The following is a 65,652-nucleotide window of genomic DNA, read 5'->3' as shown; positions in this document are numbered from 1 at the left end:
TGATAAATAAGTTTTGTAATCATTGCACGCACTTATGTTGACTCTTCGAAAACCCATAAATGACTGTCGTATGAACAGTTGGTACCGAATCAACGGATTAGGTTCCCTTCTTCAATCATCATAAATAATTCTCGGAGAAATAAAATGGCATTTGATAATATATAAAGCATATCTCCTGCTTAGATTGGGACACGTGTCCCGATCATTTAACCTTAAACTAAGAGGGCCCTTATAAGCCAGATCGAGCGAGCCAAAACATGATGTATGGAAACCCTAGTCAAATGCCGACCTCCTTAACTTTGATGAATCATTAAAGAGAACCTGATCTTTCCCCTTATTTTCGAGGTCTTAAACACGCGTGCGATGAATAGGATTGATGTAATGTGCATAACAAGTAAAGCATGAATTAATCGATTCAGTATTTATTAGCCAACTGTCCACTATTAATGATCTATCTAAAAAGCCTACTAAAAGAGCCCCTGTCTTATGCGATGAAACGTGTCACGAAGATGCTTAGTGCAACCACAGTTATATACCCCTGCTAAACCCAAGCAAAGGCATCCATTTTTACTTCACTAAAACTTCCACTTTACAGTTCTAAAAAACTTTAACCTCTCCAAATATAACAATCGACTCTATTATTCTCATTTATGATCCATATTTACTATTCTTCGAAATAATATCAGTTCATTAATTTTTTTTTCTTTAAATCAAACCATTTATCTATGTGTCACGATTTTAATATCCCGGATTTCAACCTTATCAAATAATTAGAAAAAAAAAATATTACTATTATGATAAATTATATAATCACAAAATGAAGAGATATAAAATGGTTTGAGGGGCATGTTATAAACGCTTTTTACTAATAACCTTGTAATTTAAAAAAAAAATTGTTTTTTTATTTTTTTATTGTTTTTATTTTTTAATTTTTGAGAGCACACGGAAAATGAACTTTTGTAGCCAACTCATCATCTTCCTTTCTAACATAAGCTAATATTATTATAACGGTATTAGTATAATGATGACACTAATGGTCATCCTAACAATATGATTTTTCAGAAAAAAAAAATGCTTTTGTGAGATGAATTATAAAATTATAATGCAAATTTGTTGTCAATTGAAAATATTTATAATATTTTATTTTAAAGATAATCGTAAATTTAAGATTATAGTACAAAACTTGTTTTTTAAAATTATTTTTTTACTCTATTATCATACAATAATTCAAAAATTTCTATGTTTTTTTTCTAATATCTTTCTTTGAATTAAGAAAACAAAATATTTTCAACTCATGACTAACCCAATTTCCTAGCTAAGCCTTTGTTCTCCAATTTTTTATTTATATTTAGAGGAGGTGCATGTGGATGGAGTAGGAAGTGAATTCAAATCTTGAAATAAAAATATTCCATTTGAACTTGTTGAATTGAAAAAAAAAAATTAAAAATTAGTTAGGGATTTATGATTCCATCGTTGAACTTTGGTTTTCAACTCCTGACTTTTCTCAATTTCAATTGACATTATGCATATAAATATTATTTTAAATTTATAATTGAAAAGACTTGAAGCACTTGCATATTGCCAATGTGAGAGATAGAGGGAGAGAATTTTCCACACATGGACAGCTAGCATTTCATAAGACCAACCAAGATTAGCTTATGTATATCACATTATCACTTATTTAATATTTGCACTCTAATATTAAATAATTATAAATTTTCTAACATCATTATTTTTCTCTAACATTATTTATTCTTTTAGCTCTTTCTAAATGAAAATAATTACAGAAGAATATCGATGTACATTCTTGTTTTCTGGTTTTGAATTCAGTACTCCGTTGCATTTTTATGCCGTGTTTGGGTGAGGGAGAAAGAGTAAGAGAAATCAGAAATGGGAAAAAAATTTCTTCCTCACACAGCCGGTTTTACATTTTTACAAATTAAAATTTAATAAATAAATTTTTATAAGAGAGATCTATTATAATTTTAGTATATCTAATTTTTTAAAATATCAAAAAGATAAAATTGTCCTTAATTATATTAAAAATGTTAAACTTTATTTTTCAATCTAAATTTACTTCTAAACTTATTAGTAATATGCCCTAAATCCAATATGTTGATTGTATTTAGATATTATTGTTCATGTATTTTAAATATTTAAATACAATTAAATAAAAGCAGTTATTTATTTTTAATATTAATTTTAATTAAATCTCGAGTAAAAATAAAGTTTACAAGATTATATTACTGTGCAAAATAAATTATAATATGGTTATAATTGTGAGATTCCTATTATATTTAAGTAATGTCTCTAAATGTTTCTAGTCGATATTTTTATTATGATTGAACAATGATTAGAACTGTAGAGACTAGTATATATTATGTTATTTTCTTTTGGAGAAGCAACTGATATCATATGTTAAAATATGTAAATATCTAGAACTAATATGTAGGTACTTATTTTAGCATTGAACTGTCCCGCCTGAGAAATTCATATGAAAAAATAATCTGTGTCTATAGATTACTCAAGTGATAGTTGTATAAGTGATCCTTTAACTTAAAATTACTTATATAGGGACTTTTATGTTTTTATTTATCTTACAAGCTATTTGGTTCATGACTAACAAATGGGGATGAATTAGATATATTAGAAACTATATGAAGGTATTTATGTGATTTAGATAGAATTCATCACCCTAGGTTAAATTAGATAACGTCTCATTTATTCTCTGCTAGTATTAATCATGAAATTTTTGCACAAGGTGGAATAAAATTATCAAATGAGATTTGGAATTCCATTTAATAGGTCAATGGCTAATAAATAAGAACTAATGTGATTTAACATTGTAGACATGTTCCATACATCAAATGTTAGATCGGAACATTTGTGATAAAGATATATTAATTACGATTTTGATCTAATTAATTAAGTATGGACTTAATTAAAATTGTCTAAGATTTATATGGCTTGCTTATTAAAGTTCAGTGTAATTAATATTCTTTCATCACAAATGTCTTGATTCAACATTTGATGCATGGAACATGTCTGCAATGTTAAATCATATTAGTTCTCATTTATTAGTCATTGATCTGTTGAATAACATTTCAAATCACATTTACTAATTACATTCCACCTTGCACAAGGATTTCATAATCAATACTAGTAGAGAACAAATGGGACATTCCCTAATTTAACCTAGGGTGATGAATCATATCTTAATCATATAAATACTTTCATATAGTTCCTAATATATCTAATTTATCTCCATTTGTTACACATGAACAAAGCAATGTGTAAGAGGAATCAAAACATAAAAGTCCCTATATAAGATTATTTATTGATCTCAAGTTAAAGAATCACTTACACAACTATCACTTGAGTAATCCATAGACACAGATTATTTTCTATATGGATTTCTCAAACGGGTTAGTTCAATGCACTTACTTATAAAATAAGTACCTACATATTAGTTTTACATATCTTATATATCTCAATCTATGAGATAAGTTATTTTCTCTAAAAGGAAAGAACATAATATGTACTAGTCTCGATAGTTCTAATCATTATCCAATTATGGTAAGAACATGGACTAGGAATATTTAGCGACATTACTTAAATGCAATTGAAATCTCACAATTATAACCACATTATAATTTCTTTTGCATAGTAATATAGTCTCATGGATTTTATCTTTACTCGAGATTCAATTAACACTAAAAATAAATAACATTTTTTATATAATGTATTTAAATACTTAAAATACATGAAGAATAATATCTAACTTCAATCTACAGATTGACTGTAAGGCATAGTACTAACAGGAAGAACTATAATTTTAGACAGGTTAAATATAAATGAATTTAAAGATTTATGTTTTCAGTTATGATGCATGCACAAGTCGAGTGTTGGTTCATGTAATGATTATGTTTTTGTTATTTGTGTGATCATGTATGGGATTATATCAGGTGTAACAGGATGGCTCCGGTGACCTTAAGTCGATCTAAACTCTAGTACCGGTAGCGGTCTGGTACCCGGGTCATTACAACTCTTACTAACCTTCCTGTATACACAAAGTTCATCCATATTTTTGACAAAATCAAACTTGTTTGGCTGTTTCATCAAAATGGATGTTCCAACTTCGTGAAGTTTGCTTAAGTCCTGACTGTGCAGTTGTCGAAGCTTGTCAAAAATAACCTTTTCAGTTATCAACAATTTTACAACTGCAGATATTGGTGAAAGGATCGAATCCACAGGGAATTGATACTTACCTATCTTCCTTATCAAGACCAAGAAAATAAACTGAAAGTAAATGAACTGAAAGTAAATTAAACTAAAAGCAAATTAAAAAGGGGAGTTTTGAGATTGATTCAATTAAACTAATGATGAAAGCAATAAAGTAAGCGAATAATAAAAATAAAGAGATTCAATGATGAGAAAAGTTATAGTTGAAGAATTTGATCCACTTCAGTTGTTGGAATTGATCATTGATACTTAGGTTCCTTTGTTTGATTCAATAAATTAGTTATGGAGATAGAAAACGCTTCTCACCACCATATCTCTCCTTAAGCATAAATTAATTAGGGAACGCCCTTTAACCAATCACTAATCAACAAGTTGCCAAGGAACGTCCTTGGGCCTTAGGCATCTAACAACTGTCAATCGCATTAAGAAATAGAGAGACCTAATTCTAGCTACCCAAACGCATGGTGATATCGCTAGATCATGCAATTTTCTTAGTTTTTACACCAAGAGTTACTTGTGTTTGAACAATCCAAGCAATTACGGATTTAAAACTATTCAAACTAACAAATTATTACCTTGCAACTAAGAATCAATTGGCCATATTGATCAAAATAACAAAGGAACAATGGAATTAATCATGAGATTGCATGAATATTGAAAAACAAAAGTTAAACAATGTGTGTTCAGATCTCCCAATCCATAAAACAACTAAAGTGTCAATCAATCTTCAACTAGATAAAAGAGTTTCAGCCACTCATGGCTGAAACAAAACAAGAAAATAAAAGAAAGAAAGAAGGAGAAGAGGTGGCCGAAGCCTTGGAGAAGGAGTGCGCCGAATGGTGTTGTGCAAGAGGTGAATGGGCGTGCAGCTTGCTTATGTGATCCTTATATAGCTTTCATGTGTTGCCCTAGCTCTTCCTTGCTGCCCAAGTTGGTCTTCCTTGCTGCCCAAGTTGCTGCCCTTGTCGCCCAAGTGCATTGATGAGGTGGAGCCTCTTTTTTGAATTTTGAATGTTGAATGTGCAAGACTTGGGGGGCAAGTATGTCTTCTTGTCCTTCCTTAACAAGCTGAATTTTGAATTTTGAATGCTCTTGGAGATTTAAAATTTGAATTTCAAATTACTTTCCTTATTTATCTCCTCTTCAATTGCAACTTGGCATGCTTGCTCTCCTTTGTTCCATTTTAGGCAGTTTTACAGGCATTTTCTCCAAATTACCTCTTTACACCATTTTCTGCAAAATAATATCAAAATCACAAAATTAGGCAAAAAAAGTGTAAATTAACATTAATAATATCATGATAAAGTGGTCTAAATTTGGACTGATCAAATACCCCCACACCTAGCCTTTTGCTTGTCCTCAAGCAAATAAACTTAGTCAAACAAGCTCTCTTTGCTACTTGATCCTCTATTTCCACTTAAGCTCTTACTCTAGATCCCTATTTTAAAGCATTGTAGTGAAGACAGTTACTCACCTTCTTTCCTTGTCTCCCTTTACCTACCATGGCTAGTATTTATTTTACTCAAGAGAGAGATTATACATGCACATATTCTTGTTCAGTTAAGACTTTTCCTAGCTTTCAGAGTGACTTGCCCTTACTTGAAGTACTTTATTCAGCCTTTTGCACTTTAATCTTGCTTGAAAAATTCACCAACCTTTTGACGTGAAGGTACATATTTGTGATACCCACCCCCAGTTACTCAGTTGGTCACCTGTCCAAGTGGCTACTAGCTCTATTCATAGTCTTTTGACCATTGAAATAATTTTCAATTTGTGCTTTTGAAGTTTATGCATTTGCCAAATTACTTATCTCAATGAATTGGGCAAATCAACACCAATTGCTAAAATAAGCCATATTAAGTTTATTCATACATCTTTCAATTTATTCTTTTTAATGAGTAATATATATTTTTCACCATGGAAAGCTCAAAGATTCAATTCAAAATGAAATTCCCAAAAAATGAATACAACTCACTGCAATTTATTCAACTTAATTTTAAAGAGTCATCACATCAATGGGGTCATGGAAAGAAAACTCATTCAACATAGCTTATGAGTTTGAGTAAAGCATATCAAAACAAAAAAAAAAAGAAAAAAAACTGTGGCTACATGTGTGTGTATTGAAAGCAAAAATAAATAAAAAAATCAAACTGTGGCTATTCAAACTAAAAATTAAAGCAAAAAATGGACTAAAAATAAAAGTTCAGAGATATGCACCCCCACACCTAATTCATGCATTGTCCTCAATGTATTGAAAAAAATTAAAGTTCAAAGGAAACTGAGTACTCCCCTGGTATGGTTGTGAGGTGCGATCCACTAAGCAGATTGAGTGACGAACATATGTTCGTCTGGGAAGTCTTCCTTGACTGGACATGTCGCAGAACTAGAGAGAAGCTGGCTTAGGTGGTCAGCCACTAGATTCTCCTTCCCTTTCTTATCTCGTATCTCCAGATCGAACTCTTGTAATAGAAGAATCCACCGAATGAGTCTCGGTTTTGCCTCCTTTTTCTTGATCAAGTATCGCAAGGCTGCATGGTCTGAATAAATTATGACTTTGGTTCCCAGGAGGTATGGTCTGAATTTCTCCAAAGCAAATATAACAGCCAAGAGCACCTTTTCTGTTGTTGATTAGTTGCTTTGGGCAGCATCCAATGTGTGAGATGCATAGTGAATCACGTGAGGTGTGTTCCCCACACATTGTCCCAAAACTGCCCCCACAGTGTAGTTGCTTGCATCACACATGATTTCAAAGGGTAAGTTCCAGTCAGGTGCCTGGGGGCAGTCATAAGTAATTCCTTAATCAGATCAAAATGCTGTCTTGCAACCTGCATCAAAATCAAATGTTAAATCTTGTTGGAGTAATGTGCATAATGGCTGTGTGATTTTGGAGAAATCTTTTATGAATCTTCTGTAGAATCCTGTATGGCCAAGGAAAGAGCGAATCTCTCTAACATTTGTGAGATAAGGCAGATTTTTTATGGTATCCAACTTGGCTTTGTCTACTTCAATCCCTTTAGCTGAAACAACATGGCCTAATATCAAACCTTAGTTAACCATAAAGTGGCATTTTTCATAGTTGAGTACAAGATTTGGTTCAAGGCATCTTTGTAGGATCTTTTCCAGATTGGCAAGACATTCTTCAAAGGAGTCACCATACACTGTGAAGTCAACCATGAAGACTTCAATGATTTTCTCCACATAATATGAGAAGATGCTCATCATACAGCGTTAGAAGGTAGCAGGACCATTGCAGAGCCCAAATGGCATTCTTCTAAATGCAAAAGTGCCAAAGGGAAAAGTGAAGGTGGTCTTCTCTTGGTCTTCTGGAGCCACTGGAATTTGATAAAATCCTGAAAAACCATCAAGACAACAATAGTGTGACTTACCTGCGAGCCTTTCTAGCATCTGATCAATGAAAGGTAAGGGGAAGTGATCTTTCCTTGTTGCTGCATTCAGCTTCCTATAGTCCATGCATACTCTCCACCCATTCTGAACTCTAGTCGGAACCAGTTCTCCTTCAGTATTTGGTACAATGGTGATCCTAGTTTTCTTTAGGACTACATGCACAGGACTTACCCATTTGCTATCAGAGATTGGGTAGATGATTCCTGCGTCCAGAAGCTTGACTATATCATTTTTCACTACTTCCATCATAGGTGGATTCAGTCTTCTCTGAGCATCTCGGACTAGCTTGCATTCCTCTTCCATGTGTATTTTATGCATGCATGTGGCGGGGGAGATGCCTTTTATGTCATCTATGGTCCACCCTATGGCTCCCTTGTGCTTCTTCAGTACTTCTTGGAGGCTTTCTTCTTCATGTTGGCTTAATTGATTTGACACTATCACTGGAAGTGTCTTCTCAGCCCCCAAGTACACATATTTCAAGTGGTCAGGCAGAGGCTTCAGATCTGGTTCTGAAATTTTCTGACCTGTAGTTTGCTGTCTGGGTGGGCAAGTGTCTGTCAATTTAGGATTTCTGGATGAACTGGATTTCGCGTGTTCCTCTTGTGCATGGTGTAACGACCCCAAAAAGGACCGTCACCGGCGCTAGGATTCAGGTCGGCTTAAGGCCGCCAGAACCCGTAGCAAGCCTGCTATACTCTCTGTGTACCTGTAACCTCATACATGATCATACATATGCTGTGAAAAAGAAAACTCTTTTCTGAACCACGGCTTAACCTGTGCATGCACTATCTCTGTACTCTGTACTCATGTACTCTGTACTCTGTATCCCTGACTAGAGCTTGCTCTAGATGGGTTAACTCATACCTGTTAAGCCTGGTTTTCACATACAGAAAAACATATATACAGATACAGATCATGTACAAAACATATACATCACTAGGTCAAGCAACAACTATTACATCTCTTTAATATTACATGTCCACTCTAAGCTATTACAGATCTCTTTACTCTTCCTGTACTCTGCTGGACTGTCCCTGTACACTGTACACTGAACCTGCAAAACTGGGGTTAAGGGAGTGGGATGAGCTCTATAGCCCAGTGAGTAGAACAGTAAAACATCTCAGTAAAATATGATCTCATGGAATGCACCATATCACAGACAAGCCACATCAAGAGTAAACCTGTCACCACATAGTCCCAGTAACTCTGTGCCAGGGCGTAGAATCGAGCACCTGGTCTTCCTGTCATATATGTATATGTGTATATAACACCTGTAAACTTACCATTGCCAGGGCGTAGTCAAAGGCTCCTGGACTTTGCTATATACCTGCCAGGGCGTAGTCAAAGGCTCCTGGTCTTTGCTATACGTGCCAGGGCGTAGTCAAAGGCTCCTGGTCTTCCTGTCTGTGACTATGGGATCATTCAGCATTTACCCACATCAACAAATAACAATGCAATGCAACATATTCGTGGATACTAATGCAATCAACTTATGGCATAATCATGATGCATGAGATATGCTAAAACATGTCTTTGATCAATTCAAAAAGCATTAAGTTTAGTTCCACTCACCTCTGGCTATCTGAACTGACTGACTCTGCAGGCTCTGAAAACTCACTGCTGCTCTCTCTGGTTCCTCTGCTCTGTGCCTACACAGATAGACTCAAATGAGGGACCAAACATACTCGGACATACCGCTAAACATCTCCCCTTAAAACCCCTTAAAACACCTTAGACCAAACATAGAAAACATGCAAAGGAAGGCTGGACAGGGCACTTTCGGGGGCACCTTCGGCGGCCGAATGTCCCTTCCAGAGACGAAAGTCAGGCATGTTCGGCGGCCTAACTTGGACTTTCGGGGGCCGAACCTGAGTTCATCCAGAACTCAGTTTCGTGCACAAGGACGCCTGCCAATCCCTCCATCACCTGCTCAGACCTCAACACATGCATTTAACCCTTCTAAAACATGCATAAACACTTCAATAAGCATAAAGGAGCTTCAAATAAATTAAACTCCAACAAAACAACACACAACAACCATACACAAAGCATAGGATCCATACACCCTAATATGGACAACTTATGCATACTCAAGCACAACTCCCCTTTCCCATCATCAAACTCATTTAAAACATAATAAAAACAAAGGATTCACTCTTACCCTTTGAAGAACAAAGGCTGGCGTGACCCCAAACTTGAAGAAATGAAGATTCAAGCTTCACAAGTTCTCAAACTCCACAACTTCTCAAAACTAGTTAAACCTCACCATAACTTATGTTTTCTTTGAAAGATTTGATTAGAAACTCAAGAAAATCACCAAGGGGAAACATGTGCTTGTTCCTGACCCAAAGGAGAGCTTAAGCACCTCCATAGTCGGTCATATCCACTTAAAAAAAGTGAACCACCGCTTCACGTTCGGTGGCCAAAGCTACATGTAACACCTCATCACGTTCGGGGGCCGAACATTGAGTTTAGGGGGCCGAACATGAGCTACTTTAGGCGGCCGAACTTACACTTTAGGGGGCCGAAAGTGGCAAAACTTTCCTTAGCCTTGTTTCTTCAAAACTTATTCCTTTGCTAAAACAAAAGCTTAAAACAGCTAAAAACATTTTAGAAAACCTCCACTCTCCCTTCAGGGATGCTCTGACATCCTCGATTCCACCGAACGATAGGAATTCTGATGTCTGAACATGCCGGGTATTACATTCTCCCCTCCTTAAGAACATTCGTCCTCGGATGTTCCTAAAACACACAATAAAAACATGAACCGGAGACAACTAACCTCAAAACAAATATGGATATTGCTGGAGCATAGACTCCCGCGTCTCCCAGGTGTACTCTTCGAGATTATGGTGGTTCCATAACACTTTCACCATTGGAATCTCCTTGTTCCTTAGCTGTCTGATCTGCGTGTCAAGAATCCGCACTGGCTGCTCTATATAGGTGAGATCTGTATGAATCTCCACCTCAGGCTCACTCAGAACCTGATTCGGATCTGACACAAACTGTCGTAGCATAGAAACATGAAATACCGGGTGAATCCTCTCCATAGAAGCAGGTAAATCCAACTTATACGACACATTTCCGATCCTTTGCAACACCTCAAAGGGTCCAATGTACCGTGGAGCTAATTTACCTTTCTTCCCAAAACGAACCACTCCTTTCATTGGAGACACTTTCAGCAATACCCAATTACCCTCTTGAAACTCTAACTGCTTTCTGCGAACGTCTGCATAACTTTTCTGTCTACTCTGAGCTGTTCTGATTCTTTCTCTGATCATGGGCACCATTCTACTGGTAATGTCTACTAACTCTGGCCCTGCAAGAGCCTTCTCTCCTACCTCTTCCCAGCAAACAGGTGATCTGCACTTCCTCCCATATAATGCTTCATAAGGAGCCATCCCAATGCTCGCATGATGACTGTTATTGTAGGCAAACTCCACCAAAGGTAGATGCTGCCTCCAAGAACCGCCAAAGTCTAACACACATAGGCGTAGCATATCCTCTATGGTCTGGATGGTCCTTTCTGACTGTCCATCAGTCTGTGGGTGGAAAGCAGTACTAAAATCCAACCTCGTGCCCATCGCACTTTGCAGACTCCGCCAAAAGCGGGAAGTAAACTGAGGTCCTCTGTCTGAAATTATAGACACTGGAACTCCATGTAATCTCACTATCTCATCCAGATAGACCTGTGCCAACTTATCTACAGAATAGTTACTCCGTACTGGAAGAAAATGAGCAGATTTCGTGAGTCTGTCCACAATCACCCATATCGAGTCTATCCTGTTGGACACTACTGGTAAACCCACTACAAAATCCATGGCTATGTTCTCCCATTTCCACTCTGGAATCGGTAATGGGTTAAGCATTCCGGCTGGTTTCTGATGCTCTAATTTCACCCTCTGACAAACCTCACAGGCTGTCACAAACTGCGCCACTTCTTTCTTCATGGCTGGCCACCAATAGACCCTTTTCAGATCCTGATACATCTTGGTGGCTCCTGGGTGAACACTATACCTCGCATTATGAGCTTCCCTCATAATGTCTTCCTTCACACTGCCCCTATCTGGTACACAAAGTCGACTCCCATAGCGAAGGATCCCTTTACTGTCAAATCTAAACTCTGTATTGTTGCCTGACTGAACAGTCCTGGCAATTTTCAGCAATTCAGGGTCCTCATGCTGTCTCTGCGCTATCTGCTCCAGAAATACAGGTGTCACTCTCATCTGTGCTATCACCGCACCTGTACCAGACAACTCTAGCTGTAAGCCCTCATCAAAGAGCTTATAAAGCTCTATCACAACTGGTCTCCGCTCTGCTGCTATATGGGATAAACTGCCTAGTGACTTCCGGCTTAGGGCGTCTGCGACTACATTCGCCTTACCCGGATGATACTGGATCTTACAATCATAATCACTGAGCAATTCGACCCACCTTCTCTGCCTCAAATTCAGCTCTCTCTGACTTAAGATGTACTGTAAACTCTTGTGATCAGTGTAGATCGCGCATTTCACCCCGTAGAGGTAATGCCGCCACATCTTAAGTGCAAAGATAACTGCTGCCATCTCTAGGTCATGGGTAGGGTAATTCAACTCGTGCTTCTTCAACTGTCTAGAAGCATAAGCTATTACTCTATCACTCTGCATCAATACACAACCCAAGCCTACTCGAGATGCATCACAGAACACTGTGAACTCTTCATTACTGACAGGCAGAGCTAACACTGGTGCTGTTGTCAATCTCTTCTTGAGCTCTTCAAAGCTCTCTTCACACTGGTCTGACCAGATAAACTTCTGGTTCTTCTGAGTCAATTTGGTCATAGGAGCTGCTATTTTTGAAAAGTTCTGAACGAACCTCCTGTAGTAACCTGCCAGTCCCAGAAAGCTTTTAATCTCAGTCACTGTCATGGGTCTGGGCCAGTTAGCTACAGCCTCGATCTTCTTGGGGTCTACCTCAATACCCTCTGCTGATACCACATGTCCCAAGAAGGCAATGCTCCGCAACCAAAACTCACACTTCGAGAACTTGGCATATAAACCATGCTCTCTCAGTGTCTGCAAAACAATCCTCAGATGCTGGGCATGCTCCTCTGCATTTCTGGAATACACTAAGATATCATCGATAAACACAATGACAAAGTGATCCAGAAACTCACTGAATACCCTGTTCATGAGATCCATAAATGCTGCAGGGGCGTTAGTCAACCCGAACGGCATCACTAAGAACTCATAATGCCCATATCTGGTCCGGAAAGCTGTCTTAGGCACATCTGCCTCTCTGACTCTCAACTGATGATACCCAGATCTCAGATCTATTTTCGAGAAACAACCTGCTCCAGCTAGCTGGTCAAATAGATCATCAATCCGAGGTAAGGGATACCTATTTTTGATAGTGACCTTGTTCAACTGTCTGTAGTCGATACAAAGTCTGAGGGATCCATCCTTCTTTCTGACAAAGAGCACTGGAGCACCCCAAGGTGAGGTACTAGGGCGGATGAAACCCTTATCTACCAAGTCCTGCAACTGTTCTTTCAACTCTGTTAACTCAGCTGGCGCCATCCTGTAGGGAGGAATAGAGATAGGTCTAGTACCTGGCAGTAATTCAATTTCAAACCCTATCTCCCTATCAGGTGGTAGTCCTGGCAAATCGTCTGGGAACACATCGAGAAACTCTCGGACTACTGGTACTGTGGCTGGTTCCCTCACCTGACTGTCTAGCTCTCTCACATGAGCTAGAAACCCCTGACAACCCCTCCTAAGCAAACGACGAGCCTGAAGGGCTGAAATCATACCTCTGGGTGTACCTCTCCTGTCTCCTTTGAAGACACACTCTGACCCATCCTGGTCTCTGAGACTCACTAGCTTCTCTCTACAGTCCAACGTAGCACTATATGTAGATAACCAATCCATCCCTAGAATGACATCAAAATCCGTCAAATCTAGAACCACAAGGTCAGCTGGAAGGCATCTACCCTCAATAAACACTGGACTGAAACGACAGACTGACACTGCCACTGATGGGTCACATCTAGGTCCACTGACCCAGAGAGGATACTCTAACTCAGAACTGATCAAACCCAACCTCTCTATGGCTCTCGACGCAATAAAGGAATGAGAAGCACCGGGGTCCATCAAAGCATACACATCTGAACACCCAATGATGAGATTACCTGACACCACTGTGTTCGACGTGTTAGCCTCCTCCTGTGTCACTGTGAAAATCCGTGCTGGGGCTACCGGATTTCCACCTCGGGAACCTGCTGCTGAAGTAGAGGCTACCCCTCTACCTCTGCCTCTGCCACTAGTCTGAGGCATGACTGGAGCTGCTGGCCGTACAACTGGCTGTACCACACTGCCTGAACTCATCTGCTGGGATGGTGCAAAAGTCATCTGCGGACAATCCCGAGCAATATGCCCTTCCTGTCCACATCGAAAACAAGCTGTAGATCCCAACCGACAAACTCCTCCATGTGGTTTTCCGCATCGTCTGCAGACTGGAGCTGTGCCAGAGCTTGAGCCACTACCTATTCCCAGACCTGACTTGACTTTATTCCAGAACCCTTTCCTTGTTCCTCTCGCTCTATCCCATCTTTTACTGCCTGTAGAACCTGAACTGGGGTTCTTAGAACCCGAAGCCTGTGCCTTTGACTGTTTCTGAATATTGGCACTAGCTTCCATTTTCCTGGCTGCATCTATAATAGAGTGAAAACTCTCCTTTTCTGCTGGAAGGATCAAAGAAGAATACCTGGGATGAAGTCTCATGGTATATCTCCTTGCCTTCTTCTGATCAGTATCATAGGCTTGACCCACGTACTGAAGCAGATCCAGAAACTTATCTGTAAATTCATCCACAGTCATCTCATCTGTTTGTCTCAACTGTTCAAACTCAATTATCTTCATCTCCCTCGAACTATCAGGAAAAGCCCACCCTGCAAACTCATTAGCGAACTCTCCCCATGACATGCTGTCCATTCTAGGCTCCACATAATTCTTAAACCATTCTCTGGCTTTCCTGCATTTTATTGTGAAACCTGCCATCTCAATGGCTCTCCTATCATCTGCTCCCAATTCACTGGTGATCATCCTAACTGCTCTGAGGTAATCAAATGGATCATCTCCCGTATTGTATTTAGGAGCATCCAATTTCAAATACTCCGTCATTTGAACTTTACCTCCAGATGAGCTAGGTTCATGTCTATCAACAACAGGGGCTACTGGTTCTGGTGGTAGTACTGGTTCATTTGGTTCATTTGGCTCTAGGTGTGCTGCACTTGGATGTATAGGGGAAGATGGATACCTCGGATATGGTGGATATGATGGGTAATACTGCGGATATGGCACAAATGGCATGTATGTAGGATATGGGTCAAATCGAGAGTACTCCGACATCCCCTCCATCGGATACTCTGGATCCTGAAACAAGGATGGATAGCCAAAACCTGAGGCCTGAACACCTCCCAAAGATTCTCCCATACCTTCCTCAAAACTGCCTATACCCATGCTATCATCTCTAGACTGATCAATCTCCATAGCTTCCCTTCTCTCCTCTGATCTTCCTCCCCTCACTGTTCCTCTTCTGCTCTCGTCTACAGACCTTCTAGGGTCTATCGACGTACCTTCCCTGCTAGATCTCTGAGACCTTGCCCTTGGCAATGCAGGAGAACGAGCAGCTGGTCTCTCACTCTCTGGTGGGACTCCAGTCAATCGAGCTGATCGACGAGTTCCTCGCATCTTTACTCTGGAAACACAACATATAACATACCACTTTAGCACATAACTATCACATATCACATAACAATCATACACATACAATACTCGCATATCATAGCAGATAGGACTCAAGACCCTATCCTAGTGGACATGATTTCCTATTGTGCTTGACCACTTCTAACCTGTCTGAGCCCAACACTGTCTCTATAGGTCCGATCATGTGAACCTAGGGCTCTGATACCAATCTGTAACGACCCCAAAAAGGACCGTCACCGGCGCTAGGATTCAGGTCGGCTTAAGGCCGCCAGAACCCGTAGCAAGCCTGCTATACTCTCTGTGTACCTGTAACCTCATACATGATCATACATATGCTGTGAAAAAGAAAACTCTTTTCTGAACCACGGCTTAACCTGTGCATGCACTATCTCTGTACTCTGTACTCATGTACTCTGTACTCTGTATCCCTGACTAGAGCTTGCTCTAGATGGGTTAACTCATACCTGTTAAGCCTGGTTTTCACATACAGAAAAACATATATACAGATACAGATCATGTACAAAACATATACATCACTAGGTCAAGCAACAACTATTACATCTCTTTAATATTACATGTCCACTCTAAGCTATTACAGATCTCTTTACTCTTCCTGTACTCTGCTGGACTGTCCCTGTACACTGTACACTGAACCTGCAAAACTGGGGTTAAGGGAGTGGGATGAGCTCTATAGCCCAGTGAGTAGAACAGTAAAACATCTCAGTAAAATATGATCTCATGGAATGCACCATATCACAGACAAGCCACATCAAGAGTAAACCTGTCACCACATAGTCCCAGTAACTCTGTGCCAGGGCGTAGAATCGAGCACCTGGTCTTCCTGTCATATATGTATATGTGTATATAACACCTGTAAACTTACCATTGCCAGGGCGTAGTCAAAGGCTCCTGGACTTTGCTATATACCTGCCAGGGCGTAGTCAAAGGCTCCTGGTCTTTGCTATACGTGCCAGGGCGTAGTCAAAGGCTCCTGGTCTTCCTGTCTGTGACTATGGGATCATTCAGCATTTACCCACATCAACAAATAACAATGCAATGCAACATATTCGTGGATACTAATGCAATCAACTTATGGCATAATCATGATGCATGAGATATGCTAAAACATGTCTTTGATCAATTCAAAAAGCATTAAGTTTAGTTCCACTCACCTCTGGCTATCTGAACTGACTGACTCTGCAGGCTCTGAAAACTCACTGCTGCTCTCTCTGGTTCCTCTGCTCTGTGCCTACACAGATAGACTCAAATGAGGGACCAAACATACTCGGACATACCGCTAAACATCTCCCCTTAAAACCCCTTAAAACACCTTAGACCAAACATAGAAAACATGCAAAGGAAGGCTGGACAGGGCACTTTCGGGGGCACCTTCGGCGGCCGAATGTCCCTTCCAGAGACGAAAGTCAGGCATGTTCGGCGGCCTAACTTGGACTTTCGGGGGCCGAACCTGAGTTCATCCAGAACTCAGTTTCGTGCACAAGGACGCCTGCCAATCCCTCCATCACCTGCTCAGACCTCAACACATGCATTTAACCCTTCTAAAACATGCATAAACACTTCAATAAGCATAAAGGAGCTTCAAATAAATTAAACTCCAACAAAACAACACACAACAACCATACACAAAGCATAGGATCCATACACCCTAATATGGACAACTTATGCATACTCAAGCACAACTCCCCTTTCCCATCATCAAACTCATTTAAAACATAATAAAAACAAAGGATTCACTCTTACCCTTTGAAGAACAAAGGCTGGCGTGACCCCAAACTTGAAGAAATGAAGATTCAAGCTTCACAAGTTCTCAAACTCCACAACTTCTCAAAACTAGTTAAACCTCACCATAACTTATGTTTTCTTTGAAAGATTTGATTAGAAACTCAAGAAAATCACCAAGGGGAAACATGTGCTTGTTCCTGACCCAAAGGAGAGCTTAAGCACCTCCATAGTCGGTCATATCCACTTAAAAAAAGTGAACCACCGCTTCACGTTCGGTGGCCAAAGCTACATGTAACACCTCATCACGTTCGGGGGCCGAACATTGAGTTTAGGGGGCCGAACATGAGCTACTTTAGGCGGCCGAACTTACACTTTAGGGGGCCGAAAGTGGCAAAACTTTCCTTAGCCTTGTTTCTTCAAAACTTATTCCTTTGCTAAAACAAAAGCTTAAAACAGCTAAAAACATTTTAGAAAACCTCCACTCTCCCTTCAGGGATGCTCTGACATCCTCGATTCCACCGAACGATAGGAATTCTGATGTCTGAACATGCCGGGTATTACACATGGCCTATCTACGTTGGATGAATGGCAGAATTGACCTGCAATCCGAGTTGCAGAGGTGCGAGCGATCCCACTTCCGCTTTCTGGAGTTGGTCGCAGCTCATCTTCTGGATGCTGCAGACTGTTGCTTTTAGCTCTGGCTCTTTTTGGCTTCCTTTATCTTCCTGGCTAGCCTCCCTGCAAAGATCATTGTTTAGCATATCATCTTGATTCATATCAAAAACTTCCTGGCTCAAACAATCAATGATATCTAAACCATAAATAGGGGACATGTCATGGGGATATTTCATAGCATCATAAACATTAAACTTTATTACTTCCCCTTCAATTTCCATGGTTAGTATGCCATCATGCACATTTATCTTGGTTCTGGCTGTGCTCAAGAAAGGTTGTCCAAGTAAGATGTCTGAAGTAGTATTGTTATTGTCTTCCTTCATGTCAATCACATAGAAATCTGCTGCAAAGACAAGTTGATCTACTTGTATTAGAATATCTTCCAGAACTCCTTTTGGGTATACAACAGATCTGTCAGCCAATTGGATCACTATTCTAGTGTCTTTCAATGCTCCTGCATTTAGAGAATTATAAATAGAGAGAGGCATAACATTGATTGATACACCTAAATCGCACATAGCTTTCTTAATGCCAACATTGCCAATTTTACAAGAAATAGCAAACGTCCCTCTATCTTTGCATTTGGTTGGGAGTTCTCTCTTTATGACAGCTGTCACAACTTCTTCCATACTTACCTTTTCTCTTTCAGCAAGCTTCCTTCTGTTAGTGCACAATTCTTTCAGAAATTTTGCGTACCTGGGAATTTGTTTCATAGTATCTAATAGAGGTATGTTGATCTCCACTTTTCTGAAGGTGTCAAGGATCTCCTATAGGATGGCGCCTGCGTAGAGAGAGGTAGTAGTCAGAGTAGAGGTGAGACTTGGTAGACAGGGGTTTTATCCGACCTAGTACCTCACTCTGGATCGTTCCAGTGTGGTTGTGGAAAAAGAAGGATGGATCCTCGAGACTTTGTAACGACTGCAAGCAGTTGACCAAGGTCACTACCAAGAGCAGGTATTCCCATGCAGGATGGATGATCTATTGGGACAGCTAGTAGGAGCTGGTTGTTTTCCAAGATAGATCTGAAATCCGGGCTCTACCTGTGAGAGTCAGAGTTAGTTTTGGGTTAGCAGTGAGAAGAAGCCAGTTAGTAGAGAAGATGAAGAGAAAGGAGTAAGGATCAGAGTAGCGCAGTGGAAGCGTGTCGAGTTTCAGGTGAAGGTTGGGTATTGCTAAGGTGTCTCCATTGGTAAGGGTGATTTCCTATGGAGAAGTCCATTCGGATTTCCGGATTCCTGTGTTATGGAAGCTCGTGTCAGATCCAAGTGAGGTTCTTAAAGAACCAAAGGTAGAGATCTCAAGGGATCTCACCTATGTTGAGCAGTTAGTGCGGATCATGGACACATAAGTCAAGAATTGAGGAGCAAGGAAATCCTGATGGTGAAAAGTTTTGGAAATCACCACTGGTTGATAGTGAGTGTTTGGGAGACCCGGGAGTTTATACTCCAGCAGTGCCTGTGTCTCTCTTTCAGGAGAGAGATTTTTAGGTTTTGCTTGCTGGTTTGCTTGCTTGTTCATCTATGATTGATGTTATGTTTTATGATATGCCTGTTTGTTTGTGGAACATTCGGGGACGAATGTTCTTAAAGGGGGGAAGAATGTAATACCCGGCTAGATTCCGACATAGGAATCCTTATCTTCCGGCAGAATCTCCGTTGGAAATCTGGAATTTCTGAAGATGCCAGAGGCTTCTAGAGGGGTAAAATGTGTTTTCTAAAAGGTTTTTACTGATTTCATGGTTTTAAATGAAAAAGAATTGAGTTTTGAAAAGAAAAGACCAAGGAGGCAATTGCCAGGTTCGGCCGCCGAAAGTGAAGTTTGGTCGCCGAACATGGAAAGGCTTCGGGAGTGCCTTTGGCCTCCGAAAGTCTTGTTTGAACGAGCCAAGGTTCGGCCGCCGAACCTCAAGTTTGGCCGCCGAACATGCATGAGTTTAAGGGGCACGTTAGGCTGCCGAAGGTCTCTGACCAGGCCACCTATAAAGGGCCCCTCAGATCGGAAATGGGCGAGTTTTCTCCCCATTCTCGAGCTCATGTGAGTTTTTGTCCTCCTTTGGCCATTTTCATGTTTTTCTTCATCTCCTTCATGTTTTCATGAGTTCCATGGTTATTTTGAAGAGTTTTAAAGGTTAGATCGAAGTTTTGGGAGCTTGGAGCTTTTGGAGCTTGGATTCTCCACACCTCCGAGTTAGAGATCACGCAACCCTCGATCTTCAAGAGGTAAGTGTAGATCTTTGCTTTCCTAGTGTCTTTTGAAGTTTTATGAAGGTTTTAATGGTAGAGTATGGGTAGATATGCATGTTAGGATTTATGTGGGTTTTATGCCCAATGTATGTTATGTGATGCTCATGTATGTTTATATGATGCTATGTTGAATGTTTAGGCTAGGTTATGCATGTGGGAGTGAGTATGCATGATGGGGAGAGAGTATGTGAGGATTTGGTTGTTTTGATGGTTTTGGCTTATGTGGGTTATAAGCTATCTATGTATGTTTTGATGTTCTTTGTTGGAGTTTAAGCTTGTTTAAACTCCTTTGTGCATGGTTAAGGGTTTATGCATGTTTTAGTAAGGTTGGGTGCTTGTTTTGGGGTGTTTGGAAGGTTTGGGAGGCTTGAATGCATGAGAAGCTGAGTTCTGCCCTTCTGGGAAGAACTTAGGTTCGGCCGCCGAAGGTGGTTTCGGCCGCCGAACCTGCCTTTGGATGCATGGATTGGCCGCCTAACCTTGCCCCCGAAAGCTGAGTTTTGGCTTGAAAGTAGACTTTCGGCCGCCGAAGGAAGGATTCGGCCGCCGAAAGTGCCTGACTTTCGTCTCTGGAGAGGGACTTTCGGCCGCCGAAGGTGCCCGAGTTTCGTCTCTGGAGAGAGGGTTCGGCTGCCGAAGGTGCCGCCGAAAGTGCCCTGTCCAGCCTTTTCATGGTTGTTTTCTATGCATGTTTAAGTGATGTTTTAGGGGGTTTTTGGGTAGTTGTTTATGAGTTGTTTAGAGTGTGTTTGGCACCTCATTCGAGTCCACCTGTGTAGGACCGGACCCGAGGGATCGAGGAGGCCATTAGTGTTAGCTGTTGCGGAGTCAGTTCAGCGTCTGCCAGAGGTGAGTAGAACTAAACTTAATCTTTATTTTATGAAATCAAATGCCTAAAGCATGCTCATGCATCATGTTTATATGTAATAGGTTGATTGCACTAGTTACACGAATATGAAGCATTGCATTATTTATTGTTGATGGAGATTGGACCAAGGACGACCCCACTAGCCCTATGGATAAGACCTGGCTGGGCCAGGCATTACGAAGTCCTGTGGTGCCCTCTATGGTGGCCGGGCAAATAGCTTAGGGATGTTTTGGGGTTGGGTCCAATCCGTGATATGATTTGTTTGTGCTGTGACGCATTTCATGAAAGCACGTAATTAATGAACTGTTTTCCTTGTTTCTACTCACTGGGCTTTTTTAGCTCACCCCTCTCCCCTAACCCCAGTGTTGCAGGTTTGAGGTTGATCGGGAAGTCTCAAGAGTAAAGGTTTTGCTTATGTAATAGTATTAGCTTAGTACTTTTAGTGTGGACATGTATTATAAATTGATATAATGATTTGTAAGAGAATGTAATGTAAAGTTAAGTGGAGTTATGTTTATGGTTTAGTACTGTGCTTGGCCCTGAGACTTGGTTAGTCCCTGTTTAATACATGATGTATGTTATGCTAGATGTTGAGTTGTGTTTGAACTAATCTTGTGGCATGTGTTGTTTACCACGCAATGTTAATTGACGAGGACTGACTCGCGGTTGTCGAAACCGGCCAAAAATAACCTTTCTGGTTATCAACAATTTACAACTGCAGATAGTGGTGAAAGGATCGAATCCACAGAGAGTTGATTACCTATTTATTTTTCTCAACAAGACCAAGAGAATTAACTGGAATAATAATAAACTAAAAAAATGAGATAAACACTGAAAGTGGGATCAAATGAGATAAACCAAAAATGAGATAAAAATAAATTGCAATTAAAGTAAAATGAGGGGTTTGAGATTGATTTAATTAATAAACTACTAAAAGCAATTAAAATAAACGAATGATAAAATAAAAGAGAAATAAATAATAAGAAAGCTCTAGTTGAAGTATTGGATCCACTTTAGTCATTGGGATCGATCATAGACACTTTGTTCTTTTGGGTTAATTCAATATATTAGTTTATGGAGATGGAAGACGCTTCTCACCACCATTATCTCTCCTTATGATTAAACCAATTAGGGAACGTCCTCTAATTAATTACTAATCAACAAATTGCCAAGGAACGTCCTTGGGCCTTAGGCATCAAAACAATTGTCAATTGCATTAAGAAATAGAGAGATCCAATCCTAGCTACCCAAACGTATGGAGATAACGCTAGATCATGCAATTTCCTTGGGTTTTATCCCAAGTGTTCTCATGTAAGAATAATCTAAGCAATTACGGACTTAAATCATCCAAACTAACATATTATTACTTTGCAATCAAGAATCAACGTAGATCTAAACAACAAAGCAATATTGAAATCAAGCATGAAATTGCATAAATATTGAAAAACCAAAAGTTAAACAATGTTTGATCAAGTCTCCCAATCCATAAAACAACCAAAGTATCACCTAATCTTCAACTAGAATAAAAGATTTCAGCCTCTCATGACTGAAACCAAACCAAAAATAAAAGAAAAGAAGAAAGGTAGAAGAAGAGATGTGAATTTCGTAGGTGTCTCCCAAGGGGAGCTTAAGGGTCATGTAGAGGCTCCTTATGTGGCTTTTTATAGTTGAGAAGTGTTGCTCTAGGTCATACTTACTGCCCAAGAGGTATTTTCTGCCCAAGATGTGTCTGAAAAGGAAAGAATCGCGCTTTTCGGCTTCAGAAGGAAGGCTGCGCGAAAATGCACTGCGGAAGGAAGTTGGTGCGCGCGGTTTGGTCTCAGAAAGGGAAGGAGGCGCAGATTGTGCTTCCTAAATAAGTTTAGATGCTGACCTTACTTCCTAATTAGTATAGAGGCTGCCCAAGATGCTGCCCATGTGCAACTTGCTGCCCAAGTTGTTGCAGAAAAGGAAGGTGGCGCGCAGATGGCTCTCAGAAGAGGAAAGCGTGCAGATTGTTTCTGAATAGGAAGGATGCACGAATTTTGATCTTCAAAGGGGAAGATATGCTTTTTCATACATTCCTTTTTAGGTGGAGCCTCTTTTGAAATTTGAATATTGAATGCAGAAGAGGAAGAGCATCTCTTTGAGATCTTGCTGCCTAAATAGGAAGATATGACTGCTGCAGTGTGTGCACATCTTTGAACAAGGAAAGAAAGATCTGTGATTTGAATTTCAAATAATCTTCTGACTGAGCTTTCCATGTTTGCTTTTGCTTCTGCACTTTCCTCATTTGAAAACTTTCCTTTTCTGAAAACTTTCCTTATTTGGAAACTTTCCTTTTTTGGCACTTTTCATATTTGGCACTTTTTGGCAGTTTTAAGAGCATTTTCTCCAGATTGTCTCTTTACACCTAATATCTGCAAAACATAATTAAAACCACAAAATTAAGTAGAAAAGATGTAAATAAACATCAAGAATATAATGATAAAATGGACTAAAATATGCTCTATCAAGGACCCTAGTAGAGGTCTTATGTTAGTGGTGTGATGCATGCACAGGTTAGGTTCTAGCTCTTTGGATGTGACTCCGGCTTGATGTATGTTATGTTGACCCAGCTAGAGTTGCGATGAGGGCTCTAGTAGGGGACCCTTTTATGTTTTCAGTTATGTCGCATACAGGTCAGGTTCGGTTTGTACATCAGATGTTTGAGTTTTTATGTTAAAGTTTTGATCGTGTATGGGATTTGACCAGGTGATAGGAGCTATGTTTGGCTTGCTACGGGTCTCGGCGGCCTTAAGCCGATCTGGATCCTAGCGCCGGTGGCGGTTCGGGCCGTTACGGTAGGGTATCGGTTTTCGGGTCGTTACAGAGTGGTATCAGAGCTTTGGGCCTCATCAGTACGGTGTGTTGAGCAAAGATGCTCAAGGATTAGAGATATCCCACATCGGAAAGAGGTTGGTTTAGATGTCGTAGAAGGGCAAGCACAATAGGAAGAATCATGTCCACTAGGATAGGATGTGGAGTCCTGTCTTGATTTATGATGTGAAATGCCATGATTTTATGCATGTGCATTAATGTTTTGTATGTATGATATATATGAGGGTTCATGTGTTTTCATATGAACCGTATGATGCTAATGATTGTTTGTATGCTTGTGTGTTGTTCTTCAGAGGAGCCAGAATGCGAGGTGCTCGTCGATCTGTAGAATCGACTGGAGTTCCATCTGAGAGGGAAGGTATGGACACCTTTCCCCCTGCTCTGCCAAGAGCGCAGTCGTGGGGAGTCAGCAGATGGGGAACATCAAGGGACCCTGGAAGGTCTTTTGATGTAAGCAGAGAAGGAATGGCTCTAAGAAGGATGTCAGCTAGTATGAGGGAAGTGGAGTTGGATGTTCAGAGAAGGGATGTCAGTTTGGGAGTCAGAGTACCAGAATAAGGTATGGGAGATTCTCAGGAGAATGCTCAGACTCAGGATTCCAGAATCTCAGGTTCAGGAGGGATTGATCCCTCCACTCTGAGTACAACCTCCACGAAAAGCAAGAAGTGGGGCAGAACCCTGAGGGGGAAGAAGAAGAAGTTGTGGAGTCAGTTGAAGTCTAGTCTGGGATTAGGTGGTGGTTCGAGCTCTAGCTTAGGCAGTTCAAGATGCTTGAGGTGCGGAAGGCCGCAAAAGGGAGTCTGCCGTTATGGGACTAATCTATGTTACAGGTGCGGACAGGAGGGGCACATAGCACGTGAGTGTCCCACTGCGCCCAGGTTGGCTCCGTCGCAGCAAGCAGCTTCAGGTAGAGCAGCTCAGCCAGTAGCTCCAGCCATGTTTCAGGTTAGTGGTCGAGGCAGAGGAAGAGGGTCAACCTTTTCTTCTGAGGGTTTCCGTGGAGAAGGTCCGCCAGCTCCAGCTCGGATCTTCACCCAAGCTCAGCAGGAGGCAGACACATCGAACATGGCGGTGCCAGGTATGCTCACTTTTGAATGTTCTGATGTGTATGTTTTTGTGAACCCTAGTGTTTTTCTCTTTCTTTAGTTGCTCTAGGAGCCGTCGAGAGGTTGAGTTGATAGCTTCTGGGCTAGAGTGTTCTCTTTGGTCAGTGGAACCGAGTGTGATCCATCTGTGGCGGAGTCAGTCTGCCGGTTCAGTTCTGTGACAGTTGAGGGTAGATACCTTCCACTCGACTTTGAGGTCCTAGACTTGACTGTCTGGACGTCAATCGAGGGATGGATTGGTTTCTGCTCGTGGTACTATCTTGGTCGGCTGAGACAAGGTAGTCAGATTCTGAGGATAGGATGGGTCAGAGGTAGTCTTCTGGGGGAACACAGTAGGGATGCCTAGAGGTTTGATGTCAGCCTATCAGGTTCGTAGGGTACATAGGAGGGGTTGTCAGAGGGTTCTAGCTCTTGCTTGAGAGTTTAGCAGTCAGGTCAGGGAACCAACCTCAGTGCCAGTTGTTAGAGAGAGTTCTTAGATGTCTTCCCAGGCGAGTTGTCAGGTTTACCATCTGTCAGGGAGTTAGAGTTTGGTATAGGAGTGGTGTCTGGACGCAGAACCATTTCTGTCCTTCCCTATAGGATGGCGTCTGTGTAGAGAGAGGTAGTAGTCAGAGTAGAGGCGAGACTTGGTAGACAGGGGTTTTATCCGACCTAGTACCTCACCCTGGATTGTTCCAGTGTGGTTGTGGAAAAAGAAGGATGGATCCTCGAGACTTTGTAACGACTGCAAGCAGTTGACCAAGGTCACTACCAAGAGCAGGTATTCCCATGCAGGATGGATGATCTATTGGGACAGCTAGTAGGAGCTGGTTGTTTTCCAAGATAGATCTGAAATCCGGGCTCTACCTGTGAGAGTCAGAGTTAGTTTTGGGTTAGCAGTGAGAAGAAGCCAGTTAGTAGAGAAGATGAATAGAAAGGAGTAAGGATCAGAGTAGCGCAGTGGAAGCGTGTCGAGTTTCAGGTGAAGGTTGGGTATTGCTAAGGTGTCTCCATTGGTAAGGGTGATTTCCTATGGAGAAGTCCATTCGGATTTCCGGATTCCTGTGTTATGGAAGCTCGTGTCAGATCCAAGTGAGGTTCTTAAAGAACCAAAGGTAGAGATCTCAAGGGATCTCACCTATGTTGAGCAGTTAGTGCGGATCATGGACACATAAGTCAAGAATTGAGGAGCAAGGAAATCCTGATGGTGAAAAGTTTTGGAAATCACCACTGGTTGATAGTGAGTGTTTGGGAGACCCGGGAGTTTATACTCCAGCAGTGCCTGTGTCTCTCTTTCAGGAGAGAGATTTTTAGGTTTTGCTTGCTTGTTCATGTATGATTGATGTTATGTTTTATGCTATGCCTGTTTGTTTGTGGAACATTCGGGGACGAATGTTCTTAAAGGGGGGAAGAATGTAATACCCGGCTAGATTCCGGCATAGGAATCCTTATCTTCCGGCGGAATCTCCGTTGGAAATCTGGAATTTCTGAAGATGCCAGAGGCTTCTAGAGGGGTAAAATGTGTTTTCTAAAAGGTTTTTACTGATTTCATGGTTTTAAATGAAAAATAATTGAGTTTTGAAAAGAAAAGACCAAGGAGGCAATTGCCAGGTTCGGCCGCCGAAAGTGAAGTTCGGTCGCCGAACATGGAAAGGCTTCGGGAGCGCCTTTGGCCTCCGAAAGTCTTGTTTGAACGAGCCAAGGTTCGGCCCCCGAACCTCAAGTTCGGCCGCCGAACATGCATTAGTTTAGGGGGCACGTTAGGCTGCCGAAGGTCTCTGACCAGGCCACCTATAAAGGGCCCCTCAGATCGGAAATGGGCGAGTTTTCTCCCCATTCTCGAGCTCAGGTGAGTTTTTGTCCTCCTTTGGCCATTTTCATGTTTTTCTTCATCTCCTTCATGTTTTAATGAGTTCCATGGTTATTTTGAAGAGTTTTAAAGGTTAGATCGAAGTTTTGGGAGCTTGGAGCTTTTGGAGCTTGGATTCTCCACACCTCCGAGTTAGAGATCACGCAACCCTCGATCTTCAAGAGGTAAGTGTAGATCTTTGTTTTCCTAGTGTCTTTTGAAGTTTTATGAAGGTTTTAATAGTAGAGTATGGGTAGATATGCATGTTAGGATTTATGTGGGTTTTATGCCCAATGTACACTACAAAAAAACTGTGAAATTGCGACCAAAATTAGCGACCATATTTTTTTGTCGCTATATAGCTACCAATCAACGACTCTGTGACTAAATGAATGAAATAATATATTTATTTAACAAAAAGCTTAGCGACCAATTTTTGGTCGTTAATTGGTCGCTATTTAGCGACCAAATATAAAATGGTCGCTAAATTTAGCGGGAATTAATGGCGCGAGTTATTTGCGACCATATTTAGCGACTAAAATAATTAGTCGCTAAATAGCGACCAATCAGCGACCATTTTATTTTTAAAATTTTAATTTAATTTTTAATTAAATTTTATTTTATTTAAAATTTTAAATTAAGTGATTTCAAAACGACGTCGTTTTGACAATTTAAGGAATAATTTAACCTAATTCTTAATCCTAATCCCTAATATCTATTAGGGGTGAGCATTCGGTCGGTTCGGTTTAAAATCGAACTGAACCGAATAAACCGAAAATCAAAATTTTAGTATTTATATAAATCGAACCAAACCGATTTTGATCAGAAACCAAATCAAACCGAACCAGTCTGATTCAGTTCGATTCGATTCGGTTTGATCGATTTTGATTTTTAATAATTTTTTTATTTTTTACACTTTATTTTTAGTATTTTAAAATTTAATTAAAATATTTTAATCTTCATATGATTTAATTTCTCTATATTATTGAAAAAACATATTATTATCATTAATCGGTTCGGTTCGGTTTTTTTATTTTTTTTTTATCAAAACCGAACCGAACCGAAATAATTAAAATTTTTAAAATTAAAAACCGAACCAAAATATATAAAAAAACCGAACCAAATTTTCAAATCAATTCGGTTCGATCGGTTTTTTCGGTTTGAACCGAATTCTGCTCACCCCTAATATATAATACCTAATTAATCCCTAATCCCTAATAAAATTAACCCTAATTCCTAATAACTAATCTGTAATCTCTAACCCTAATTCCTAATTAATCCCTAATTCCTAACAAAATTAACCCTAATCTCTAATCCATAATCCCTAATCCCTAATTCTTAATCCCTAACTCTAATCCCTAATTTCTAATCCTTAATCCCTAATCCCTACGAAAACTAACCATAATCCCTCATTCCTAATCCCTAATCACTAATTAGTTATACTAACAAAACTAACCCTAATCCCTCTTCTATTTTCCCATTTTGCTCGAGTCAAACTTCCCTCTCTCCGTCCGCGCCTCTCTCCCCCGATTCCCTTCCCAATCAACGCCTCTCTCCCCCACTTCACTGAAGAGTGCCGGCAGTCCAGTCGGCAGCGGCGACGTCTCCTATCTCCACCCAGTCGACGACGGCGAAATCTCCTTTGACTGGAACTCTCTTCAGGTTTGCTCAGTTTTTGTCTCTGTCTTCTCTTTACTCAGTTTCTCCTCTATTATCTGTTTATGGCTTCTCCTCAATTTTCATTTGTTTATTTATTTCAAACTTTTTTAATTTTTCGCTTTCTTTTCTTATTTTCCCCCTCTTTGTTTGTTCGGTGGGGTTTTAGCTTAGGATGCAATTTTGGGAATTTTCGGGTGAAGGAGGTTTAAGTGACTAGTCCTATATAGATCTGTGAAACTTGTCTCCCGATCTCTTACAATTCTGGTCCGAGACCCTTCAAAGATATTCCCTTTCTCATTCTCTTTGCTCTCTGTGTTCTTTGCACTTTCGCTTTTGGAATCTTCTCTGTTTCCCATAGAAACCCAGATTACACCAATCTTTCTTCTTTTACATATGAATTCAACTCAACTTCTTGCGCCAAGGACTCCCTGTCGTCGTCTTCTGTTTGGTTCTTGGAAACCCATGTGTATTATTACTTACTTAGTTTGTGGAGTTCTGGTTTTTGGGAGGCTTTGATATGGAACCTTGTAGTTACTTTCATTTTGAGTGCACCCATTTGTTTTCTTTTTCTTTTGTTGCTCAAGCATTACACCAAACAGATTGTGTACATCTCGCTTCCTTTCTTTATTGTTCTTCCCATCTTCTTCAATATTTATTGGTTCGTTGCCTACACAGTTAGCTCTACTTGCATCGATGCCTTCCCTTTGGTTTATAGGATTTTGGTGCTGGTTTTTGTGTTCTTAGTTATTGGGGTCATTATGTGGATTCTTGTAGCTAATTGGCATCGAATTGATTTGACTGTGATGATAATTGGGGTTGCCTCTGATGCACTGTCAAAGAATTTAGCTTTATTGGTGGCCTTACCGTTATTGACATTTGGTTTAGTGTTTTATTATGCTCCAATTGTAGTATTCTTGGTGTTTGCTAGGCTTAATGGGAAAATTGTGCCAAAGGAATCAAGTGGTGAATACACTTGTGTTTGGAAGCAGGACAGTTGGGTGCCTGCATACTATGCATTGGCAATTCTTGCAATGCTGTGGTCTTTGACTACAATGGTCGAAACTCAGGTTTATGTGATCAATGGGACTATTGCTCAGTGGTACTTCACGAAGGAGGATTCCTCTCCTAAGCGGGGCATTAGAAGTTCTTTGAGGTGATCTCCATCTATTGCTTGTTTGTTTACTTTAACATATGCATAATTACTAAGGTTTTTTATATCTGGTTAATGGCTTATTTTATTATGTTTAGATTTTTAGGAGTATACTTTGAGAGTATAGAACTTTGCGTCTATGCTTGTACTCCGATTTTTGTGCTGTTGGCTGAGATAGGTAATTGTCAAAAACAGTTGCCTATGGCAACTGATGCATGCCTAACTATTCTCTGCTGAACGTCCTAGTGTTCATAAATTTCTTCGAGCACATGGTCTATGGATATCAGTTTAATTTCCTCAAAATGGTTTCAAGCATGTTTATGCACATTATGACTGATTGATGGTGTCATTTGCTAGGATCATAAGGTACTTATAAATTTGCCTAAGCATCAAGATCCACCAGTGGGCAGTCTTTTACAAGTTGATATCCTTATGAAACTTGATTTTCGTAATTAACAAGGTGGTTGAACTTTGTCTCATGCTGCTTAGAATTCAATATGTAATAAATTCGTAATAAGCTAAGTGCTCATTTTGGTGGTTTTCGTTGACTTCAATGACTATCCAATAGAACTTTTGCATTCTAGTTGGAATCGAGATTGCACCCTTCATTGGATAACTATATCACATTGCAATTGCTCTCTTTTTATTCTGACCTCACTTCCCACTTTTTCTTTTTACTATAGATGCACAACAAATTTTCACTCCTTTTTTCACTTGTCAACAAAGCTGTTGGTTGGGGCAAATCTAAATAACTGAAAACTGAAAATCGTATTCTTTTACAGACTGAACAGAAGTAAAAGCAAACTGATCTGAAAAAATCAGTTCGTTTCGCTTTAGAACTGATCGGTTCCCCAACTCCCTAAAATTCTGGTCAAAACTTTCTCCAAATCTCAATTCCAACAAGCAATGCTGCAAGAACAATAGCCCAATCAATTATAAAAAGAAAAATTGATTAACACCAATTAAGTCAGCACAATATTAACCCAATCAATTATTAAAAAAAATAATTAAATACAGCAGGCATTGCAAGAGCAGAATAACCAAGAAGGGGCACCCCAATCACTCCCCAAATTACAACAGCATAATAACCAAGAACAAGCCTGATCCTCTCAATCATCATCACTTGCAATAGCTCCAACTCCAAGTCATCATCTTAAAATTTCAATCCTAGATAGCAGAACCATGATTAGGGGTTTGAATGCCGACACCCCTTTTCCTTGAAAGGAATTTCTGATGTATCAAAGAAAAAAAGGCATTTGCTTTGGGTTTCATGAACTTGTCAATTAATATCTTTATTTTCTTTTATTGTGATAGTTAATTTTCTTTCGTTTTATTATTTCAGAAGAGAAGCAAAAAAGTGTAGACATTGAGAGCATTTGTGAATTGTTGGATCTTGTACTTGGTTCCCAATTCCGAGCCGAGGTTGATTCATTAATTGAGTATCTAAAGGTAGTTTGTTGATGCCTCTACTATAATTTGTTAGCTTTAACCTATCTTGTTATCTGGATATCCATCCATGATATGTCTTATGACTTGTTAACTTGGTTGTCTGACAGATCCAGAGTGATTACAAGGTGATAAACTGGGACCAATGGATGAATTTTCTTCGATTTTTCAAGGAGGTACTTGATTATGTTTGCAGTCATATTTTCTGAATTTTTCTTGCATGTATCTTGCTCTTTGCTCTTTTTTAGATGATTCCACCGCCCACCCCAAAAAAAAAAAAAAAACAAACAAATTTTGCTTTTAGATAATATAGGGGTACTTGAGAATCTATTTGCCCATATTCCCATAACTGTGTTTAGTCAGAGGTCCTATGCAATGGTTTTACCTTGTCAAATTTCTTATTTTGAGGTATGCGTCTCCTGTTACTATCGGTCTTTGTATTCGTACTTCTCGAGTACGATTTATTGAGGATTGTGTGGATATCTTAGAAAATTGTCCACTGAAATTGTTTTGAGGTATGGAGTACTCTTGCTAATGTTGAACTCATAAATATGCACATATTAATAAATTCAAAAATTGCAAGAATTTTTTCCAGGGATTATGGCTTTATTTGTCCCTTCCTTTTCCTTTATGGAAGATACATTTGGCAATGATCTTTAATTATTTCTTCTTCTTTGCATGAATCAATGAATAGCAACTTCCATATGGCTTGGTGTTCTGCAATACCCAGTTATGCATTAACTGAGCTTCAATAAATATTTGGGGATTTAAACTTGTTAACCTAGTTGGTCTATCTAAGAATGGCTTCATTATCTATGCGGGAAAGTCCTGTTTATTTAGTTCAATTGATGGCTCAAGTGTTTGTACACTGACAATGTGCATAAATACCAACTTTCAGTAGGGTTATTTTGTAAATACCAGACTGTATGCTAGAAGTCTATCGGGCTTCATCAATTCTAATATTATTATTTATTTGTCTTGGTTTCCTTGTATTTCTCTAATATTATTTTTGTTATTTTAATGAAATTTTTTATGGTTGGAGCAACATAACTCTTTTTTTTTTCTTTGTTTTTTGTTTTTGAATATGTCATGCTGCTGTTACTTTGCAAATGCGCTCTTGCTGTGCTTTTTCATGGATGGTTTAGGTAAACCTTGTTGAACTGGAAGAGTGAATGTTAGTGGAAAGAGGAAATTGTTTACACAAGCAAGTACTCCTGAACTCTTTTTGTTTACTTAGTCTGGAAGCAGAGAAGTGATATAGTTCCTCAAATAATGAAAATGAAAATCTGCAAGGAATTTACCGATTTTTGGCATATATATTGTATTTTACTTTTTAAGGCTTATTAATTGCTTTGGGCTGTGATCAATGTTCCTGTAAGTTGTTTAGAAATTTCAAAAAAGCTGTGTGTGATTCCAAATATAGAGCTTGGTTGATTCTGTTTATATAAAATAATGAAAACCTCTTTGGGAGGATTTGCATTGGATTTTGCAGGGCTCACTTTGCTACAAGCATGTGACAATGTTTTTCATTTTGGATTTTCAAATGGAATGCTTGTAGAAGAACTCCTGGTAGTGGATTTTCTTAAAAAAAAAAATTTTGGGAACTTCTTTTGCTTGATTAATGTTTCAAATGTAGAATGTCATGTGGTAGTTCTTTCTATTTGAAGAGGCTTTGTTGTCCTAAATAAGGTCCAAGAGGGGGTTGAATTGGACTCTTTTTAAAAATTTTCAAATTCAAGCCCTTACTTGTGACTATGTGAATTTGGTGTATCTAGGTACTTAAACAAACATAATCAAAATTATAAAAACAGCAACCTACATAAAAGTGCATTGTACACAACAATAGCAACCCAAAATTCTCTAGCAACCCAAAGTGAAGGAAATATTAATACGTATAACTCTTTGTTTCTTCTAAAATTTATTTTTCTGCTTTGTGATATCATCTTCAGCTTGGTCCTAATTTGTAAGGTTAACCACACTGTCTTAGGTTTTGACTGTAGAAGGTCTTGAGCACCTTGGGTTTCTGATTCAATTTGGTGATAAGGGTTCTGAAGGAGTTTCATTAAGTCAAGCTGCTCCATTTTTTGCCAATTCAGATCCTGACATGCCTGCAGTTCCTGTTCCTGTAGTACAAGTCCATGATTGGGTTTTGCAGAATATAGCCTCTGCTTTGGAACATATCACTGAAAGAATTTCTGCAAAAGAAAATGGGCCATCGAGTTTCTTTGATAATGATGTTGCCATGGCTGATGCCTGCACAAGTTCAATCAAGGGCTCGCCAAGTGCAAGGGGATTAAGTTTTATTGAGGGGATCTCTAAATCTTCATATGTAAGACAAGCATCAGATCTTACCGACTTAAATATGGATTAGCATGATGCCATATCTCACTGACTTAAATAATATGTTTTATGATATGAATTTTATACTATTTGGATACATTATGTATTTTGATATATTTTAAGTTTCTTAGTGTTGAACTATAATAATGTTTTGGACTTTTAGATTGCAGAATTATGAAATGAAGTTGATGTGTATATATTGTCTTTGATATTTTATGTATTGGAATGTGTGTGTACATATTGATATTATAGCAGGTTTATGAATTTATTGGAAAAATGATATGAATCAGATTTAAATGCATTTATTAGTGACTAATTAGCCACAAAAGCAAATTAAATAATAAATATTTTTTTTGATTTTACTATTAATTTGCGATGAAATAGCGACTAAATGCTCTTTGAGGCGATCTAATAACAACGAAATAGCGATCAATTTAGTGACCAAAACAGCGACCATTTCGCGACAAAAAATTAACGACCAATTTACTCCCACACAGCGACTAAATGCTCTTCTCTGAGGCGATCAAATAACAACGAAATAGCGACCAATTTAGCGACCATTTCGCGACTAAAAATTAACGACCAATTTACTTCCCCACAACGATTAAATGCTCTTCTCTGAGCCGATAAAATAACAACATAATAGCGATCAAAACAGCGACCATTTAGCGACCAAATTATAGCGACCAAATCAGCGACCATTTAGCGACCAAATTTTAACGACCATGTTTCAATACATTATCTGCCATGACACCAAATTAGCGACCAAAAAATGGTCGCTGATTGGTCGCTATTTTAGCGACCAATTTTCATATTGTCGCCAAAATTTTAGCGACTGGCCAAACACCGACCATTTCATTTTGGTTGCTAAATGGTCGCTATTTCATAATAGCGACCAAAATCTGCCTTTTAGCGACCAAAATTTTGGTCGCTAAATCACTGTTTTTTTGTAGTGGTATGTTATGTGATGCTCAAGTATGTTTATATGATGCTATGTTGAATGTTTAGGCTAGGTTATGCATGTGGGAGTGAGTATGCATGATGGGGAGAGAGTATGTGAGGATTTGGTTGTTTTGATGGTTTTGGCTTATGTGGGTCATAAGCTATCTATGTATGTTTTGATGTTCTTTGTTGGAGTTTAAGCTTGTTTAAACTCCTTTGTGCATGGTTAAGGGTTTATGCATGTTTTAGTAAGGTTGGGTGCTTGTTTTGGGGTGTTTGGAAGGTTTGGGAGGCTTGAATGCATGAGAAGCTGAGTTCTGCCCTTCTGGGAAGCACTCAGGTTCGGCCGCCGAAGGTGGTTTCGGCCGCCGAACCTGCCTTTGGATGCATGGATTGGCCGCCTAACCTTGCCCCCGAAAGCTGAGTTTTGGCTTGAAAGCAGACTTTCGGCCGCCGAAGGAAGGATTCGGCCGCCGAAAGTGCCTGACTTTCGTCTCTGAAGAGGGACTTTCGGCAGCCGAAGGTGCCCGAGTTTCGTCTCTGGAGAGAGGGTTCGGCTGCCGAAGGTGCCGCCGAAAGTGCCCTGTCCAGCCTTTTCATGGTTGTTTTCTATGCATGTTTAAGTGATGTTTTAGGGGGTTTTTGGGTAGTTGTTTATGAGTTGTTTAGAGTGTGTTTGGCACCTCATTCGAGTCCACCTGTGTAGGACCGGACCCGAAGGATCGAGGAGGCCATTAGTGTTAGCTGTTGCGGAGTCAGTTCAGCGTCTGCCAGAGGTGAGTAGAACTAAACTTAATCTTTATTTTATGAAATCAAATGCCTAAAGCATGCTCATGCATCATGTTTATATGTAATAGGTTGATTGCACTAGTTACACGAATATGAAGCATTGCATTATTTACTGTTGATGGAGATTGGACCAAGGACGACCCCACTAGCCCTATGGATAAGACCTGGCTGGGCCAGGCATTACGAAGTCCTGTGGTGCCCTCTATGGTGGCCGGGCAAATAGCTTAGGGATGTTTTGGGGTTGGGTCCAATCCGTGATATGATTTGTTTGTGCTGTGACGCATTTCATGAAAGCACGTAATTAATGAACTGTTTTCCTTGTTTCTACTCACTGGGCTTTTTTAGCTCACCCCTCTCCCCTAACCCCAGTGTTGCAGGTTTGAGGTTGATCGGGAAGTCTCAAGAGTAAAGGTTTTGCTTATGTAATAGTATTAGCTTAGTACTTTTAGTGTGGACATGTATTATAAATTGATATAATGATTTGTAAGAGAATGTAATGTAAAGTTAAGTGGAGTTATGTTTATGGTTTAGTACTGTGCTTGGCCCTGAGACTTGGTTAGTCCCTGTTTAATACATGATGTATGTTATGCTAGATGTTGAGTTGTGTTTGAACTAATCTTGTGGCATGTGTTGTTTACCACGCAATGTTAATTGACGAGGACCCTAGTAGAGGTCTTATGTTTGTGGTGTGATGCATGCACAGGTTAGGTTCTAGTTCTTTGGATGTGACTCCGGCTTGATGTATGTTATGTTGACCCAGCTAGAGTTGCGATGAGGGCTCTAGTAGGGGTTTTATATTTTCAGTTATGTCGCATACAGGTCAGGTTCGGTTTGTACATCAGATGTTTGAGTTTTTATGTTAAAGTTTTGATCATGTATGGGATTTGACCAGGTGATAGGAGCTATGTTTGGCTTGCTACGGGTCCCGGCGGCCTTAAGCCGATCTGGATCCTAGCGCCGGTGGCGGTTCGAGCCGTTACGGTAGGGTATCGATTTCCGAGTCGTTACATAGATAATCATCAAGTGAAAAGGGGAAAGCTCTCAATTTCATATGCTCTTCAGTTATGCCTTGTGGCCTCATGGATGAACATACAATTTGGAATTCCTTTAAGTGCTTATGTGGATTCTCATTCTCTAAACCTCTAAATTTAGGTAGAAGATGAATCAAACCTGTTTTGAGCTCAGAGGGAACTGTCAGAGGCGAATAGGTGATGCAGAGAGGTGCTTCATCAACTATAGGGGCTGCCAACTCTCTCAGTGTTCTTTCTCTTGGCATTGGTGGCCTCATTGCTGGATTTTCTTGAATTAATTCATCATGGACAGAAGGTTTTGCATGGGCAACAGGTTGTGCATTAACTTCAGCCATCTCTGCGGCTGTTTGGTGAAGTTCAGAAGGTTCTGAGGCTGGATCTGCGATGGTGGGCTCTTCAGAGGTGGGTTCAGTGGTTTCTTGCTTCCCTAATCGCCTGATTGTGCGCTCAATTTCTGGATTGTAATTCAGAGTCTCCTTGCATCCAGATCTGGTCATGAAAGAAAAATAAATTAGTTAAATCAACTCCCCGGCAACGGCACTAATTTTTGACTGTGTGGTTGTCAAAACCTGTCAAAAAAAAAAACCTTTTTAGTTATCAATAATTTTACAACTGCAGATAGTGGTGAAAGGATCGAATCCATAGGGAATTTATACTTACCTATCTTCCTTATCAAGACCAAGAAAATAAACTGAAAGTAAATGAATTGAAAGTAAATTAAACTGAAAGCAAATTAAAAAGGGGGGTTTTGAGATTGATTCAATTAAACTAATGATGAAAGCAATAAAGTAAGCGAATAATAAAAATAAAGAGATTCAATTATGACAAAAGCTCTAGTTGAAGATCCACTTCAGTTGTTGGGATTAATCATTGATACTTAGGTTCATTTGTTTGATTCAATAAATTAGTTATGGAGATGGAAAACGCTTCTCACCACCATATCTCTCTTTAAGCATAAATTAATTAGGGAACGTCCTCTAACCAATCACTAATCAACAAGTTGCCAAGGAACGTCCTTGAGCCTTAGGCATCTAACAACTATCAATCACATTAAGAAATAGAGAGACCTAATTCTAGCTATCCAAACGCATGGTGATATCGCTAGATCATACAATTTCCTTAGTTTTTACATCAAGAGTTACTTGTGTTTGAACAATCCAAGCAATTACAAACTTAAAACTATTCAAACTAACAAATTATTACCTTGCAATCAAGAATCAATTGGCCATATTGATCAAAATAACAAAACAACAATGGAATTAAGCATGATATTGCATGAATATTGAAAAACAAAAGTTAAACATTGTGTGTTCAGATCTCCCAATCCATAAAACAACTAAAGTATCAACCACTCTTCAACTAGATAAAAGAGTTTCAGCCACTCATGGCTGAAACAAAACAAGAAAATAAAAGAAAGGAAGAAGGAGAAGAGGTGACCAAAGCCTTGAAGAAGGAGTGCGCCGAATGGTGTTGTGCAAGAGGTGAATGGGCGTGCGGCTTGCTTATGTGATCCTTATATAGCTTTCATGTGTTGCCCTAGCCCTTCCTTGCTGCCAAAGTTGGTCTTCCTTGCCGCCCAAGTTGCTGCCCTTGCCGCCCAAGCGCATTGATAAGGTGGAGCCTCTTTTTTGAATTTTGAATGTTGAATGTACAAGACTTGGGGGGCAAGTATGTCTTCTTTGCCTTCCTTAACATGCTGAATTTTGAATTTTGAATGCTCTTGGAGATTTGAAATTTGAATTTCAAATTACTTTCCTTATTTATCTCCTCTTCAGTTGCAACTTGGCATGCTTGCTCTCTTTTGTTCCATTTTAGGCAGTTTTACGGGCATTTTCTCCAAATTACCTCTTTACACCATTTTCTGCAAAATATGATCAAAATCACAAAATTAGGCAGAAAAAATATAAATTAACATTAATAATATCCTGATAAAGTGGTCTAAATTTGGACTGATCAAGTCCATAAATGGACCCTTGAAATTTGCATACCGTATTAGGAAATTTCTTGGATTCAAAACCTTCAAGTTGTGTCATGTACACATTCTTAAAACGATTTCCATTTAGAAATGTTATTTTGACATCCATTTGCCAAATTTCATAATCATGTATGCTGCTATTGCAAGTAAAATCCTTATGGATTTAAGCATAGCTATAGTTTTATCAAAGTCAACACCTTGTCTTTGTTTGTAACATTTAGCAACTTGCCTAGCTTTATACTTTTTTACATTATTTTCCATGTCAGTTTTTCTCTTAAAAAACCCACAACCCAATGGATTTTGTTCCTTCAGGTACATCAACCAAAGTTTATACTTGGTTAGTGTATATAGAATCCATTTCAAATTTCATTGCTTTAAGCCAATTTGAAGAATTGATGTCATACATTGCTTCTTCGTAGTTGTTAGGGTCATCATGTATGAGTGAAACATCATTATGAGTCTCTACAAGAAGGTCTAACCATATTGGAGCACGGCTTGTCCTAAAAGATCTTCACGATAGTGCTTTAACTTGTGTTTCCACAGTAGACGTTATAGTCTCTTATTTTAATTCCATTTGGATGTCAGTTTGTGGTTTTTAAACTTCTTCAAGTTCTGTCTAACTCCCATGACTTCTTTCAAAAGAAATACTTTTCTAGAAAGATAGTATATTTTGAGATAAATACATTTTCTCAATGGGATGGTAGAAGTAATATCCAATAGTTTCTTTAGGATATTCCACAAACTTACATTTATCTGACTTAGCTCCCATTTTATCAGATACCAGACGTTTTACATAAGCATCACATCTCCAAATCTTAATGTGCGATAAGACTGACTTTTTGTTAGTCCACATCTCATATGGGATCTTATCAAATGATTTGGATGGAACTCTGTTAGCAAGGTATATCGCAGTTTGCAAGTTATTTCCTAAAAGGGATAGAGGTAAGTCTGCAAGACTCATCATGGACCGTACCACATATAATAAAGTATGGTTTCTCCTTTCTAAAACTCCATTGTATTGTGGTGTTCCAGGTGGAGTCTATTTTGAGAGAATCTCATTCTCTGTTAGATAATTACAAAACTCTTAACTCAAATACTCATCACTTCGATCGTATCTAAGTTATTTAATACTTTTGCAGGTTTGTTTTTCAACTTCATATTTGAATTCTTTAAACTTTTCAAATGATTCAGATTTGTATTTCATTAAATACATATAACCATATCTAGTGTAGTCATCAGTGTAAAGAAATACAGATACCCAACTATGGCTTGGATAGTCATTGATCCGCATACATCCTTATGTATAAGACCCAATGATTCTTGTATCTGCAATGTTAAATCATATTAGTTCTCACTTATTAGCCATTAACCGATTGAATGAAATTTCAAATCTCATTTGCTAATTTCATTCCACCTTGCGCAAGGATTTCATGATCAATGCTAGCAGAGAACAAATGGGACATTCCCTAATTTAACCTAGGGTGATGAATCCTATATCTCAGTCAAATAAACACCTTCATACAATTCATAATATATTCAATTCATCCCCATTTGTTACTCATGAACTAAGTATCATGTAAGATGAATCAAAACATAAAAGTCTCTATATAAGATTATTTATTAATTTCAAGTCAAAGAATCACTTACACAACCATCACTTGAGTAATCCATAAACACATGTTATCTTACTTATTCCTAAAATAAGCACATAGATATTAATTCTAGATATTTCACATATCTCAATCTATAAGATCAATTGCTTCATTTAAAATGAAAGAATATAATATATACTAATCTCAACAGTTTTAATCATTGTCCAATCATGATAAGAATATCGACCAAGAACATTTGGAGACATTACTTAAATGTAATAGGAATCTCACAATTATAACCACATTCCTTTGCATAGTAATATAGTCACATGGACTTTATCTTTACTCGAGATTCAATTAAATTAACACTAAAGATAAATAACAGTATTTGTATAATGTATTTAAATACTTAAAATATACGAAGGATAATATACAACTATAACAAACAGATTGGCTATAGGGTATATTACTAATAGGAAGAACTGTAATTGGATTTAGTTTTAAAAATACAAAGACTGATCTGTCACTTGTGCTAAAATTTAAGGATCAAAGTATAGTTTACACCATATAAAATTCTTCACTTATATTGAAAAGTATTTAAGTATTCATAAGGGTATTTTAGGAGTTCGATACTTATGCTTTTGCCGAGGCATTGCGAGTGCTTGGGGAAGATGTGTTGTTATGATGCCGTGCTCAATCTTATGTGCGAGTGGCGTTGAGGCATATGCTGCAACACAATGACAATTTTCTTTAGTTGCAGTGGCACACTGTTGCTTGCGTTGATGTGTCCCATTGTGATGGTTGCTTTTGCTTAGGTTTCGGAAATGAGCCTATGCTTCTACTTTATCAACACATGCGACTGTTTAGGTGATTTTTATTATTCTTTTAATTGGTTGATTAATAAAATTATAAATAAAATAATTTTTAATTTGAATATATTGGTTATATAAAAATTTAAAAATTTAATTGTTTAATTTTAAAATTATAAAAATTAATCTGTTAATTATATTAAAATTTTAAAGTTAAAGTGTAATTTATTAAAAATAAAATAAAAATCGTTGGGGACAAAGCCATAAATGAAATAATAAAGATGTATTGAGCATTGTCAAAATAATAAAGATGTAAATGAGTGGACGGACATTTTCTGACTGGGAACGTGTGATGGTGGTCTTCCCACCTCGGTGGCCCTTCACTACCATAGAATGTCTTGTCGGTGCCTTCATCATGCGGAGGCTAAGGCACTTTACAAATTAGCACGTACCTTTTCTATTTTTAAAATTTAATATTTTAATTTTGTCAAATTAAATCATTTAGATTCTATTTATTCCATAAATATATTTTTAAAAAAATAATTTTCACATTTTATTTAGATATTCAATAAATAAATTAATTAATAGAAAATATTTTTTAATTAAAAAATTAAATTATTTTCTACCTTTTAAAAATTTTATTAATACTATTCATATAAACTTATTAATATATTTCATTTTTTAAATTAAAATTAAATAATAATAAATAAATTATTTTAGTAGAAAATATTTTTTATAAAAATATTTTTCACAGACTGCAAGTTGTTTTTCGAAGCTTAATTTTTTTTATTAATTTTCTTAAACATATCAAAAACTCTTAAATACAATTTTTTTTAATTGTTAATTTATATTAAAGTTAATATCTATATCTCCAATTTTTAAAAAATAAATAGTTTTAATTTTTGCACCATAAAAAAAAAAAAATTTTAAGAGAGGAACCTTCCATTGAAATGTGAAAAATAAAATATTAAATTTTTAAAATAAGGAGCCATATTTATTAATTTTAACCTAACTCATAACTTAATAATCATAGTAATGGTTAATGATAATAATAATACCATTTTCATTCAGGGTGATTCTTCTGCATTTTATATTAGTCTAATAGCAATTTATCACACAAATTCTCAAGGGGTTATAATGAACACTGGCAATGGAAGTTCGTTCTTCTATTAGTCTGAATTGCGAATTTGCAATGGTTGAGAAATTATTAGATAATGTCATCGTAGATGAGTATTCACAATCTTCGAGAAGTTAAAAAAAAAAAAAAGTTAATTATGATAAAGTAATAGAAACTCTAGATCTTAGTCTTTAATTGATGATTTTTTTTCTTACATCATCGTAACATTATCCTTTTATTTAGTATGATTTATTTAAAAAATTTAAATAAATTTTTACAAAATTATATGTGATTTTATTTCTTTAAAAAAATATAAATTTTGTAAGTTAAAAAAAAATTATTTTCAAACAAGAAAATTAATAAAAAAAATTGAATTGATTGAATTGTGTTTTTGCAAAATTTTTTATTCCAAATAAGGTACATATATAATACAATTTCTCCATTGGGTTTTTAAATATGTTTCATGTTGGGGATTGATGTGCTTGAAATAAAGTTAGATTGTGATTGGTAAGTCCTATAAAAAAGAGAATGTGAGGTAGTTGGCGTTTACAACAATCATTTCAACGCTCAAGTCAGTAAACTAAAAAATAGAGCGAATATAAAGAATTGCTTAGAATTCAAAAATAGTTGTGTAAGAATTGTCTTCGTTTGTCTCTATGATCATTAGTTTTTATATTGTAAGAAGATGGAGCTAATTATAATATTCCCTAGAAATCTAGCTGGTGTCAGCTAATTGATAGGAGATTCTATTGGCTAATTGATTGGTGATCCCGTGATTGCAGGTATAATAGCGTTCTGCTAGACTACACCTGCTAATGGTAACTTTATGTGAAAACTCGACCTCTTCAGGAGAGGGCGAGTCTTGATGAAGAACCGGGTATTACGGTGTCTAAGTCTTCCTTTCCACGAATGGGATTGCGTATTGTCTTATCAGATTCTTGTCACATGGACCTGTGTTATGGTGATAGTTCATAGCTCATTTTGGGCGATTTTTGTGTTATATTAGGGGACCCAACAAGAATAACTGTGTAAATTAATATGCGAATGAAATACAAAATAATATGCAGGGAAATAGAAGATCAAGCACAAATCAAAGAACATAATATTTACATGGAAAACCCTCTAGTGTAGAGGGAAAAACCATGAGCCAAACTTCGAATTAAAATCCACTATTAAGAAAAGTAGTACAATCACTCTCTTATTGTGTACAAACAAGAGATCTCCACTCAAAAAATATCCAAACTATTTTCCTATTCACTACTCAGTAGAAGAATAGTTTTTCAAATATGCTTGAATACAAATACTAACTAATCTCACTCGTGACAAGAAAAATTGCACATTATATCTTCCTTGTAACCCTTATGCAAGAACCTCAAAGAAAAGAATCCCTTTCAAAAGTTATGCACCCTTACTCTCTCTAAATGAATCTGTCCTTTTTGCCGTCTCCTCTCTCTTATGTAGACCTTATCCTTGGAGCAAAGAAGTAAAAATACAAGAACTTATGGAGTAAAAGTCCACTACTTCTACAAATTCCAATGACACATTAATGCTTGCAATAAGTTTTAATGCACATTAATGCTTGCAACAAGTTCCAAAGGCATGCTTACACTCTTTTCCATTTTCACTAGATTTAATGGCATGCTTATACTGTAATACCCAGCTAGACCCCGGCATCGGAATTTCTACTTTCCGGTGGAATTTCGAATGTCAGAACCCTCTAGAAGGGTAAAAAGATGTTTTTATAAATGTTTTAACATGTTTTAGTGGTTTTAATGAAGAAAGAAATTGAGTTTTGAAAGAAAAGACCAAGGTTAGAAAAGTCAGGTTCGGCCGCCAAACGTTGCTGACTTGCGGAAGCTCTTTTGGTCTCCGAAGGTGGTCTGGCCAGCCACCTATAAAAGGCCCCTTGTCTGAAAATGGATGAGTTTTCTCTCTCTATTTTCGGACAAGGGTGAGATTTCCCCCTCCTTTGGTTGATTTTGAGTTTTTCCTTCAATTTCTTCAAGTTTTAACAAGTCTTAACTTGGTTTTGAAGATTTTTGAGCTAAGATCAAGATTTTGAAGCTTGGAAACCCTGGAGCTCGAATTCTCCCCATCTCCGAGTTTGGATCGTCTTTCCTCTCGATTTTCAAGAGGTAAGAGTAGATCCTACCCTTCTTTCATGTTTTAAGTAAGTTTTGAGGGGTTTTAGAGAGCTTAGATGCATGTTTGAGGGTAGATCTAAAGGTTAGGGCTTATTATGGTTCAATGGAAAATGTATGTTTAATGTATGCTAAATGTTGATGTTGTTGGGGTATAGGCTAGTTTCAAGCCCCTAAATGCTTGAGGATGTGTTTATGCATGATTTTGAGGGGCTTGGTTTGAGTTTAGAGGTTTTGGGTGGCTGGATGTATGTTTGTGGCTTGAGTTCTGCCATTTTGGAGGACCCAGGTTCGGCCGCCAAACCTGCCTGTGGAGGCAAGTTTTGGCTGCCTAAACTCGCCCCCGAAAGTTGGACTTTCAGCTCTGGAGGGGAGTTTCGGCCGCCGAACCTGCCCCAGAAGGATGGTGACCTTTGGCTCTGGAAGGACTTTCGGCCGCCAAACCGTGCCCCCGAAAGTGCATGACTTTCGGCTCTGGAGGGACTTTCGGCTGCCGAACCTGCCGCCGAAAGTACCCTGTCCAGCCTTCCTTTGCATGTTTTCTATGAATATTTTATGATATTTTAGGGGGTTTTTGGGAGATGTTTAGAGTTATGTTAGTGTATGTTTAGTCCCTCATTTAAGTTCACCTATGTAGGTTCAGACCCGAGAAATCCAGCAGTGAGATAGCTGCTTTAGAGTCTATTCAGAGTCAGCTTAAGGTGAGTAGAATGGATCTTTATGTTTCAAAGTAATTAAATTTTGAGCATATTCATGCATCACGAATGCCATGAGATATGTTAGGTTGCTTGCATTAGGATCCACAAATATGTTGCATTGCATAATATGATGTTGTTGTGGATGGATATTGGATGACCCATTAGCCCTTGATATGGTATGATGATGATGATACGGTATGGAAGTCTAGTGAGGCCCATTCTACGCCCCTAGCATGATGTAAGAGAAAGACCAGAGGCCCATTATACGCTACTGGCACATTGGAATGTTATGCTATGCTATGTTTAAGGGAAAGACCAGAGGCCCATTATACGCTACTGGCACATTGGAATGTTATGCTATGCTATGTTTAAGGGAAAGACCAGAGGCCCATTCTATGCCCTTTCACTGTTGGATTATGTAGAGGGTTATTAGTGACAAGTCTATCATTGATGTGAATTGTTTGTGATATGATGCATTCTATGAAAGCATATGTTTTAATATATTGTTTTATTGTTCTACTCACTGGGCTTTAGTAGCTCACCCCTTTCCCTTAACCCCCAGGCTTACAGGTTCGGGATAGGTCGGGAAGTCGTCAAAGTTGAAGGTTGAGTTTATGTGTAATAGATTAGTAGTGGACATGAGATGATATGTAAAGTAATGTAAGGTATTGTACAATAATGTAATGAGGTTTAGTATTGTGCTTGGCCCTAATGTAATGTTAATCCCCTTTTGTGCATGATTGTTATGAAATGTTTTAATGTTAAGAAATGTTAAACCAAGCTTGATGTATGATATGTTGCCCCACTAGAGCATTTGATGAGGGCTCTAGTGTGGGGTTTTATGTTTATAGTTATGGTGCATGCACAGGTCAAGCTTGGTACATGAAAAAATTTAAAGCTTTTATATAAATGTATGATCATGTATAGGATTTATCAGGCATGGCAGGTTGTATGTTAGGCTTGCTACGGGTCCCGGCGAACTTAAGTCGATCTGGATCCTAGCACCGGTAGCGGTCCGATTTTGGGTCGTTACATATACATTACTCATATTCACTAGTTTCAATGGCACACTTACACATGCACTTCTTCCCATTCTTTTTTTATCTTATTAATGAGTTGGACCCTATTGTACAACCAACAATATCCCTTTCCAGCTTATGGAGAAAATACTATGCATTTTAATAAGTGGAGACAAGTTTTGCTGCATTGGAGCAGAATTGATGTTGTCTCACTCTACTACTTTAGTCAAATGTTAGTATCATTATTATCAGTGTGAATCTTCTTTAATACAATTTCTTTTGTATTCACTACATCACAAAGCTAGTGGTACCTTATGTAACGATCCGGGAACCGGACCGCTACCGGCGCAGATCGACTTACGGTCACCGGAGCCTGTAGCAAGCTTACTATATATCTTGTTACACTTGATATAATCTCATATATGATCACACGAACAACAAAAAAATAACATTACATGAACCAAGACTCAACCTATGCATGCATCATAACTGAAAACATAAAACCCATACTAGAGCCCTCATCAAATGCTCCAGTATGGCCTCAAGTTCGGTTCAAACATAACTTATACTTAAAAACTTTTACATAAAAGGATCATGAAGCAGGGATTACAAGAAAGAAACCAGGCAAAGTCTAATCCACAAATTAATACATGTCCACAACTATACTATTACAACAGGCTATACCAGCAACTCAGCCGACTTTCCGAGCTAACTTTGATCCTGCAAACCTGGGGTTAGGGGAAATGGGATAAGCTATAAGAGCCTAATGAGCAGAACATAAAAAAAAGTTCAATAAAACATATGATCGTATGAATGTGTCACAACATAAATAATTCACATTAAGATGTACTTGTCACCAGTAACCTTTTACATATTCCAATAGTGTCCGGCCCATGACGGATGCTCCTCAGGACTTTCTCTTAACATCACATAACATAACATATCCATAATGCCAGAGGCGCAAAATGGGTCTCGACTTGGACTTTGGACTTTCTCTTACATATTACCAGGGGTGTAGAATGGATCTCGACCTGGACTTTCGTATCCATCACATCATAACATACTCGAGGGCTAGTGGGTCATCCAACATCCATCTACAATAACAATAAATTATGCAATGCATCATATTCGTGAACTCTAATGCAAAACAACCTAATTACAATATAATGGCATTCGTGATGCATGAGCATACTTAAAAAGTTTGATTTTTTTTAAATAGTGATTCAATTTAGTTCTACTCACCTCTAGTTGATGCATGCCTAATACTGAAGCATAACTCTCATTGCAAACCTCTACGGTCTCTTAAGTCCAATCCTACTCAGACAGACTTAAATGAGGGACCAACATAATATTTACAATACTTAAAACAACCACCCAAGAAACCCCTAAGAATACACAAGAACACTCGTAGGAAACAAGCAGAAAAAGGTTGAACAGGGGACTTTCAGCGGCAGGTTCGGCGGCCTAAAGTCCCTCACAGATCTGAATGTCAAAACCTTCGAAGGCAGGGTAGGCGGCTAAATGGCTGCCTCCACAGACAGGTTTGGCGGCCGAACCTTACTTTGGCGGCCGACCTTGCTTCAGCGGCTGACATCAAGAACCCAAGAGAAAACATCCATCAAGTCTAAACTTAAACCTTACATTTTAAAATAACAAACTTGCATGCATCAATAACCCCTTAAACACTTATAAAACTTGCTGAAAACTTTCAAAAAATAGAAGAAAAGCAAGGAATGAACTTACCTCTTGAATAACACGAACAACACATAAATCATGATGAGAAATTTGGGGGAGAAGAAGGGACGAGCTTCGAAGATTTGAAAGAGTTACAACTGGAAGGGATGATTTCGATTCTTCAAAACCACAGTTAAAATCCATGAGAAAGCTATTGTAAAAGAGGTTTTGAGAGAACAAAGGGCAGGGGACTCACCTCTGCTTGAAATGGAGAGAAAGTTCTCTCAATTTCGGGTAGAGCCCCTTTTTATAGGTGGCTGGAGAAGTCACCTTTGGCGGCAGAACTTGAAGGTTCGACCGTTGAACCTTAAAACTCTTCTAAACTTTTTTTTAATACGATTTCAAAAATTTCAAATTCATTTTATGAAAATTCTATTTTATCCTTCTAAAGATTCCAATTTTGAGATCCTGGATTCCGATGAAGATTCCGTCAGAAAGTTAGAATTCCAACGCTGGAGTTTAGCCGGGTATTATACCTTACATCAATATGTTTGGTGCAGCAATGATATGTAGCATTCTTGCTTAAATCCAAAGTACTTTGAGTGTCATAGTTAACTACTTACTAATCTTATTTCAAACCCAACTCCTGGAGAAATATTTTCAAACACAATAATTCTTTTATAGCTTCAGTAGCTGCCATGTATTCTGCTTCAGTTGTAGACAAGGCAACACACTTATGCAATTTAGACTGCTATAATACAGCTCCCCCTGTAAAAGTAACCACATATTCAGTAGTAGACTTTCTACCATCAAGATCACCTGCCATGTCTGCATCTATAAATGCCCCTAAAACTAGTTTTAAATTACCAAAACATAAACATATTTTTGACCTACCTCTCAAATATCTAAAGATTTGCTTTACAACTTCTCAATGCTCTTTTTCTAGGTTAGAAAGAAACATGTTGACTAAATCAGCTACATGTGCAATATCTGCTCGAGTACAAACTATGGTATACATAAACTCCCAACTATAGAGGAGTAAGGAATAGTTGCCATCTGCTCTTTTTCTTCTTCATTAGAAGGAAAATTTTTCTTACTAAACTTGAAGTGATTAGCTAGAGTGTTAACTAGCTTAGCTTTCTTCATATTAAACCTATTTAGAACCCTCTCAATAAACTTTTCCTATGAAACCCACAATTTCTTTGCTTTTCTATCACAGACAATTTGCATGGCTAAAATTTTTTAAGTCTAGCCTAGATCCTTCATGTCAAAAGAACTAAATAAATTTTTTTCAACCCACTAATCACTTAAGCATCTTGCTCTACTATCAACATATCATCCATATAGAGGCAAAGGACAATAAAGTTACCATTAGGAATTAATTTGAACTACACAGAGTGATCTTCATCTGTCCTGGTGTACTCATGACTTACCATGAAAGAATCAAACCTCTTGCGTTATTGTCCAGGAGCCTGTTTCAATCCATACAAGCTCTTATTTAATCTGAAAACTATGTGCTCTTTTCCTTTCACTTCAAATACTTCTAGCTGAACCATGTAGATTTCCTTCTTTAAGTTAGCATGAAGGAATGTAGTTTTCTCACCTAACTATTCAAGTTCAAGATCCAAACTTGCACTTAATCTAAGAATCACTCTAATAGAGTTCATCTCTACAACAAGTGAAAAAATTTCATCAAAATCAACTCCCTTCTTTGAATTAAAACCCTTCACAACTAGACAAGCCTTGTGCTTAATAAGCTTATCACCATTTTTCTTCAGTTTAAAAAACCCATTTATTCTTTAGTGGCTCCTTACTCTTTGGAAGTTCAACCAACTCATATTTATTATTTTTCTTTAAGAAATTTATCTCCTATTGCATTTCTTTCATCCAATGAACTCTTTCCTTGTGAGTTTCAACTTCTTGAAAACTTTCTAGCTCTCCTTCTTCTACAAGAGTAACATAGTCAAAATTGGAATATTTAATATATAGATGATGCCCTTTAGAAGATCTTCTAACTTGAGGCCCTTCAACTTGAGGTGAATGTGGCTACTTCCCCTTCTCCACATTCTCTACATGTTCATCATAAACATTAACTGGTACTGGCTTATCATCTATCACAGGTTCTTCATTCAACTCTCCTCCTGTGGCATGAATAGTTGAGGGAGACACTGGTGAAGGAGCAATTACAATTTCTACATTTGACTTCTTAATTGCCATAGAATCTAGAAGGATTTCATGTTCATAAAATATAACGTCTCTTGGCCTAACAATCTTCTACTTAGTAGGATCCCATAGCCTATATCCAAACTTAGCATCTCCATAACCTAGAAAAATGCACCATATAGCTTTATCATCAAGCTTCTTTCTCTGCTCCTTTGGTACATGTACAAAGGCTTTGCACCCAAACACTTTCAAATGAGAATAGCATACATCTTTTCCAATCCACATTCTCTCCAGAATGTCATAATCCAATGAAGCTAATGAAGATCAATTTAGTAGATAACAGGCTGTGAGTAAAGCTTCTCACCAAAATGGCTTACTAGATTTGCCATCTTCAGCATGCATTTGACCTTCTTAATGATGGTTTTATTCATTTTTTTTATCCACACCATTGTGCTGTGGGGTTCTAGGAGCTGCCTTCCTATCTCTAATGCTATGCTCGGAGCAATAAGCTTCAAACTCTTTTAACATGTATTCACCTCCATTCTCACTATGAAGACAGTTTAAAAAGACACCTTTCTCTCTTTCTATCACGGAATAGAACTTCTTGAAGCATTCACAAACATGATCTTTTGTTTTTAAAAACAAACACCTACACTTTCGTGAAGCATCATCAATATACATCATAAAAAATCTACTACCACCAATACTTTTAGTCTCAATGGAAACATATATCAGGATATACTAAATCACATACTTTTTCTTTTCTTTTAGACATGCTACTAAAAGAAACTCTGTGTTGTTTTCCTAACAGACAAATATCATAAGGGTTTAAATTTATATCTTTGGCAGAGGGAATGAGAGACTTCTCTGCCAAAATCTTCAACCCTTTCTCACCAATATGAGACATTTTTTATGTCACATGTCTAGTGAAGTATCATCTTTAATTGTATTTAATTTAGTATTAAGCAGCTTCTATTGAGTCTTCAATAGTCTATTAAAAGACTTGCCTTTGCCACCACCATAAAACCCTTAATCAGCTTCCATTTCTGATCACCAATGTAGCTATGGTAACCATCTAAATCCAAATAATGAGTAGATATCAAATTTAGTCTCATATCTAGTATATGTCACACATCTTTCAGGATCAATATGCAACCCAAATCAGTCTAGACATGCACATTACAAGCTCTCACTGTATCAGCATAACTAGTACTGCCCATCTTCAATCAACCATTTTTTTTTGTGTTCAAAAAAAATATCCCTCATATGTGTAGCATAACAACATGCTCCTGATTCAATAATCCATTCAATGTAAGGATGTGAACAATATTACATTGATTGTCTTTAAAGAAAAGTCCTACCAATCCTATATCTTCATTGTATGCTATGGCAGTTGTATTTTGCATCGTCTTACTTCTTTTGATTCTTCTCATTCTTTTAAATCTTTTTGCCCTTCTGTTCCTTTTTGAAAACCTTACAATTTCTCTTAATATGACCATCCTTGCCATAATGATAGCAACTAAATTTTCCTTTCATTTGTGACTTGCATCTAGATTTGCTATGCCCCTTAAGACCTTTATTCTTACTTCGACCCCTATTCTCTATGACAAGAGCTTGTGAAGTATCTACACCCATGTCTTTGCGCCTGATCTCTTCATTACACATGCTATCTTTGACCATCTGCAATTTAATACACCAGCAAGAATAGAGTTACTAAGTGACACTACCAAAGTTTCCCAGCAATTTGGAAAGAACTCAAGAGAAGTAAAGCTTGGAGTTCATTATCAAGGTATATCTTCATAGTGATTAGCTGATTCACCGAATCTTGAAATTCACTCAAATGATTTGGAACAAAGCGTCATTCTTTGAACTTTGAGTTCACTAGCCTCTTGATTGTACAGAGTTTATTTTGAGTATTCTTCCTCTCGTATGTCTTTCAACTTTTTTCCATAAAACCTGTGCATTGACTTCATTACTGATGTGAGGATAAATATTAAATTCAACTCAATATTTCCCACAGTCTTTCTTTGTAATTTCTCCTAATCATCATCAGATCTTCCATCAGGCTTGTCAGCATCCAATTTAATGGGATCCAATAAATCATTGCAATAGAGATAATCCTCCATCATCAACTTCCAAATTCAATAATTTGTAGCCGATAATTTAATCATAGAACCCGTTGAATGATCCATCTTAATTCACACAACTATACCGACACCCAAACAGTCAACCAGACTCTAATTCAACTTGTTGGGAGCCACTCAATAATAATAAATGTGTAAATTAATTTGTGAATAAAACATAGAAGAATATGCAAGAAAATAGAAGATCAAGTACAAATCAAAGAATGCAAGATTCACGTGGAAACTCCTAAAATAGAAAGGAAAAAATCACGGGTCAAACTCTGAATCAAAATCCATTATTAAGAAAATTAGTATAGTCACTTGTTAGTGTATATGCCCTAGGCCATTATCTTAGATCTTTTTGTATGTCGTTTTAGTTATTAATAAAAGAGGTTTTTATCATTATTATTTGTTTGCATGTTACATAATAATGATTATCATCACTGGTTACTTATTATTATGTTGATAATAATAAAATATAGCTAGTATGATTATTGATTGATAATCATGAGATGATTATGTATATATTGATATAATTCAATAATCATAGATATTTGTTAGAGAACAAAGTATTGGATGGACCCGTACTGAGATCACTACATGGATTATTATCATAAGTGAATCTCAAAGTAGTTATGTCTTAATACCCAAACTACTTCCCTACCCACAACTCAGTAGAAGAATAATTTTTTAGATATGTTTGAATATAAATACTAGTTAATCTCAACAGTGACAAGAAAGATTATACCATATACCTTCTTTGTAACCCTTGTGCAAGAACCCTAAAGAAAAGAATATCCTTTCAAAAACTATGCACCCTCACTCTTTCTAAAAGAATCCATCCTTTTTGTCTTCTCCTCTCTCTTATATAGATCTTATCTTTTGTGCAAAGAAGTAAAAATGCCAAGGGCTGATGGAGTAAAGTCCACCTACTTTTATAAGTTTCAATGCACATTAATGCTTGCAACAAGTTTCAAAAACATGCTTACACACTTTTTCATTTTCACTACTTTTAATGGCATGCTTGCACATTCACCCGTATTCACTAGTTTTTAAAGCACATACACATGTATTTCTTCACATTCCTTTTTATTTTATTAATGAGCAAGACTCCACTTTACAACCAACATTTCATATATAAAATTCAAACTTAATAAAATTTCTAATTGAGGAAAAAAACTCAGTTCATCTTATTTTACTTCTTAAAATAATAAAAATTTTAAATTTAGAAATTATATGATATTATAGAGTTGGAGTGGAGCGTCCAACTATGTATTAGTCAATTTGTATGATATTTTGAAACATCAAAACTTGTAAACCCAATAAAATTTTTTAATAAGTGATTATTTTTATTTACATAAATATATTTTAAATGATTTATACTAATTTTATAATAATTTAGAAATTATACTATAGTTTAATCTATATAAATTTATGTTTAGTAGTATTCTACTATTTAAATTATACTATACAATATCTAATATTTTGATTGGTAATCTAGTTGAAAAACAGAAAACAGTAAATTGAAAACAGGAGAAAAACATTTATGTATTTTAAGAGAATAAATACCTGAGATTTTTTATACTATTAAAATTATTTTTAAATAAGATTATTTAACATAGTATGTGATAAATTTTATTTTAAGATTATAATAAATATAACATTAAATTATTTTATTATGAAAAGTTATGAAATCTCGATCAGTATATCCAATGAACAAGAATTGAAAAAAAAAAATCAAATCATATACAATCACAACAACTGAAAATATTAAAAAGAAAACCTTCGAACTTGTTAAATTAATAAGAACGAAGTGGACTTTAACAGAAGCCTTGTTTGACATTTATATTGAGATTATATTCATAAATTTATTTATTTATTTTGGTCTATATTGGATTTGAATCTCATGCAAATGATGAAATTAAGAAAAAGAATTTGGAAGGAAGAAAAGAAGGAAATAAAATAATAAAATATAGCATGATTCATGGCATACAGATTCAAATATTCTTGCCTGAGTTGAGAAGGCACATCGAGAAAGAAACGTTTAGGTTTGAAATTGAGAGAATCAAGAATTGGAAATTGGCATAATAAATAAATTAATTAATAAAAGTTGGCAATTTGTCTGCAATAACAATTGATTGACCAAGAATTAGCTTACCAAACATTGATTTTGGCCTTGCATGTGTTTCCAGCATCAGTAACAACTTAGACTCAACAATGCACTTCTTGCCATGAAAAATGGAATTCCTTCTTATTTTAATCTTAAATTTCTTGTCTACATCATGTCTAATAGACTCAAAAACTGCTATTCTAGTATCTTCGATTGAATTCAAGAAGTTGAATGCTTTTGAAGCAAAAGGTAAATTATTTTTTCACATGTTTCTTAATTTTCAAAACTCATTCGTTTAACACTATGATACACTACTGAATTAATAATTGAAAATTTTATTATTAATCACTAAAAATCCTTTACTTCAAAATTGTGAGGACGCTTTTCATTTGTGTGAACATGATGTCACTTAGATTGTATCCTTTATGAGCTAATAACTTGTAAAAAGAAAAAATGAAGTATCCTGTAACGACCCGAAATTCGGACCGCTACCGGCGCTAGAATCCAGATCGACTTAAGGCCGCCGGGACCCGTAGCAAGCCTGACATGCAACCTGTAAACCTGTTTAATCCCATACATGATCAACAATTATACATAAAAATTTAAAACTTTTCTTTCATACATTCTATCATACACCAAATTCAACCTGTGCATGCACTGAACATATACATAATCATAACCTGACCCCTCTGTGGGATCTCGTCAATGCCCCCAGTGAGTGGCATAACAAGTGTTGAGTTGGGTAAACATGGACATTAATAACATTAAGATCATGTATCAAAAGGGATTACAATATACTAGGGTCGAGCACACTTCTAACCTCAATATCATTACATTACATATCTATACATCATTATACAAACTGTCATGTCCACTTTCTAACTATTACATACATAAGACTTCATTACTCTTCTTGACTTCTCTGTCTAACCCGTACCTGCAAACCTGGGGAATTTGGGAGAGGGGTGAGCTACTAGAGCCCAGTGAGCAGAATAGTAAAGCATTTAAAACATATGATATCATGAAATGCATCACATCACAACTAATCATATCAAGGATGAACTTGTCACCATTTAGCCCTCTACAATTTCCAATCATGCCAGGGGCGTAGTGCAGGCCACACCTGGTCTTTCTCTTATACATAACATACATAATCCATGATGCCGGGGGCGTAGTGCAGGCCACTTCCGGTCTTTCTCTTACATAATGCCAGGGGTGTAGTGCAGGCCACACCTGGACTTCCATATCATATCATCATGTCAAAACATATGAGGGCTAATGGATCATTCAACATTCATCCACATAAACAACATATTATGCAATGCAACATATTCGTGATTTCTAATGCAAGCATCCTAAAATATCACATGGCATCCGTGATGCATGAACATGCTCAAAACTGATTTATTTATTTATTTAAAAGCATAAGAGTCATTCCACTCACCTCTGGCTAGCTCTGACACTGACTGAAGCAGCTGACTCACTGCTGAGGTCCTCGGTTCCTCGGGTCTGAACCTACACAGGTGGACTCAAATGAGGGACCAACATACTAGAACATAACTCTAAAAACATCCCCCAAAAACCCCCTAAAACACCTCAAAACAATCATGTAAAAACATGCAAAGGAAGGCAGAACAGGGCAGGTTCGGCGGCACCTTCGACGGCCGAAAGTCCCTCCAGAGCCAAAACCTAGGCAGGTTCGGCGGCACCTTCGGCGGCCGAAAGTCCCAGACAGAGACGAAAGTCTCTTTTCGGGGGCAACTTCGACAGCCGAAAGGCCTGCCTCCCCAGCCATGTTCGGCGGCCGAAAGTTCCTTCGGCTGCCGAACCTGGTTTCTGCCAAAGGGCAGAAACTTGGCTCCTTCAAGCACATTTGCCTCCAAAACCTCCAATCATGCATTTAGCTCAACCAAAACATGCAAATATACATACATTGGCTCCTAGGGGCTTCAAACTACCTTAAACCCCAACTACAACACATCAGCATACATTTACAAGCCACAATGCTCAAAAACTCATCAAAAACCCATAAACATAACTATAACCTAAACATGCATTCTACCCCATAGATCTTGCATAAAACTTGCTTAAAACATAAAATGAGCTTAAGATCGGCTCTTACCTCTTGAAGATCGAGAGTGAGACGACCTAAACTCGGAGGTGGGAGAGATTTGAGTTCTTGAACCTCAAAGCTCCAAAACTTGCTCAAAACTTGAAAATCTTCAAAACAAGATGAAAACTTGTGAAAATCATGAAAGATTTGAAGGAAAGAACTCAAGGATGGTGAGGAATGGCGGAAAGGCTCACCTTGGCCGAAGATGGAAAAAAAGCTCGCCCGTTTTCGGCTAAGGGACCCTTTTATAGTGGCAGTCCAGTCCACGTTCGGGGGCCGAATGTGCCTCTGCATGCATGCCATGTTCGGCGGCCGAACTTGAGGTTCGGCTGCCGAACCTGGACTTCCCTCACTTATGCCTTCGGGGGCCTAAGGCACACCCGAAATGCATGCATGTTCGGCGGCCGAACTTTGAGTTTCGGCGGCCGAACCTGAGCTTTCCTCCAAGGTTGTTTTTATTCAAAAACTCATTTCCTCTTTACTTAAAATCATCAAAAACGTTAAAACATTTCATGAAAACATGGTTTTACCCTTCTAGAGGTCTCCGACATCCGAGATTCCACCGGACGGTAGGAATTCCGATACCGAAGTCTAGCCGGGTATTACATTCTCCCCCCCTTAAGAACATTCGTCCCCGAATGTTTCTCAACTAACACATAGCATGACATACACATAACATACACATAAAACACATGAAACATATAAGAAACTAACCTTAGAAAAGATAAGGATATTGCTGGAGCATGGACTCCCGTGTCTCCCAGGTGCACTCTTCTATATTGTGGTGGTTCCATAGGACTTTCACCATCAGGATTTCCTTGTTTCTTAGCTTTCTGATCTGGGTGTCTACGATCCGTACTGGCTGTTCAACATAGGTGAGATCCTCTTGGATCTCTACATCAGGCTCATTAAGAACCTTGCTCGGATCTGACACGAATTTCCTCAACATAGAAACATGGAAAACCGGATGGATTCTTTCCATTGAAGCAGGTAGATCTAGCTTGTACGACACATTCCCAATCTTTTGCAAGACTTCGAAGGGTCCGATGTATCGTGGGGCTAGCTTACCTTTCTTCCCAAAGCGAACCACTCCTTTCATTGGAGACACCTTGAGCAATACCAGATCCCCCTCCTGAAACTCTACTTGCCGTCTGCGGATGTCTGCATAACTCTTCTGTCTGCTTGCAGCAATCTTGATCCTCTCTCTGATTATGGGTACCACCCTGCTGGTGATCTCTACTAGCTCAGGCCCTGCCAAGGCCTTTTCTCCAACTTCTTCCCAGCAAATAGGTGATCTGCACTTCCTCGCATACAAAGCTTCATATGGAGCCATCCCGATGCTAGCATGATGGCTGTTATTGTAGGCAAACTCCACCAAAGGTAGATGCTGCCTCCAAGAACCGCCAAAGTCCAGCACACACATACTGAGCATATCCTCGATAGTCTGGATGGTCCTTTCTGACTGTCCGTCCGTCTGTGGATGGAAAGCAGTACTAAAATCCAACCTGGTACCCATGGCATTCTGCAGACTCCGCCAAAATCTGGAGGTGAACTGGGGCCCTCTATCCGACACTATTGAAACAGGAACCCCATGCAGCCTGACGATCTCATCAACATATACCTGCGCCAACTTGTCCACAGAGTAGCCACTCCTGACAGGGATGAAGTGAGCAGATTTGGTGAGTCTGTCCACAATCACCCATATGGAGTCCAATCTGTTGGACGCTGCCGGTAACCCCACTACGAAGTCCATAGCTATATTCTCCCATTTCCACTCTGGAATAGGTAGCGGGTTAAGCATTCCAGCCGGCTTCTGATGTTCCAGCTTCACCCTCTGACACACTTCGCAGGCTGACACAAATTGTGCCACTTCTTTCTTCATCGCTGGCCACCAATAAACTTTCTTCAAGTCTTGATACATCTTGGTGGCTCCGGGGTGAACGCTGTATCTTGCATTATGAGCCCCCCTCATAATGTCTCCTTTTAGCCCTATGTCATCTGGTACACACAAACGACTCCCATAGCGGAGGATCCCCTTACTGTCAAATCTGAACTCACTAGCTTTGCCTGACTGAACAGTCCTGGCAATCGTTACTAACTCTGAATCCTCATGCTGTTTCTGAGCCACCTGCTCCAGAAACACAGGTGTCACTCTCATCTGGGCCACTAAAGCACCTGTACCAGACAACTCCAACTGTAGACCTTCATCAATGAGCTTGTAAAACTCCTTCACCACTGGTCTCCTCTCTGCCGATATGTGGGATAAACTGCCGAGTGATTTCCGGCTTAAGGCGTCTGCCACAACATTCGCCTTACCCGGATGATACTGAATCTTGCAATCATAGTCACTTAGCAGCTCTACCCATCTCCTCTGTCTCAAATTCAAATCTCTTTGACTCAGGATGTACTGTAGGCTCTTATGATCCGTGAAGATCTCACATTTAACCCCATAGAGGTAGTGCCTCCACATCTTGAGTGCAAAGATTACTGCTGCCATCTCAAGGTCATGTGTGGGGTAATTCAACTCATGCTTCTTTAGCTGCCTAGAAGCATAAGCAATCACCCTCTCGTTCTGCATTAGTACACAACCCAGTCCCACACGGGACGCATCACAAAAGACTGTAAAGTCCTCATCACTAGATGGCAGAGCTAAAACTGGTGCTGAAGTCAACCTCTTCTTAAGCTCTTCAAAACTCTCTTCGCACTGGTCGGTCCACACAAACTTCTGATTCTTCCTGGTCAACCTGGTCAGAGGAGCTGCTATTTTCGAGAAGTCCTGAACGAACCTCCTGTAGTAACCTGCCAAACCCAAGAAACTCTTGATCTCCGTCACTGAAGTGGGTCTAGGCCAGTTAGCCATAGTTTCTGTCTTCTTGGGGTCCACCTCTATTCCATCCTCTGATACTACATGCCCCAAGAACGAAATGCTCCTCAGCCAGAACTCACACTTGGAGAACTTGGCATATAAGCCTTGTTCCCTCAAGGTCTGCAGAACCAACCTCAGATGATGGGCATGCTCCTCTGCATTCCTGGAATACACCAAGATATCATCTATGAAGACAATAACAAAGTGATCCAGGTATTGGCTAAACACTCTGTTCATGAGATCCATGAATGCTGCAGGGGCGTTAGTTAACCCGAACGGCATTACAAGGAACTCAAAATGCCCATATCTGGTCCTGAAAGTTGTCTTTGGCACATCCCCTTCCCTTATCCTTAGCTGATGGTACCCCGATCTCAGATCTATTTTGGAGAAACAACCTGCTCCGGCTAGCTGGTCAAATAGATCGTCGATCCTTGGCAACGGGTACTTATTCTTGGTAGTGACTTTGTTCAATTGCCTGTAGTCGATACAAAGTCTAAGGGATCCATCCTTCTTTCTCACGAACAAAACTGGTGCACCCCAAGGTGAAGTGCTCGGTCGGATGAAGCCCTTGTCTACCAGCTCTTGCAACTGTTCTTTCAATTCTTTCAACTCGGCTGGAGCCATCCTGTAGGGAGGGATAGAGATCGGTCGGGTTCCAGGCATCAGTTCTATCTCGAACTCTATCTCCCTAGCAGGTGGTAAACCTGGCAGCTCGTTTGGGAAGACGTCTAGAAACTCTTTAACCACTGGCACCGAGGCGGGTTCTCTAACCTGAATACTAAGCTCTCTCACATGAGCCAAATACCCCTGACATCCCCTCCTAAGCAACCTACGAGCCTGAAGAGCTGATATCAGACCTCTAGGTGTACCCCTCCTAACTCCTCTGAAGACTACCTCTGACCCATCCTGACCTCTGAACCTGACTACCTTGTCCCTGCAGTCCAAGGTAGCACCAAGGGTAGATAACCAGTCCATCCCTAGAATGACGTCAAAATCTGTCAAATCTAGAACCACAAGGTCGGCGGACAAGCATCTTCCCTCAACAAACACAGGACTACACTGGCAGACTGACTCTGCCACTGATGGATCACACTTGGGTCCACTGACCCAGAGAGGACACTCTAACCCAGAAGTCATCAACCCTAACCTCTTAACGGCTCTCGGTGCAATAAAAGAATGAGATGCACCAGGGTCCATCAAGGCATACACATCTGAACAACCAATGACTAAGTTACCTACCACCACGGCGTTAGATGCATTTGCCTCCTGCTGAGTCATTGTGAAGATCCGTGCTGGAGCTGATGGACCTTCACCTCTGAACCCCGCTGAAGAAGAGGCTGACCCTCTCCCTCTGCCTCTGCCACTGGCCTGAGTCATGGCTGGAGCTGCTGGCTACGCTACACTACCTGAAGCTGTCTGTTGGGACTGTGCCATCGGGGCTGCTCTTGGACATTCTCAAGACATATGCCCCTCCTGACCACATCTGTAACAGGCTGTCGTCCCAAACCGACATACTCCCCTGTGTGGCTTACCACACCTCGCACAAACTGCATTATCCGCACCAGAGCTTGAGCCACTCCCTAGTCCCAGACTGGACTTAACCTTGTTCCAGAACTTGTTCTTCTTAGACTTCCTGGGACCTCTGTCCCACTTCTTGCTACCTGAAGTTGCTGCACTCATTGAAGAAGAGCCTGGGGTCTTAGAACCAGAAGGCTGTGCCACTGACTGTTTAACTGTCCCCTGAACGATGGCATTGGCCTCCATTTTCCGGGCCATATCCACTATGGCATGGAAGCTCTCCCTATCTGCTGACTGGATCAAGGAGGAATATCTGGAGTGGAGTTTCATGATATACCTCCTTGACCTTTTCTGGTCTGAATCAAGGTTTTGCCCTGCAAATGGCAACAACTCCAAGAACCTGTATGTGAATTCCTCTACACCCATCTCATCAGTCTGCCTCAACTGCTCAAACTCTATCATCTTCAGCTCTCTAGAACTATCTGGGAAAGTCCATCCCGCAAACTCGTTTGCAAACTCCTCCCAAGACATGCTATCCACTTTCGGGTTCACATAATTCTTGAACCACTCTCGTGCCTTCTTGCACTTAAGTGTGAACCCAGCCATCTGAATGGCTCTACTATCATCAGCCCCAATCTCATCTGTGATCACCTTGACCCTCTCCAGATATACAAACGGGTCATCCCCTTTTTCATACTAGGGAGCACCCAACTTCGTGTAGTCAGTCATCTTGACCTTGCTCCCACTGGCCGAGCTAGGTCTAGGAGGTTGAGCAACTGGGGCTGCTGGTTCTGCTGGGGGAGGAGGAGGTGCAGCATCCCCTGGGATAGGGTTTGCTGGATTTGGATAGTAGGGTGGAGGTGGATACATTGGGTATTGTGAATATGGTGGATAATAAGGTGGGTATGGCATCTGTGTGGGATAAGGGCTAAAGCTATGGTAGTCCGATGTGCCTCCCATCGAATACCCAGGGTTTTGTGAGAAGGGTGGGTAGTAAGGTGGCTGAACAAATCCCGAGGCCTGTGTGCCTCCTTGGGATTCTCCCATTCCTTCTTCTGACATGCTAACTCTCAGACTGCCATCCCTCCTCTGCTCTACATCCATATCATCCTCCATGTCCTCTGACGCTCCTCCCTGAACTGTTCCTCTTACTGATCTGCTTCTACCCAGATCCAAAGACCTTCTAGGGTCTCGTACTGCTCTTTCCCTGCTAGATCTGCTTGACATTGCTCTAGGCAATGCTGGAGGACGGGCGCTCGTGCCCTCATCCTCAGGTGGTACTCCAGTCAATCTTGCTGATCGACGAGTTCCTCTCATCCTGTTTTCTGAAAAACAGTTCACATCACATAAACATTAGCGTCATATGGTTCATGTGGGCACACATGAACCCGCATCACACACATCACATTCATATCATAGCATTAATGCACACGTATATAATCATGGCATTTCACATCATCATGTAAGACAGGACTCCACATCCTATCCTAGTGGACATGTTCTTCCTATTGTGCTTGACCTTCTATAACATCTATGAGCCCGACACTCTAGGTCCGACCATATGAACCTAGGGCTTTGATACCATTCTGTAACGACCCGAAATTCGGACCGCTACCGGCGCTAGGATCCAGATCGGCTTAAGGCCGCCGGGACCCGTAGCAAGCCTGACATGCAACCTGTAAACCTGTTTAATCCCATACATGATCAACAATTATACATAAAAATTTAAAACTTTTCTTTCATACATTCTATCATACACCAAACTCAACCTGTGCATGCACTGAACATATACATAATCATAACCTGACCCCTCTGTGGGATCTCGTCAATGCCCCCAGTGAGTGGCATAACAAGTGTTGAGTTGGCTAAACATGGACATTAATAACATTAAGATCATGTATCAAAAGGGATTACAATATACTAGGGTCGAGCACACTTCTAACCTCAATATCATTACATTACATATCTATACATCATTATACAAACTGTCATGTCCACTTTCTAACTATTACATACATAAGACTTCATTACTCTTCTTGACTTCTCTGTCTAACCCGTACCTGCAAACCTGGGGAATTTGGGAGAGGGGTGAGCTACTAGAGCCCAGTGAGCAGAATAGTAAAGCATTTAAAACATATGATATCATGAAATGCATCACATCACAACTAATCATATCAAGGATGAACTTGTCACCATTTAACCCTCTACAATTTCCAATCATGCCAGGGGCGTAGTGCAGGCCACACCTGGTCTTTCTCTTATACATAACATAACATAACATACATAATCCATGATACCGGGGGCGTAGTGCAGGCCACTTCCGGTCTTTCTCTTACATAATGCCAGGGGCGTAGTGCAGGCCACACCTGGACTTCCATATCATATCATCATGTCATAACATATGAGGGCTAATGGATCATTCAACATTCATCCACATAAACAACATATTATGCAATGCAACATATTCGTGATTTCTAATGCAAGCATCCTAAAATATCACATGGCATCCGTGATGCATGAACATGCTCAAAACTGATTTATTTATTTATTTAAAAGCATAAGAGTCATTCCACTCACCTCTGGCTAGCTCTGACACTGACTGAAGCAGCTGACTCATTGTTGAGGTCCTCGGTTCCTCGGGTCCGAACCTACAGAGGTGGACTCAAATGAGGGACCAACATACTAGAACATAACTCTAAAAACATCCCCCAAAAACCCCCTAAAACACCTCAAAACAATCATGTAAAAACATGCAAAGGAAGGCAGAACAGGGCAGGTTCGGCGGCACCTTCGGCGGCCGAAAGTCCCTCTAGAGCCGAAACCCAGGCAGGTTCGGCGGCACCTTCGGCCGCCGAAAGTCCCAGACAGAGACGAAAGTCTCTTTTCGGGGGCAACTTCGGCAGCCGAAAGGCCTGACTCCCCAGCCATGTTCGGCGGCCGAAAGTTCCTTCGGCTGCCGAACCTGGTTTCTGCCAAAGGGCAAAAACTTGGCTCCTTCAAGCACATTTGCCTCCAAAACCTCCAATCATGCATTTAGCTCAACCAAAACATGCAAATATACATACATTGGCTCCTAGGGGCTTCAAACTACCTTAAACCCCAACTACAACACATCAGCATACATTTACAAGCCACAATGCTCAAAAACTCATCAAAAACCCATAAACATAACTATAACCTAAACATGCATTCTACCCCATAGATCGTGCATAAAACTTGCTTAAAACATAAAATGAGCTTAAGATCGGCTCTTACCTCTTGAAGATCGAGAGTGAGACGACCTAAACTTGGAGGTGGGAGAGATTTGAGTTCTTGAACCTCAAAGCTCCAAAACTTGCTCAAAACTTGAAAATCTTCAAAACAAGATGAAAACTTGTGAAAATCATGAAAGATTTGAAGGAAAGAACTCAAGGATGGTGAGGAATGGCGGAAAGGCTCACCTTGGCTGAAGATGGAAAAAAAGCTCGCCCGTTTTCGGCTAAGGGACCCTTTTATAGTGGCAGTCCAGTCCACGTTCGGGGGCCGAATGTGCCTCCGCATGCATGCCATGTTCGGCGGCCGAACTTGAGGTTCGGCGGCCAAACCTGGACTTCCCTCACTTATGCCTTCGGGGGCCTAAGGCACACTCGAAATGCATGCATGTTCGGCGGTCGAACTTTGAGTTTCGGCGGCCGAACCTGAGCTTTCATCCAAGGTTGTTTTTATTCAAAAACTCATTTCCTCTTTACTTAAAATCATAAAAAACGTTAAAACATTTCATGAAAACATGGTTTTACCCTTCTAGAGGTCTCCGACATTCGAGATTCCACTGGACGGTAAGAATTTCGATACCGAAGTCTAGTCGGGTATTACATATCCTTTATGAGCTAATAACTTGTAAAAAGAAAATATGGAGTGGCTGATACCTAGTGAACAATCACTTTGATACTCAAGTCAATATTTAATTGAAATGAGCGAGTGTAATATTAAAAAAGGAGAAGCTTGAGTATATTATAATTGCATGCCTTAAACTCCATATTCTGATTTCTTTGATACTATAAAAAGATAAGGAACCCCATGTTTGTAGGGATTGTGGAAATCATGATGTAATAATTGTTAATGGTTATGCGCAAATGGCTAGGCTCTGCCTAATAAGGGGCGAGTCTAGGAGGTTCGGGTGTCGAACGCCCGAGAAAGAATGATTTGTGTTTCTGTTTGATCCTGTCTAGGTGGATGAACATGTCCTCATCGAAAACTAAAAAATAATAGCCAACAAGTCACATCTTTTGGGCAAGTATTGAGTCAGATTAGAAGTCCTCTCACAAGTCTTCGCTTCTTTATATTCTAAGGTTTTGCCAACTGTGGGCTTTGTGTAGGTGATAGAGCATAATTTAGTCCATTTTATTATGATGTTATTAATGTTAATTTACATTATTTCTGCTTAATTTTGTGATTTTAATGTTATTCTGCAGAAAATAGTGTAAAGAGACAATTTGGTGAAAATACCCCTAAAACTACCTTAATTGGAGCAAAGGAGAGCAAGCATGCCAAGTGCAACTAAAAGGAAACTTCTCTAAAATTGCCGCTCCTATGACCAGATTGACTAAGAAGAACCAGAAGTTTGTGTCAGATCCAGGCCAGGTTCGTAATGAGCCAGATGTGGAGATTTTAGGAGATCTCACCTATGTTGAGCAGCCAGTGCGGATCCTAGACACGCAAATCAGAAAGTTGAGGAACAAGGAAATCGCGATGGTGAAAGTCCTTTGGAATCACCATAATATAGAAGAATGTACCTGGGAGACAAGGGAGTTTATGCTTCAGCAATACTCTCATCTCTTTTAAGGTTAGTATTTATGTGTTGTTATGTGTTTATGTATGTTATGCCATGTTATGCTAGTTTGGTGAATATTCAGGGACGAATGTTCTTAAGGGGGGGAGAATGTAATACCCGGCTAGACCCCGGTATCGAAATTCCTTTTTCCAGAGGAATCTCGGATGTCGGAAACCTCTAGAAGGGTAAAATATATTTTTCTAAAGTGTTTTCATGTGTTTTAAGGTTTTAAGTAAGAAAGAAATTGAGTTTTGAAAGAAAATGGTTTGGAGGAGAAACCCAGGTTCGCCCGCCGAACCTCATGTTCGGCCGCCGAACATGGTGGAGTTGCGGAGGCACTTTTGGCTTCCGAAGGTGGTCTGGCTAGCCACCTATAAAAAGCCCCCTGTCCGAAAATGGACGAGTTTTCTCTCTCTATTTTCAGGCAAGGTGAGTCTTCGCCACCCCTTTTGTCGATCCTGTGTTTTCTCCTCAAATCCTTCAAGTTTTAACAAGTTTTAGCTTGGTTTGAAGATTTTTAAGCAAAAATCGAAGTTTTGAAGCTTGGAGACCTCGGAGCTCGATTTCTCCCATCTCCAAGTTTGGATCGCCTCTCCTCTCGTTTTTCAAGAGGTAAGTGGAGATCCTACCCTTCTTTTATGTTTTATGTAAGTTTTGAGGGGTTTTAGAGAGTTTTGATGCATAATTAGGTTAGTTCTAAAATGTTAGGGTTTATGTACCCTTTTTAGTAAATGCAAGTTTAATGTGATGTTTGTTGGGGTTTAGGCTAGTTTTAAGCCCCTAAATGCTTGAATATATGTTTATGCATGTGTTTGCTTGAGTTTGGAAGGTTTGGGAGGCAAATGTGCAT

The 65,652-nt window shown here is 39.0% G+C and overlaps 1 protein-coding gene across 1 annotated transcript; it reads left to right on the top strand.

The window, feature by feature from the left end:
- Nucleotides 1-28,438: 28,438 nt before the first annotated feature.
- LOC110619010 lies at nucleotides 28,439-33,439 on the top strand. Its single transcript, XM_043958141.1, has 5 exons — nucleotides 28,439-28,462; nucleotides 28,604-29,529; nucleotides 30,869-30,975; nucleotides 31,083-31,148; nucleotides 32,960-33,439. The coding sequence occupies exons 1-3, from the start codon at nucleotides 28,439-28,441 to the stop codon at nucleotides 30,894-30,896; spliced, it is 978 nt and encodes a 325-aa protein (XP_043814076.1). The 3' UTR covers nucleotides 30,897-30,975; nucleotides 31,083-31,148; nucleotides 32,960-33,439.
- Nucleotides 33,440-65,652: the final 32,213 nt, after the last annotated feature.

The sequence above is a fragment of the Manihot esculenta genome, chromosome 7 (genome assembly GCF_001659605.2).
Source record: "Manihot esculenta cultivar AM560-2 chromosome 7, M.esculenta_v8, whole genome shotgun sequence".
Lineage (NCBI taxonomy): Eukaryota > Viridiplantae > Streptophyta > Magnoliopsida > Malpighiales > Euphorbiaceae > Manihot > Manihot esculenta.
The sequence above is the reverse complement of the archived record's forward strand: the minus strand, read 5'-3'. Positions and strand labels throughout refer to the sequence as shown.

What these genes read in the sequence shown, in the direction of transcription:
- LOC110619010 (XM_043958141.1), top strand. Translation starts at nt 28,439, where the DNA reads ATGGCTTCTCCTCAATTTTCATTT. An exon ending in CTTCTCCTCAATTTTCATTT is followed by an intron (nt 28,463 to 28,603) that starts GTTTATTTATTT and finishes AGTCCTATATAG; the next exon opens with ATCTGTGAAACTTGTCTCCC. An exon ending in GGCATTAGAAGTTCTTTGAG is followed by an intron (nt 29,530 to 30,868) that starts GTGATCTCCATC and finishes TTATTATTTCAG; the next exon opens with AAGAGAAGCAAAAAAGTGTA.